Here is a 72,089-nt window from a genome sequence, read left to right as displayed (position 1 = left end):
CATGGAATATATGTGGTGTAAAGGAAAAGCTACAAGATCCTGATATCTTTTAATTTATAGTGCAATTCGATATGGTTTGGTATCTTTTGGTAGGGAGTGTACATCAAAAAACTGTTCCAGGCTTCTATGTTTACAATAATAAATCAAGAAAAGGGCATCATAGGGACGGTGTGATGTTATTGATAAAATGTGCGCTGATGCCATATGTGACCAAAATATATATGGACACTGACGACATGATATGGGTGGAGTTATCTCTGTGTGCAGGTGCAAAATTAGGCAGTGTATACATCCCTCCCGAGGATTCCCGGTATTGTGAAGCGTCACCATTTCAAGTGTTGAACGAGAAGTGCTCTGACGCTCGAGATGTGATCGTGTTAGGGGATTTTAACGCGCACGTAGGGGCACCAGTGATACCTTGTGGCAAAGGTTGTGTCTATAAATATGATAGTATCATACAGTGAACAGTCATGGACGGATGTTTCTCAACACGTGTATTGGTAACGAAATGGTGGTGAACCACCTGAGCCAAAGCGAACGCACGTTCGGTGGTGATTTATCATTTAGAAGGGGATCGAGATGGACATCGGAGATTGACATATGCCTAATGAAGAGTGTTTATGTGAAAAGAGTAAATTATTTGGAAGTGAACCAGAATATCAAAGGGTCTGATCACGCCCCGCTATGCTTGACTCTGACAACAAAGAACTGGAGTCATATGTCCCCCCAGGTGCTATTGGAGCGCTCATGTCGTCTGGGAGAATCATACTACAAGCAGTACGAACAGATCATGCTGAGAATCCCAAAATATGATAAACTGAATTTAAACGATTTCAGTGACATAATGAAAAATCTAGATCCCCCAACCGTTGATATCCCTGGTCAAGTGAATGTCATGAATACACTGTCTACGGGCGGTGAGATGCTGGATAGGGTGGCACGTGAGTGTAGGAAACGTGTAAACCAGCACGAGAGGAACTGGGATGTAGAGCAGCCACGCTGGGAAAGAATACTAAAACCAGATGACCCTAAGTTGCTATGGAAGTCCATTGATTGCTCAGGCAAAGTTAATGAGCGTGAAAATGGACGACCTGATGATGAACAATTTAGGATCCATTTTGAAAATCTGTTAAACCCAGGGGGTCAGGGTGATGGCGAACGATATACTAGTGAGGCTGTCCCAACAATTCCCGTGCTTGACGATCAGTTCACGATACAAGAACCAACTAAAGTCATTCACGATGTGAAAGTCAACAGAACTTATACAGGTATATGTCCAGGGCTTATCAAGGCTCTCCCTGTTAACTGGCATTTATTTCTGCTACATATTTTTAATGTTATGTTTTTTTAATATGTACTACCCAGTAGAATGGTGTTTTAGCAAACTTATTGTATTGTTTAAAGGTGGTAAGGACCGAATGGAGTGTGGCAATTACAGAGATATTTCGATTTTGAGCACTTTAGCGAAATTGTATGACTCTTTGATGTTGAACAGACTAAAATTGTGGGCAGATATAGACAAGTGTTAGGCAGGTGCTCAGCAGGGACGCGGTTGTGTAGAGCAAATAATGACTTTAAGATTGCTAAGTGACTTTGCTAACTTCAAGAGAGTGAAATTGTACTTGTTATTTAGAGATTTTAGCAAGGTCTATGACAGGGTGCCACGTGAGAAGTTACTTGAAGTCCTGAGGTTACGTGGGTGTGGCAAAGTAATGCTACGAGCAATACAAGCTATGTATGCATGTACCAAAAATGTATTACGATCGGCCACAGTAGAGGCCACGGTAGGAGTGCGTCAAGGCGCCCCGTCGAGTTGCCTATTGTTCACTGTGTACATGGACGAAGTTGTTAGGATGATGAAACGCAATATAGGCAATGATGGGTTTTTGGGTATGCTGCATACTTTACTTGTTATGGATGACATGGTAATACTGGCTACGTCAAGAGAAATATGTATGAAAAAGCTAAACGTTATGGTTGATTAATGCCGTGAGTACGGGATAGTATTACATGAAAAGAAGACTAAATTTTTAGTGATTCGCGGCACAGAGGAAGATACCGTACCGCTAGCAGCACACGACACTAAGATAGATTATGTTCATAATTATCTTTACCTGGGAACGTGGATAACCGATGACGCGAGGATGAATACAGTAGCAAATCTGCATGAAACTATTAATGAAGCACACATCAACAAATTTGCAATATTTTATACTGCGAATAATAACATGCCATACATATACAAACGTAAAGTGTTTGATGCCGCACTAATGTCTGCCCTGCCTTACAGTACGGAAACATAAGAACATAAGAACATAAGAAATAAGGGAAGCTGCAAGAAGCGACCAGTCTTACACGTGGCAGTCTCTGTATGAAATATACCTACCTATTTCCATCTATTATCCCCATCCATAAACTTGTCTAATCTTCTCTTAAAGCTCTCTAGTGTCCTAGCACTAACAACATGATTACTGAGTCTGTTCCACTCATCTACCACTCTATTTGAGAACCATTTTTTTTTCCTATTTCCTTCCCAGACCTAAATTTTTCAAGCTTGAACCCGTTATTTCTTGTTCTACCCTGGTTGCTGATCCTAAGAATTTTGCTTACACCACCCTTGTTATAACCCTTATACCACTTAAAGACTTCTATCAGGTCCCCTCTTAACCTACGTCTCTCTAAAGAATGTAAATTTAACAGCTTCAATCTCGCCTCTTAAGGAATACACCTCATCCACTGTATCCTTTTAGTCATTCTCCTCTGTACTGATTCTAATAGACCTATATCTTTCCTGTAATGTGAGGACCAGAACTGCGCAGCGTAGTCTAGATGAGGTCTGACCAGCGCCAAGTATAACTTTAATATTACTTCCGGCCTTCTACTTTTAACACTCCTAAAAATTAATCCTAGTACCCTATTTGCCCTGTTTCTGGCTTCTATGCATTGTTTCCCTAAACGGAGTTCAGAGCTAACTATAACTCCTAAATTTTTCTCGTACCCTGTACCTACCACAGTTTGGTTGTTTAATGTGTACCTATTGTGTGGGTTTCCTCTACGTACGCTAAGTACTTTGCATTTATTGATATTAAATTGCATTTGCCATCTATCCGTCCACTCATTCATTCTATCTAAATCTGCCTGCTAGGCGATGGCATCCGATTCTGACCTAATTAATCTACCTATCTTTGTGTCATCCGCAAATTTACTAACATCACTACTAATTCCACTATCCAAGTCAATGATATATATATTATAAATAACAATGGCCCTAATGCTGATCCCTGTGGCACCCCACTAATTACATGACCCCACTCAGATTTCGAGCCGTTTATTACAACTCTCTGTTGCCTGTTACTAAGCCATGACCCTATCCTGTCTAACACCTTCCCATCTATCCCGTGTGCCCTAACCTTTTTCAGGAGCCTTTGATGGGGTACCTTGTCAAATGCTTTACTAAAGTCCAGATATAAGATATAATAACCATCACTATTATCTTCTGTCTCGTAAAAACTTAACAAGTTTGTCAGGCAAGACTTCCCCTTCGTGAAGCCATGCTGTGACTGATTTATCAAGTTATGTTTATCTAAATGTTCCCTAATGTTCCTTGCTATTATTGACTAATATTTTACCTACAACTGAAGTTAAGCTGACAGGTCTATAGTCAGATGCTAAAGTTTTATCTCCTTTCTTAAAGATGGGTACTATATTAGCCTGCCTCCACATTACTGGTACCTCACCCGACTCCAGTGATTTCCTAAAGATAGAAACTAACGGCTCACTAATAATCTCTTTGCATTCCTTAAGTACTCTGGGATATATTTTATCAGGTCCTGGTGTCTTGAACTTTTTTAGCCTATCTATCTCCTGTTCCATTATCTCCCTAGTTATGGAAATATCTGTCAACTTCTCATTCTCATCTGCTCTAAACACCTGTTCACTATATGGCATATCCTGCATGTTTTCCTGGGTGAAGACAGTTAGAAAATACTCATTCAGAAGTTTACTTATCTCCTCCCCAGAACTAACCAGCTCCCCATCTGCTGCCTTTAATGGACCTATAGTATTCTTATTCTTCGTCCTGTATACCTGATAAAATCCCTTAGGGTCCGTCTTCGCCTGGCTGGCTATCTTTAATTCATAATTGCCCTTAACTTCCTGACTGTTCTAATTAATTCATTATATTGTGACCTTAAAACTTCTTCACCTGCCCTTAATCTCTTATATATACTTCTCTTACGCCCTATATAATGTTTTAACCTAGGAGTCATCCATTTAGAGTCTTTTTTTTTGTGATCTTATTGTCCTATACAGGATATTTGCTAACTGACCTGTATGAACTTTATCTACGAAATATTTATACAATTCATCTAGATTTACCTCACCTAATCCCTTCATCTCGGCCCCTACTTCTACTACTTCTACTACTACTACTCGACCTCACTTCTCTCATTTCAGCATGACCTGACATTCCAACATACTCACACCTATCTCCCCCTTCCTCTTTCCTCCTCCCCTTCCGGACACATTCTTCCGTCCTCTTGTCCTACACCCTCACGCCTCACCTCACCTCTCTCATCCTGCCTTATCTCTCTGAACTCCGTCCCTGACCTGACCTCACCCTGCATCCCTTATCAGTCCACTCCTTGGAGGTACCTTTTTAATTCCTCAAAATCTGCTCTCCTAAAGTCAGGTATTCTACTAGTGTTTTTAACATGGCTATTAGATCACCCGAAGAAGCTGATACTTCAGTATAATAGAGCTGTAAGATGCTTATTGAGTGTAAGGAAATATACTAGTCCCGATTTATGTTTGATTGAATCAGGTATATATCCTGTACAGAATGTGATAGCCAGCAGGAGACGGAAATTTCTCGAATCTAAGTTAAGTGTGCCAAATAATGAAGAACCTTTCCATATCGCGTATGAACTATGCAAAGAGGCCAGTACCCCGGGATACAGATTCGTGACACAAGCACTGAGATACGAGGGTATTAGTAACCCACTAGAAGAAATCAAGAGAAGAGTCAGAGAAAAACCTCCTTCAGCCTCCAAGTATGTAACTTACAGGACAATAATCAACCCCCAATTATCTGTGCACCCAGTCTATACCAGCACTGAATTCGTTCCTGACCACATGCGACAAGCACTGACCAGGCTCGGCCTAATGTCTCACGACTTGAAGATTGAGACAGGAAGGAGGAACGGAACACCGGTGGAACTACAGCAGTGATCATGTGATGAGAATGTAGTACAAGATGAGTCACATGTTCTTTTAGACTGTGTTCTGTCTAGGGATTGCAAAACAAAATATAACACACTAGATTTTAGTAATGTGAATACACTAATGGAGAGAGGAGATGAAGTAAAAGATCTATGTAGTTATATTCATGAAGTGCTGAAAATCTACTCGTAGATATAAGGTCACAAACTTTATGCTGTTATCTGCACAAATTTTCAGTTGTAATTTACATGTGTTTTTCTTTTTCTTTCTTTTTATCTGGTAGTTAAAAGATAATTTATAGTTGTATAATTAAATCATGTTTTTACTGTTTTGGTGTAATATTTGCACAGTGGTTAATTTTAACTGTAGAGGGAGACAGACATTTTAGAATTTGTATTTTATCTGGACAAATTATATTAAGAAGTTATTCTTGTACTATTTTTATTATGTATGTTTTATAATCTTATGTTTGTGAATTTGTCAATAAACTAATAATAATAATCTCTCTCTCTCTCTCTCTCTCTCTCTCTCTCTCTCTCTCTCTCTCTCTCTCTCTCTCTCTCTCTCTCTCTCTCTCTCTCTCTCTCTTTGCTGTAAGACCAGTCGCCTTCTGTCTTCTTTCATCCTTTTTCCATTTTCTTCACTTCATCAAGATCTCATTGAAAACGATGAGACTTCCAGCACTTCTCATTCTTGTTCCTGAGGTAAAGCACTTCTATCCCCTCCTCTTCTTCCTCCCCATCCTTCTCCTCCTCCTCCTCCTCCTCCTCCTCCTCCTCCTCCTCCTCCTCCTCCTCCTCCTCCTCCTCCTCCTCCTCCTCCGCGTCAGGACCCACGAGAGGTTCTCACCTCAACACATCACCGCCAGACTGCTCTCAACGTCAATTCTGAGAACACTTACAACATTGGCCCTTCATGAAATATCTTCCTAGTGTCTTGTTACTATTCTCCTTCAGTTTATTACTCGCTGTTTTCAGAGACGCTGCAAGAATAGCGAGCTGTTGCTTCAGTTTTGTTCTGTGTAACAATATAAAAAGTTCAACTGCTTTATATCCAGGACTAATTTTTTCTTTTTATTCACTTCTTCGTGACTTCTTTTCCCGTATAGCAGAGTGACAGGTGTGGGAAGGTGAAATTTACGTATCTACCTGTCCAGTGATCCTGTTTGTACTGTCACCTATAGCTCTTCTCCTCATTATTATCATCATCATCATCTTCCACGTTTCCACGCGGCCTGGCTGGGACATAAAGCAGAACACTAATGTTTAACTGGGGAACGCAGCATCACACAGTCGGGGAATAATGGCCGCAGGTCGATACTCCTCTTACCACGCGGCCTGGCTGGGACATAAAGCAGAGCAGTAACGCCTAATTGGGTCACTCAGCTTCATACAGTCGGGGAATGATGGTCGCAGCTCGATACTCGCCACGTTGAGCACAACACCCAAGGCAGGATTAGGCAGTGGAATGTTTTGTATCGTGCCGCTGTTTGAACGTCTGGCATCCAATGGTCTCCTCATCGTCCCTCTTCTCTAGTTTTTTTTCTTTTTCTTTTGTTGTTCTCCTTTATTTTCCTTCATCACCATCACACCTTTATCTTTTTATATTCTTTTCGTCTGCTTCCTCCCTCTGTCGTCTTTCATATTTCTCTTCCTTTTTTTTTTTCACTTGCTCCTGCTTCACTAGTTTTCCTTGTCTCTTTTTGTGCTTATTTCTTTTATTTGACCCTCTTTCCTTGTGCAGTCTCTCTCTCTCTCTCTCTCTCTCTCTCTCTCTCTCTCTCTCTCTCTCTCTCTCTCTCTCTCTCTCTCTCTCTCTCTCTCTCTCTCTCTCTCTCTCTCTCTCTCTCTCTCTCACAGTATTTATTCACCACCACCACCTCGCCCTCCTCCTCCTCCTCCTCCTTTTCCTCCCACCATCATAAAAACTACTTTACCTCCACTTCGCCCTCCACCATGATCAAATTGGCATTAAACCCCACACCTCCAGCAAGAAAAAAATTAAAATAAAATAAAAAAAATAATAAAAAAACGCGTTTTTATTTTATTTAACTCAGCAAAATTTATTTCTATATCATACTGATAAGTAAGATTTATACATGTACATATACATAAAAATAAATATTGTCAAGCCTGACCCATTCATATCCTGTACAGTACAAGTTACCACAAGCTTTGTCGAACCGAACCAACCTGTATCGGCATGCCATAAACAAATATCTGATCTTCATTAATAGAAAGTGTCAAAATTTTTCAAGATCTAAATCCTCTCGTAACTTCCGGCACTTAGCCAAAAACATCTCCGGTAACTTTGTTTCTTCGTCTTTCCCTCCTTAATTTCGTCCTGATGGCACCACTAGCACGTCATCTATTACTAAGCTGAACTCTTTGCTCAAACCTTTGCTAAAAACTTTACCTATGATGATTCATTGCTTGATCCTCCCTGTCCTCCACCCTCCGACAACTTCATACTACTCATTAAAATCCTTCACAGTAATGTTTTCCATGCTCTCACTGGCCTAAACCCTCGGGAGGCTTATGTACCTGATGGGGTCCATCCTATTGTTCTCCGAAACTGCGCCTCCGTGTTTGCACCTTGCCTAGTAAAACTCTTTTAACTCTATTTATCAGTATCTACCTTTCCTTCTTGCGGGAAATTTACCTACATTCGACCTGTTTCTAAAAAAGGGTGACCATTCTAATTCCTCAAATTAACGTCCTATTGCTTTAATTTCCTGCCTCTGTAAAGTTTTGAATTTATCCTCAATAGGAAGATACTTAAACATCTATCACTTCACAACTTCTATCTGATCGCTGGTATGAGTTCCGTCAAGGCCGCTCTACTGGTGATCTTCTGGCTTTCTTTACTAAGTCTTGATCATCCTCTTTTAGGGTTTTTGGTGAAACTTTTGCTGTTGCCTTGGACATATCAAAAGCTTTTGATAGAGTCTGGCAAAAAGCTTTGATTTCCAAACTACCCTCCTACGGCTTCCATCCTTTTTATCTGTAACTTCATCTCATGTTTCCCTTCTGACCGTTCTATTGCTGCTGTGGTAGGAGTCACTGTTCTTCACCTAAATCTATTAACAGTGGTGTTCCTTAGAGTTCTGTCCTGTAACTCACTCTTAATGATCTTCTAAACCAAACTTCTTGTCCTATACACACCTACGCTGATGATACCACCCTGCACTTTTCCACGTCCTCTCCTACACGGCCAAACCTCCAGGAAGTAAACATTTCACGCAGAGGAGCCACAGAACGCCTGACTTCTGATATCTCTAAAATTTCTGATTGGGGCAGAGCAAACTTGATATAGTTCAATGCCTCAAAAATTCTATATCTCCATCTATCAACTCAACACAGCCTTCCAAACAACTATCCCTTCTTATTCAATGATGCTGAACTGTCTCCCTCTTCTACACTGAACATCCTCAGTCTGTCCTTTTCTTATAATCTAAACTGGAAACTTCACATCTCATCTCCAGCTAAAACACCTTCTATGAAATTAAGAGTTCTGAGACGTCTCCGCCTTTTTTTTTTTTTTTTATGTAGGAGGGACACTGGCCAAGGGCAACAAAAATCCAATAAAAAAAAAATGCCAACTGAAATGCCCGTCCCATAAAAGGGTCCACAGCTGTAGTCAAAAATTGGAGGATAAGTGTCTTGAAACCTCCCTCTTGAATGAACTCAAGCCATAGGAAGGTGGAAATACAGAAGCAGGCAGGGAGTTCCTGAGTTTACCAGAGAAAGGGATGAATGATTGAGAATGCTGGTTAACTCTTGCGTTAGAGAGGTGGACATAATAGGGGTGAGAGAAAGAAGAAAGTTTTGTGCAGAAAGGCCGCGGGAGGAGGGGAGGCATGCAGTTAGCAAGATCAGAACAGATAGCATGAAAATAGCGGTAGAAGATAGATAGAGATGCAACATTGCGGCGGTGAGAGAGAGGATGAACACAGTCTGTTAGAGGAGAGTTGATGAGACGAAAAGCTTTTGATTCCACCCTGTCTAGAATAGCAGTATGAGTGGAAACCCACCAGTCATGTGAAGCATGCTCCATACATGGACAGATAAGGCCCTTGTACAGAGTTAGCAGCTGGGGGGCGAGGGGTGAGAAAAACTGTCGGAGACGTCTCAGAACGCCTAACTTCATAGAAGCTGTTTTAGCTAGAGATGAGATGTGAAGTTTCCTGTTCAGATTATAAGTAAAGGACAGACCGAGGATGTTCAGTGTAGAAGAGGGGGACAGTTGAGTGTCATTAAAGAAGAGGGGATAGATGTCTGGAAGGTTGTGTCGAGTTGATAGATGGAGGAATTGAGTTTTTGAGGCACTCAACAATACCAAGTTTGTTCTGCCCCAATCAGAAATTTTAGAAAAATCAGAAGTCAAGCGTTCTGTGGCTTCCCTGCGTGAAATGTTTACTTCCTGAATGATTGGATGTCTATGAAAAGACGCGGAAAAATGCAGGGTGGTATCATCAGCGTAGGAGTGGATAGGACAAGAAGTTTGGTTTAGAAGATCATCAGTGAATAATAAGAAGAGAGTGGGTGACAGGACAGAACCCTGAGGAACATCACTGTTAATAGATTTACGAGAAGAACAGTGACCGTCTACCACAGCAACAATAAAACGGTCAGAAAGGAAATTTGAGATGATGTTACAAAGAGAGGGATAAAAGCTGTAGGAGGGTAGTTTTGAAATCAAAGCTTTGTGCCAGACTCTATCAAAAGCTTTTGATATGTCCAAGGCAACAGCAAAAGTTTCACCAAAATCTCTAAAAGAGGATGACCAAGACTCAGTAAGGAACCCCATCAGATCCATAAGCCTTCCGAGGGTTTAGGCCAGCTAGGGCATGGAAAACATCATTGCGAAGAATTTTAAAAGGTAGCATGAAGTAGTCAGAGGGTGGAGGAGAGGGAGTAACAAGCCCAGAATCGTCCAAGGTGGAGTTTTTACCAAAGGTTTGAGCAAAGAGTTCAGCTTTTAGAAATAGATGTGATAGCACTGGTGCCATCTGGTTGAAATAAAGGAGATAAAGAAGAAGATGCAAAGTTATTGGAGATATTTTTGGCTAGATGCCAGAAGTCACGAGGGGAGTCAGATCTTGAAAGGTTTTGACACTTTCTGTTAATGAAGGAGTTTTTGGCTAGTTGGAGAACAGACTTGGCATGGTTCCGGGCACAAATATAAAGTGCATGAGATTCTGGTGATGGAAGGCTTAAGTACCTTTTGTGGGCCACCTCTCTATCATGTATAGCACGAGAACAAGCTGTGTTAAACCAAGGTTTAGAAGGTTTAGGTCGAGAAAAAGAATCAGGAATGTATTCTTCCCTGCCAGACACTATCACCTCTGTTATGCGCTCAGCAGACAAAGACGGGTCTCTGACACGAAAGCAGTAGTCATTCCAAGGAAAATCAGCAAAATACCTCCTCAGGTTCCCCAACTAGCAGAGGCAAAACGCCAGAGGCACCTTCGCTAAGGGGGATCCTCAGGAGGGATTGGAATGATAGGACAAGATACAAATATGAGATTGTGATCGGAGGAGCCCAACGGAGAAGAAAGGGTGACAGCATATGCAGAAGGATTAGAGGTCAGGTAAAGGTCAAGAATGTTGGGCGTATATACAAGACGGTCAAGAATACGAGTAGGGTGTTGCACCATTTGCTCTAGGTCGTGGAGGATAGCAAAGTTGAAGGCTAGTTCACCAGGATGGTCAGTGAAGGGAGAGGAAAGCCAAAGCTGGTGGTGAACATTGAAGTCTCCAAGAATGGAGATCTCTGCAAAAGGGAAGAGGGTCAGAATGTGCTCCACTTTGGAAGTTATGTAGTCGAAGAATTTCATATAGTCAGAGAAGTTAGGTGAGAGGTATACAGCACAGATAAATTTAGTTTGAGAGTGACTCTGTAGTCGTAGCCAGATGGTGGAAAACTCGGAAGATTCAAGAGCGTGGGCACGAGAGCAGGTTAAGTCATTGCGCACATAAACGCAACACCCAGCTTTGGATCGAAAATGAGGATAGAGAAAGTAGGAGGGAACAGAAAAGGGGCTAATGTCAGTTGCCTCATAGACCTGATTTTCAGTGAGGAAAAGAAGATGAAGTTTAGATGAAGAGAGGTGGTGTTCTACAGATTGGAAATTAGATCTTAGACCGGGAATGTTGCAGAAGTTAATGAAAAAAAAGTTGAGGGGGGTGTCAAGACACTTAGGGTTGTCAACAGAAAGGCAGCCCGACCTGGGGACATTTATGGTCCCCTCCCCAGATGGGGACTCCGAGGCTGGTGTAGGGGTCCCCATTATAGATTTGAAATTTTTGAGTGAAGGGTGTGTGTGTGTAGTTTTGTGTGGAGGAAGAGAGTTGTCTTTAGAGGGCAGGCTGTGACTGCCCCCTTGTGTTGTGAGACACAAAGGTAAACGTTCAGTGAGGTCACAGTTGGGTTTAATGAAAAGTTCACAGCATCCCCTGAACAGTGCTTTAGAATTCACTAGGAGTAATTATCGTTTCGGCAGGTGTCTACTGCCTCCTGTTTTTCTCATCCCCCCCCCCCACCCCAGCTGCTACTTTTGTACGAGGGCCTTATCCGTCCATGTATGGAGTATGATTCACATGCCTTCCACTCATAGCACTCTTTTAGACAGGAAGGAATCAAAAGCTTTTCGTGTCATGAAGTCCTCTCGTCTAAGTGACTCTCTTCAGCCTGTTTCTTATCACCGCAATGTTGCATCTCTCGCTGTCTTCTACTGCTATTTTCATGCTAACTGCTCTTCTAACTGCTAACTTCTAACTGCTTCTTGCTAACTGCATGCCTTCCCTTCTCTCACAGCCTCGCTGCATAAGATTCTTCTTTCTCTCACCCCTTTTGTGTCCACCTCTCTAATGGAAGAGTTAACCAGTATTCTCTGTCATCCATACCTTTCTTTTGGTAAACTCTGGAACCCCCTGCCTGCTTCTGTAGTTCCACTTCCTATGACTTGAACTCTTTCAATAGGGAGGTTTCAAGACGCTTATCATTCAATGTTTGACTACCGCTTCGGACCGTATTTTTTATTGGATATTTGTTGCACTTGGCCAGTGTCCCCCAACCTAAGAAAAAAAAATGCAGAGCGGCAAAGGAGCTCGGGCGAAACACAGATCAAGAGGATTATACAACAAAGAATTAACGATTTTTTGGAAGCTCACTTCCCTTCCCTTTCTCTTCCTTCCCTTTCCTTCCTCTCCCTTCCCATTCCTTCCTCTCCCTTCCTTTTCCTTACCATTCCTTTACCCTTCCCTTTCCTTCCTCTCCCTTCTTTTTCCTTACCATTCCTTTACCCTTCCCTTCCCTTCCCTTCGAAATACCCTTCCTTTCCTTCTCCTTCACTCCCTCCCTACATTGGCAGACCCTTCCTAATCCCTTCCCTTCCCTTCCCTTCCTTTCCCATCCCTTCCAGGTCCCCTTCACTCCATCACTATACTGCCAGACCGTCCCCCTTTCCTTTCCTCCCCTTCCTTTCCAAGTCCCCTTCCCTTCCTTCTTGCATAGGCAGACTTTCCCTCTTCCCTTCCTTTACCTTCCCTTCCAAGTCTTCTTCCCTTCCTCCTCACAAAGGCAGACCGTCCTTCTTCCTTTCCCTTCTCTTCCAAGTCTCCTTCCCTCCCTTCTCTTCCAGCACCAGCAGCCTCCAGGAAAACAAGTCACCTCCCTCCCTCCGTCCTCCAATTTCGAGAAAGGGAATCACTGAGCAGAGGAAATCCCTCACAATGGTACGGAAGCTTTGGTGATACTTGATGGGGATTGTTGTAGCGGTGGTAGTAGTAGTAGTAGTAGTAGTAGTAGTAGTAGTAGTAGTAGTAGTAGTAGTAGCATTATTATTATTATTAGTAGTAGTAGTAATAGTAGTAGCAGTAGTAGTTGTAGCGGTACTAGCAGTAGAAGTAGCAGTAGTAGTAGAAGTAGTAGTAGTAGTAGTAGTAGTAGCGGCAGTAGTAGTGGTAGTAGTAGTAGTAGTAGTAATAGTAGTAATAGTAGTAGTAGTAGTAATATTAGAAGTAGTAGTAGTAGTAGTAATATTAGAAGTAGTAGTAGTAGCAGTAGTAATATTATTATTATTATTAGTAGTAGTAGTAGTAATAGTAGTAGTTAGTAGTAGTAGTTAGTAGTATCAGGCACGATGAGGTGAGAGATCTGACCGCCAGCATGCTCAGGGAGGTGTGCCACGATGTCTCCACTGAACCAACCCTCCTGCCGCTAGACGGCGAGCACCTGCGCTACAGAACAGCCAACACCACCAACGAGGCTCGAGTCGACGTCAGTGCACGAGGGTTCTGGACAAGGGGACAGAAAGCATTTCTTGGACATACGGATCTTTGACCCGATGGCCGCCTGTCACCACGAACTCTCCCTGGAGGCAGCCCACCGCAAGAATGAGCAGGAGAAGATCCGAGCGTATGGGGAGAGAATCCAACACGTTGACCAGGGCAGCTTCACACCTCTGGTCTTCACCACATCTGGCGGGATGGGCTCCAAGGCTCAGTGCTTCTACTCAAGACTAGCCGACCTAATGGCAGAAAAGAAGCACCAGCCAAGGAGCCATGTCGTCGCATGGATGAGGTGCCGTCTCTCATTCTCCCTCCTCAGATCTGCCCTCCTGTGTCTCAGGGGGACAAGGCATTCCACTCCCATACCTGCAGACTTAGGAGGCCTCGACTGCGAAGCTACAGTGGTGGAGAGTGGTATAAGAGTAGATAGAGTAGAGGTAGAATGAATTTATAGTTAACAACTAATGTGTATATTATAGAGTATTAGATATGGTTGGATGCCACAGTCATTAGCGGGAGCTGGGGCTAATGACCTCCAAGTAATGGAGCCCCTAATTAACACATCAATAAACATGGGGTGGAGGTATTATTAATAGTAGTAGTAGTAGTAGTTAGTAGTAGTAGCGGTAGTAGTAGCGGTAGTATTAATAGTAGTAGTAGTAGTAGTAGTAGTAGTAGTAGTAGTAGTAGTAGTAGTAGTGGTAGTAGTAGTAGGGTAGTAGTAGTAGTAGTAGTAGTGGCAACAGCGGTATTAGTAGTAGTAGTAGTAATAGTAACAGTAATAGCAGTAGCAGCAGCAGTAGCAATAGCAATAACAGTAACAGAAGTAGCAGAAGTAGTAGTAGTAGTAGTAGTAGTAGTAGTAGTAGTAGTAGTAGTTGTAGTAGTAGTAGTAGTAGTAGTAGTAGTAGTAGTAGTAGTGTTAAGTGTGTGATGTTCTCTGTTCCTTGACAGTGACGAGTGTTTCAAGGCTAGAAAACCATTGCAGTCATTAAATTAATTCTAAGTCTCCTTAGTCTCCTTATTATTCCTGAATTTGTGCTAGGGTTGATAGAGGTGGTAGTGGTATAGATAATTAAGTCTGGAGTTGGAAGCCTAGGAACCTTATGATAAAATTGGAGTGAGTGTGTTTGTGTGTGTGTGTGTAGGTAGGCAAAACAAAAAACGTTCTCCTACCTAACTCCTCTCTTGGGTCTTCTGCTGCGCGTGGCGAGTATCGACCTGCGGCCATCATTCCCCGACTGTGTAACGCTGAGTGGCTCAATTAGGCATTAGTGCTCTGCTTTATGTCCCAGCAAGGCCGCGTGGATAGGTGGAAGATGATGATGATGATAAGGAGAGGAGCTATAGGTGACAGTACAAACAGGGGCACTGGACAGGTAAAGACACGTAAACTTCATTTTCCCACACCTGTTACTGTGCTATTCAGGAAAAGAAGTCACGAAGAAGTGAATAAAAAAAAAAATGTTACACAACAAAACTGAAGCAACAGCGCTCCGTCCTTGCAGCGTCTCTGAAAACAGCGAGTAATGAAGTGAAGGAGAATAGTAACAAGACATAAGGAAGATATTTCATAAAGAGCCATTGTTGTAAGTGTTCTCAGAGGTGACGCTGAAAGCAGTCTGGCGATGACGTGTTGAGGTGAGGACCCTTCGTGTTTCCTGACGCGAAGGAGGAGGAGGAGGTGGAGGTGGTGGTAGTGGCAGTGGTGACAGAGGAGATAGAAGTGCTTTAACTCAGGGAACTGAATCAGAGGGGAGGGAATTCTTATAATTTTTTTTGAGATCTTGATAAAGTAAGGAAAATAAAAATAAAAATAAAAATTGGATATAAAATTTTTGGTTTTACAACGGAGCCACACGTGATCCTAACACACACACACACAGAGAGAGAGAGAGAGAGAGAGAGAGAGAGAGAGAGAGAGAGAGAGAGAGAGAGAGAGAGAGAGAGAGAGAGAGGGAGAGAGAGAGAGATTCAGGTTTAAGATTCTGGCTTTCACTTCAGAATTAACTGTCTTTCTGTTGTTCATTTTCTGTAGGCCGACGATACGTTTTCTGCGGTGATAGCACATATTCCAGTGACATTTCTACGTACACAACGAGTGCCCGCTTGTTTACGTTTACCTGCCGAAACGATAATTACTCCCAGTGAGGTCTAAAGCACTGTTCAGGGGGTGCTGTGAACTTATCATTAAACCCAGCTGTGACCTCACTGAACGTTTCCCTTTGTGTCTCACAACACAAGGGGGTAGTCACAGCCTGCCCTCTAAAGACAACTCTCTTCCTCCACACAAAACTACAAGCACCTAATAACACACACACCCTTCACTCAAAAAATTTTAAAATTATGGCGACTCCTACACCAGCCTCGGAGTCCCCATCTGGGGAGGGGACCATAAATGTCCCCAGGTCAGACTGCCTTTCCGTCGACGACCCTAAGTGTCTTGACACCCCCCTCAACTTTTTCTTCATTAACTTCTGCAACATTCGCGGTCTAAGATCTAATTTTCAATCTGTAGAACACCACCTCTTCTCTTCTAAACCTCATCTTCTTTTCCTCACTGAAACTCAGGTGTCTGAGGCAACTGACAGTAGCCCCTTTTCTGTTCCCTCCTACTTTCTCTATCCTCATTTTCGATCCAAAGCTGGATGCTGCGTTTATGTGCGCAATGACTTAACCTGCTCTCGTGCCCACGCTCTTGAATCTTCCGAGTTTTCCACCATCTGGCTACGACTACAGAGTCATTCTCATACTAAATTTATCTGTGCTGTATACCTCTCTCCTAACTCCTCTGACTATAAGAAATTCTTTGACTACTTAACTTCCAAAGTGGAACACATTCTGACCCTCTTCCCTTTTGCAGAGATCTCCATTCTTGGAGACTTCAATGTTCACCACCAGCTTTGGCTTTCCTCTCCCTTCACTGACCATCCTGGTGAACTAGCCTACAACTTTGCTATCCTCCATGACCTAGAGCAAATGGTGCAACACCCTACTCGTATTCCTGACCGTCTTGGAGATACGCCCAACATTCTTGACCTTTTCATGACCTCTAATCCTTCTGCTTATGCTGTCACCCTTTCTTCTCCGTTGGGCTCCTCCGATCACAATCTCATATCTTTATCTTGTCCTATCACTCCAATCCCTCCTCAGGATCCCCCTAAGCGAAGGTGCCTCTGGCGTTTTGCCTCTGCTTGTTGGGGGGACCTGAGGAGGTATTTTGCTGATTTTCTTTGGAATGACTACTGCTTTCGTGTCAGAGACCCGTCTTTGTGTGCTGAGCGCATAACAGAGGTGATAGTGTCTGGCATGGAGGCGTACATTCCTCACTCTTTTTCTCGTCCTAAACCTTCTAAACCTTGGTTTAACACAGCTTGTTCTCGTGCTATACATGATAGAGAGGTGGCCCACAAAAGGTACTTAAGCCTTCCTTCACCAGAATCTCATGCACTTTATATTTCTGCCCGGAACCATGCCAAGTCTGTTCTCCAACTAGCCAAAAACTCCTTCATTAACAGAAAATGTCAAAACCTTTCAAGATCTAACTCCCCTCGTGATTTCTGGCATCTAGCCAAAAATATCTCCAATAACTTTGCTTCTTCTTCTTTCCCTCCTCTACTTCAACCAGATGGCACCACTGCTATCACATCTATTTCTAAAGCTGAACTCTTTGCTCAAACCTTTGCTAAAAACTCTACTTTGGACGATTCTGGGCTTGTTCCTCCCTCTCCTCCACCCTCTGACTACTTCATGCCTCGTATTAAAATTTTTCGTAATGATGTTTTCCATGCCCTCGCTGGCCTAAACCCTCGGAAGGCTTATGGACCTGATGGGGTCCCTCCTATTGTTCTCCGAAACTGTGCCTCCGTGCTTGCACCTTGCCTAGTCAAACTCTTTCAGCTCTGTCTGTCAACATCTACCTTTCCTTCTTGCTGGAAGTTTGCCTACATTCAACCTGTTCCTAAAAAGGGTGACCGCTCTAATCCCTCAAACTACCGTCCTATTGCTTTAATTTCCTGCTTATCTAAAGTTTTTGAATCTATCCTCAACAGGAAGATTCTTAAACATCTATCACTTCAGAACCTTCTATCTGATCGCCAGTATGGGTTCCGTCAAGGCCGCTCTACTGGTGATCTTCTGGCTTTCCTTACTGAGTCTTGGTCATCCTCTTTTAGAGACTTTGGTGAAACTTTTGCTGTTGCCTTGGACATATCAAAAGCCTTTGATAGAGTCTGGCACAAAGCTTTGATTTCCAAACTACCCTCCTACGGTTTCTATCCTTCTCTCTGTAACTTCATCTCAAGTTTCCTTTCTGACCGTTCTATTGCTGCTGTGGTAGACGGTCACTGTTCTTCTCCTAAATCTATTAACAGTGGTGTTCCTCAGGGTTCTGTCCTGTCACCCACTCTCTTCTTATTATTCATTAATGATCTTCTAAACCAAACTTCTTGTCCTATCCACTCCTATGCTGATGATACCACCCTGCACTTTTCCACGTCTTTTCATAGACGTCCAACCCTTCAGGAGGTAAACATATCACGCAGGGAAGCCACAGAACGCCTGACTTCTGATCTTTCTAAAATTTCTGATTGGGGCAGAGCAAACTTGGTATTGTTCAATGCCTCAAAAACTCAATTCCTCCATCTATCAACTCGACACAATCTTCCAGACAACTATCCCCTCTTCTTCAATGACACTCAACTGTCCCCCTCTTCTACACTGAACATCCTCGGTCTGTCCTTTACTTATAATCTGAACTGGAAACTTCACATCTCATCTCTAGCTAAAACAGCTTCTATGAAGTTAGGTGTTCTGAGACGTCTCCGCCAGTTTTTCTCACCCCCCCAGCTGCTAACTCTGTACAAGGGCCTTATCCGTCCATGTATGGAGTATGCTTCACATGTCTGGGGGGGTTCCACTCATACTGCTGTTCTAGACAGGGTGGAATCAAAAGCTTTTTTGATTCCAAGCAAAATGTTGCATCTCTAGCTGTCTTCTACCGCTATTTTCATGCTAACTGCTCTTCTGATCTTGCTAACTGCATGCCTCCCCTCCTTCCGCGGCCTCGCTGCACAAGACTTTCTTCTTTCTCTCACTCCTATTCTGTCCACCTCTCTAACGCAAGAGTTAACCAGTATTCTCAATCATTCATCCCTTTCTCTGGTAAACTCTGGAACTCCTTGCCTGCTTCTGTATTTCCACCTTCCTATGACTTGAATTCCTTCAAGAGGGAGGTTTCAAGACACTTATCCACCAATTTTTGACCACTGCTTTGACCCTTTTAAGGGACTGGCATTTCAGTGGGCATTTTTTTTTATTAGATTTTTGTTGCCCTTGGCCAGTATCCTTCCTACATAAAAAAAAAAAAAAAAAAAAAAGCCTCGTCTTCATGTGGGGAGATAAAGATAAAGTTGGGGACATACGTAAAAAAAAAAAAAGGCGCGTGGCCTCGGCATTCATCGTCTTATTAGTCGTGACTATGTGGTGGATGATGTCCCTCACCCCAGAATGCAAGGCCACTGTGACATTCAGGTTCCCAGTTCATCTCCCCGAGGTTTCATCAAGTAACTATTTATTGACCCACCGGAAGGAAGGATGAACAGCTGGGCGAACTGTGCACCGACTGTCTAGAATCAGTCCATGGTCCGGGGATTCGTAGCTAGGTACGCAAGCCACTGCACGCGGGGGCTGTGTTACTAGGTTCTGGTCACGGCTTGGGAGATTGAAGTGCATGTTACTAATTACTCTGGTGACACGGATCAGGTCATCACCACTGCCTGCCTTATTTGTCCTCGTATCCTCGCGCCGGTCAACCTGAATATTTGATGGTATTTCATTAATTTGTCCTTTTGTTGCATTACACCTTGCATCGCATCTTTGATGACTGGCGGCGGGCAAAGGAAGCATTGCTTATTGAACCAATGAAACTGATGGAAAACATTTACATATCTTGATTTTTTTTTTTCAAGTTACCTTTCGTTCAGTCTGTTCTATACTTCAATGATATTGTTACCATGTGTAATAAAGGAAGGCCAAATGTCTCACTGCGTTTTGTATTGTAGTGTTGCGAGAGTTGGGAGCGTTGGTGGTGGAACGCAGTATTTTCCGCCGGGGCTCATGCATCCAGTGTTGTGGAGGCAGTGGAGAGGGAGCAGCGGCGTGATGTTCTTATTTAAATTGAATCCGCGTGCGTGGCTATTGGTTGTACATGGCCTGGGCTGGTGGTGGTGGTGGTGATGGTGGATAGAAGGGTACATAGAAGAACAAGACTAAGTTCTTTTTCGATTGTTTCTATACGTACTAGCTGGTATTTTTAATTTTGTTGCACTTGGCTCTCTCTCTCTCTCTCTCTCTCTCTCTCTCTCTCTCTCTCTCTCTCTCTCTCTCTCTCTCTCTCTCTCTCTCTCTCTCTCTCCATCTTCTCAGTTGTTTATTTATTCGTTCTTCGTTTTTATTTTTCTTTTCTCCGCTCTTCTCTCTCTCTCTCTCTCTCTCTCTCTCTCTTCTTTTCTCTATCTCTTCCTCCTCCAGTCTGCCTATATAATTTTTTTACCATTCCTTCCATTCGCCTTTCGTTCTGTATACTTATTTTGTCACAGCCTTCTTCGTGAACTGTGTTGTATTTTCGTCCGTCAGTCTCTTGCTCTTCTCAGCCTTGTTTGTTTCCTAGCCTCATCCTTTTACTTGCAGTATCTCTCCTCTGTAGCGAAGGTGAATTGCTACTTGGCCGCCCGGAAGTCGCTCAAGCGAGAAGTTTAGGCTCCCAACTATGCCTCTTGGTCATAGCAGTGTTTAGTCCTTTAAGGGTAACAGTTTCCAGTGTCACAACATTGTAGTTCTGGCAAAGGAAACTTAGCCTGGGTATTCTCTGTTTGCTCAACAAAAATATGAACAATATATATACAAATTACTGAACATGACGAACGACACATACAATATTATGGAAAAAGAGAGTGTATGTGTGTGTGTATGTCTGTGTGAAGAAAGGAGTAGTAAGATGTATTAAGAAGATGTGTAATACATGTGTAAAAGAGCGTGCACAGAATGTGACAAGTAAGAGAAATGTATAAAGTGATGAAAAAGAGATGAAAGACAAGAGCGTGTGCAGTAGAGAGAGTGAAAACGGAAGGGTGATAAATTAACAGAAAACGGAGTGCTAGGAGCGGTGACTTGTGTCCCGCTACAGTATTCCCCCCCTAGTGACAAGGTAGGAGGAACGTAACTGTCTTCTTGTGGCGAGTGGTGTTGGAGGCGACGTTCTGGCCGATGGTGTTGATGACGGCCGGGTCACTGTGAAGGAGGTAGGCAGGCTTGACTCGGTCGATGGAGATGGTGTCAGCCTTACCATCCTTGTCCACAGTGACCGTCTTTCTCCTCCTGCTCAGGACTTTGAAGGGGCCTTGGTAGGGCTGCTGCAGGGGCTTCTTCACAGCGTCAACCCTGACGAACACGTGCGTGCAAGTGTCCAGATCCTGGCTGACAAAAGTCTTGGAGGGAGACGTGCGAGGCTGGACAGGCTGCAGACGCTGCATGAAGTCAGAGAGGTTGGCAGCAAAGTCCTGAACGCTGCAAGGAGTAGAGCGAGGTGCAGGAGTTAGGAGTTCGCCAGGTAACCTGAGCTTGGTACCATAAACGAGCTCGGCGGAGGAGTGGTGTAGGTCTTCCTTTAGTGATGTCCGTATGCCAAGGAGGACGAGAGGAAGTGCCTGGGACCAGTCTGCACGTGTGGCAGAGGCAGCTAAGGAAGACTTCAGCTGACGGTGGAATCTCTCAACGGTGCCGTTTGCCTGCGGGTGGTAACTGGCTGTCCTGAAGCGTTGGATGCCTAGTAGTGACATCACCTTGTTCCACATACTGGACTCGAACTGGCTGCCACGGTCAGAAGTGAGGCTGAGAGGGACACCGAACCTGGAGATCCAAGTAGTGATGAAGGCACATGCGACGGAGTCCGTTGTGATGTCAGCCAAAGGTGCAGCTTCCGGCCAGCGTGTGAAGCGGTCGACGCAGGTGAGAAGGTACCGGTAACCGTCAGAGTAGGGTAGTGGTCCAACGAGGTCGACATGCACGTGGTCGAACCGTGAAGAGACTGGAGTGAAGGCGGTCGCAGGAGAGCGTGTGTGTCGCCACACCTTGGAGGCTTGGCACTTGACACATGTGCGGGTCCACAGCCTGACGTCTTTGTTGATGCCAGACCAGATGAAGCGTGAGGTCATCATCTGCTGAGATGCTCGGATGCCAGGGTGGGAGAGGTCGTGCAGCTGACGAAAAACACGATACCGGTGGGTCTTCGGCAGGTAGGGCCGACAGGAATCGGTGGAAGTGTCAGCGTAAACGTGCACTGTGGTTCCTGGGAGTTGTATCTTCTTCATCTGTAGTGCGGGGTTGTCTTGGAGTTGCCGCAGCTCTTCATCGTTGGCCTGGTCAGCAGCGATGGCAGTGTAGTCGATGGGAGAAGATGACACAGCAGAGATGTTGCGCGAGAGAGCATCAGCTGGGGCGTTGTGTTCACCTTTGACGTAGCGCAAATCCGTGGTGAACTGCGAGATGAAGTCGATGTGACGCAGTTGTCGCGGTGAACAGGAGGTCTTGATGTGCAGGGACTTCGAAGTGAGTGGCTTGTGGTCGGTGTATACATGGAAGTTGCGACCTTCCACGAAGTACCGGAAACGCTTGATGGCCTTGTAGATGGCGAGAAGTTCCCTGTCGTAAGTACTGTACTTGGATTCCGCCTTGTTAAATTTCTTTGAGAAGAAAGAGAGCGGTTTCCAACCTCCGTCGACATACTGCTGTAGAACTGCTCCGATGCCGATGTCAGAAGCGTCTGTGGCGATAGAGATGATGCCATCTGGGGCAGGGAAGCTGAGAGGTGAGACGGAGCTGAGAGCTTGTTTTGCTGCTGTGAAAGCTTCCTCAGTGGCTGGAGTCCAGACTAAGGAGATGGACTGACCTCTCTTGCAAGGCTTGATCATCGCGTAGAGGGGCTGAAGAAGTAGTGAGCAGCTGGGGATGAAGCGGTTGTAGTAGTTCAGCATCCCCAGGAATTGCTTGAGTTGGCGCTGTGTTGTAGGCTTGGGGAAGTTCTGGATGGACTCGCACTTTTCTTGCAGTGGAGTGATGCCTTCCAAGGAGACAGTGTGGCCAAGGAAGGTGATGGAGGGGACCCCAAACACAGACTTGTCGACGTTGACTTGCACCCCGTAGTCTTGCAAACGGGTGAGTACTTGCTGGAGGTGCTGTTGGTGCGTCTCTGCGTCAGGACTGGCGATGAGGAGGTCGTCGATGTACGCGAAGCAGAAGGGGAGACCTCGAAGGACTTCGTCAATGAAGCGTTGGAAGGTTTGAGCGGCATTCCTCAAACCAAAGGGCATCCTGACGTACTCGAACAATCCGAAGGGTGTGATGAGAGCAGTCTTCGGAATGTCCGCTGGATGGACGGGGATGTGGTGAGAAGCTTTCACAAGGTCGATCCTCGAGAAGTAGGTGCATCCGGAGAGCTGAGAAGAGAACTCCTGGATGTTGGGCACTGGGTACCTGTCCTCGACGGTGCGCGAGTTGAGAGCGCGGTAATCTCCACATAGTCGTAGTTCGCCATTTTTCTTAGGCACGATGTGGAGAGCGGAAGACCAGTTGCTGGAGCTGGGCCATATGATGCCTTGCTGAATGAGGGACTCGAACTCTGCCTTGGCTTGTCTGGCGCGCTCTGGAGCTAGGCGGCGGGCCTTGGCGTGGGTAGGAGGTTCCTTGGTCTCGATGTGGTGCGAGACGTGGTGTGTGACCGGCTTGCTGGCTGAGTACGGCTGCGTCAGCGTAGGGAAGGACTTCAGCAGGGAGGAGAACTGGTGGTCTGCCTTGACGAGGGAGATCTGTGTGCTATCACCATGAGTGACCTGTCCCTTTGTTGTGACTGAGGTGAGAGGATCGAGCAGCTTCCGACCCTTGATGTCCACTAGGAGACCGAAGTGTCGGAGGAAGTCAGCACCTAGAATTGGTTGCGTGACAGCTGCTACGTAGAACGTCCACTCAAAGGTACGGCGGAGGTTCAGGTGAAGTTGCAAGGTGCGTCGCTTGTACACAGGAATATCCGTACCATTGGCGGCGTGAAGGTGAAGGAGGGGAGGCAACGTCCGGTCTACACCAGGGGCAGGGAGAATACTGACGTCTGCACCAGAGTCGATGAGGAACTTGGTCCGGGAGAGAGGGTCATACAACTTCAGTAGCGCAGACGAGGTGTCGCGAACACTATGCGCCGCTAGTGCTCGCTGTTGGGGTTTAAAGACTCGGCGAAGGTACAGGGAGCCTTACAATTTCTTGCGTCTTTCCCGAACTCTTGATGGTAGTAGCAGAAACTAGAAGTCTCCGGCGTCTTACTCTTTGAACGCTGGCGGCGCCGGAAGTGGTGTCTGGAGGAAGAACGCAAACGTGAGCATGAGCGTTCTCTGACCTTTCTCCGAAGATCGCTCACTTCAAGTATAAGCTGTGAGACGAGCTCAACAAGTTGCTTGGTACTGTCTTCTGCTGAGATGGAGGCTACGGAGTCGATGTCATCAGGCATTGTGCTGAGTGGACCACCATGTGACTGCGTAAAGTACACTACAGGCGCCGGAAAGTCGGGGAGCCACAGCGGTGAAGAGTGAAGGTGTGAGGCGCCGGTGTGACCGGGTGCCACAGCGGTGAGAGATGCCGAATTGGGGCAATGTCACTTCACTCACCACTGAACGAACTGTACGTTATCCTTGGCACTGCACTCACCACTGAACGAACTGTACGTTATCCTTGGCACCGCACTGTAAGTAATCCACGGATGACAGTGTTAATCCTGGGCGATGGACCGTAGGTAATCCCCTATGAAGAGCTGTAGATGGAGGCGGGACGCGGCCGGCAGAAGTTACGTGGAGGAGCGTCCGCGACTGGGAGAGACTGCCGGCCAGTGGCGAGGGCCAGCTGGAGAGTGCCGCGGGGTGGGGCGCCGTGAGGGCGGCCGAGCGGCGGGGGGCGGCATACGGGCGGCTTGGGGCGGCATACGGGGGGGTGGCGGCCAGGCTGCGTCGGTGAGGCGGCGGGGTGGCTGCCAGGCTGCGTCGGGGGCCGGGGTCTGCTGCTGGAGGCGGCGACACCGGCGGGGTGGCAGCCAGGCTGCGTCGGTGAGGCGGCGGGGTGGCGGCCAGGCTGCGTCGGGGGCCGGGGTCTGCTGCTGGAGGCGGCGACACCGGCGGGGTGGCAGCCAGGTTGCGTCGGTGAGGCGGCGGGGTGGCGGCCAGGCTGCGTCAGGGGCCGGGGTCTGCTGCTGGAGGCGGCGACACCGGCGAAGGGGCAGCTGCCGGAAGATCCGCTCGTAGCCGACCTCGTCGCCTCGGCCGGGTGGTCGGAGGATAGCAGCAGGGTGGACTTGGCTGCTCACTGGCGGGGTCACCAATTGTAGCGAAGGTGAGGTGCTACTTGGCCGCCCGGAAGTCGCTCAAGCGAGAAGTTTAGGCTCCCAACTATACCTCTTGGTCCTTTAAGGGTAACAGTTTCCAGTGTCACAACATTGTAGCTCTGGCAAAGGAAACTTAGCCTGGGTATTCTCTGTTTATTCTTTTCTTTTTTTTTTTTTTTTTTTTTTTTTTTTTTTCTTTTTTTTTTTTTTTTTTTTTTTATTTTTTATTTTTTATTTTTTTTTTTTTTTTTTTTTTTTTTACAGAAAGACGGGGAAGAGTAAGAGATTGGACAGATAGAAGAAAAGAAAGAAAGTGAAGGAAAGAATTAGAGTAAAAGTTTGTGGGCAGACCACTTTGCTATTCTTATTGTATATATATTGTATTTTATTTTTTTGTGAAGAGGCTGCACTCTTTTATTTTTGTGTGTGTATTAGGCATTTTTATTTCTTTACTATTAATTTTAAGCAAAACCCAGCTAAACCATCATCGTCCCTGTCAAAAAGATTGCTTTATATTTATTCTGTCTTACAGAGGAAGAGTTGAGTTGATACGGGGCCCTGTTCTACCTCTCACCGCTGCCAGATGACCGCTAACAGAGCTGGGCTACACCACCCCTTGCCGGGGGAGGGGGCCGGCCACGGGAAGCCTCCTTGCTTCTCACTACCGAGCTCAACGGCTCCCACGACCCGGCAACTCACGGCGCAGTGCAAAGGAAGAACGACCCCATTATCCCCATACCGTAAGTGTTCTTATGTGTTTTTTTGTGTGTTGATTTTAATGTTTTGTTTTTCTTTTCAGGTGTCCGTACTACTGATGTTGGTTTTGCTACAGGTAAGTGTGGTAATCGTATCTACAGGTAAGTGTGTTTCGAATTAATAGTATTTTGGGTTTGGAGTGGCGTCATAGCGACTTAGGCTACTAGGGAAATTTCTGTTGTAATTCTGAATATTCTCTCTGTTTTCTTTGAGTTTAGTTAATGTGTGGTGTTGTAAGTCTTCTAGTCTATCCCATACCCTTTTAGCTCTTTCATGTAGTTTGATGTTTAGTGGTAGCGTTTTTGTGTATTGATGGATTTGCATACTATTCATAGTATATGGGTATCGTTGGTTGATGGCAAATCTTAATGCTTTATTTTGAATTTTTTGTAGTTTGCTGACTTGTGTTTGGCTAAGTGCATGAGTGGGTATTGGTGGGTACTCTAGTATTGGTAGTACTAGAGCCTTCACTAGGTGAATTTTTATCTTTTCTGGCATGTGTTGTAGTCTGTACAGTTTTTTAAGTGCTGCTAAGGCCTTATTATTTCTGTCTTGAATATGTTTGTTATACCCGTTGATTGTAATAAATAGTCCTAGACATTTACCTTCAGATTTGAATTCTATGGGATCTTCGTCTATAATAAGTGGGTTAGTGATTCTGGCACCAAGGTGTAGAGGAGTGAATTTTGTTAAGTTGGTTTTAATTCTCCATTTTTTCTCGAAATCATTTACTTTCAGTATTTCTCTTTCTGTTTGCCTGTTTAATATGTTTTTAGATTTGCCTTTATATCCAGTGATTTGGGTTATGTCATCAGCGTAGCATATATTTAAATTTCTATCTGATGCTTCCAGATCGTTTGTGAAGATGGTATAGAGTGTTGGCGACAGTACACTCCCTTGTGGAACTCCTGAAGCCAGCTCGAAGGAAGGTCCAATGTAGTTGTCTATTTTTAATGCTGCTGTTCTATCATCAAGGAAGTCACAAAGTAATTTTTCAATAGTGGTAGGAAGTTGCTGTTGTAAAATCTTAAACTTTAATCCTATGTGCCAAACTTTGTCGAATGCTTTGGTTACGTCTCTGAATATAATTTGACATTGTCCTCGGTCTCCTTTGTTCTGTGCTATTTGTTCAGTTATGATTGCAAGTGCATGTGTTGTGCCTATGCCCTCTCTAAATCCAAACTGGTTATTGTTATATTTATTGTTTAATTCTAGGTGTCTCCTCAGTCTGCTATTGATGATACGTTCTAAAATTTTTCCAGGTACCTCCAGCAGCGATATAGTCTGTAGTTTTCAGTTTTGTGTGGAGTTTTTCCTTGTTTAGGTATTAACCGGACTATGGCCTTTTTCCATGTGTCAGGAAAATAGCCTGCAGAGATTGTGTTATTATAAATGTGTGTAAGTCTTGTGATGGCTTTATCAGGAAGTGCTTGGAGGATCGTTTTGTTTATCCCACTTTGTCCTGGACTGGATTTCTTAATATTTTTAATCACATTTCCTACTTCCTCAGGTGTTATTTGTGTGTCAAGAGCGCAGGTTCCTAGACGTGATGTGTCAGTGTTATCGTAGGGGGATATTCTGTCTAGGTTGTTTTGTAAAAATTGGTATATTTCTTCACTTTCTTCTTCTTCATCCTCTGCCTCCTCTTCAAATATTTGCGACCAGTGTTGTCTGTGTAACTCTTCCCTTTCTTCTGTTTTGTATATTTTAGTGTTGTTATAGTTCAGGAGATATTCGGGTTCGGGAATGTTATTTCCAGTGATCACTTTTATTTTCTTCCAGAAGATACCTGGGTTTTTGTATGTGGCGGATACTTCTTCTAATAAATTATGCCAATTTTTGTTACTTTCTTCTATCATCCTCGCTTCTAGGGTATTTTGCAATGTTCTGTACAGTCTGTAATGATTTATGTCCCAGCCGTATTGTTGTGAGTGTTGTCTGAGTGCATTGAACCTAATTATTGTGAGTTTAGTTTCTTCGGTTAATTTAGGGGCAGGTAATTGTCGGTGATTAGTGAATGGGATATGATTTTTAATGGCATTATCGATTGTGTTATGCCAGTTTTCTATTGCATTGTCTATGTTTTCTATTTCAGTAAGATTCAGATTAGCATCTCCTATATTATCATTAATATGTTTTTTAAAGTTTTCCCAATCCGCCTGTTTTAGATTCGGTTTTTTTGGAGCTGGTATTAAAATGGGTGATGATGAAATGGTGAGTAAAATAGGAATATGATCACTGGAAGTGAGAGGGCCAGGTGTAATATGTATGTTGTGATGTGTCCTGTAGTTGGTGAGTATTATGTCTGGTGTTGTGCCCCTTCCTTGTGTATAAAATGTTGGAAAGTAAGGTCCCCTGTGTTGTAGTGTTCTATTGTGTATCAGTGTGTGTATCTGGCGGCCTTTCGTGTTTGTATAATTGTAACCTAGACAAGGGTGATTGGCGTTTAAGTCTGCTATCATATATACTGGAGTTTGTCTACGAAATAGTCTAATTATGTCAGGGATCGGTATGAAGTTTCGTGCTGGAGGTTGATATAGTGTTGCCAGAATTATTTTACCCTTTGTTGTTTCAATTTCTATTGCAATTAAGTCAGAAATAAAGTCATCTAGTATTTTGTATTTTATATTTCGTTTCACTGCAATTGCAGTACCATCTGCAGGATTATTTAGTGTGTTTTTCTTTATTATGTTGTAGGAAGGAATTCTCATAATATAGGTGTCTGGTATACAATGACTGTTAATTAGAATTACGTCAGGGTCGAAGTGTCTGTAAATATTTGATAGTGTGGTTTTCCTGGTTTTCCAGTGTTGGACATTATGTTGTATTACTTTAAGTGTATTAAGAGCCATTATTGTGTATAGTTTATTGTTTCGTTAAATTTATTGCTTCTTTGTATGAAATTTATATTTATATATTGGTTTTACTTAGAGAATTTTCTATGTCTTCTTAGATCTTTGGGTAGAGGTGATTTATCATTAATCTGGCCTGATCTTATTTTGCGGAAAACACTATCTTCTACAATGCACCAGCAAGATTCTTCCATCTTTATTTCATTAAATTCAATAAGATGGAGAATTTCTGAATCTTCAAAGGATTGGTCAGAGTATGTAAACTTGAATTTATTTTCTCTGATGTTCTTAACCAGGTCTGTGGGTGACAGGTGTGGTGGCCATCTTGTGCTTTCTGAGGTGTAAATATGTAATTTTATGTCACCGCTGTGGAGTCTGTTCTTGCTTTTTGGTTTCTCTATGGTTCCTGTCTCTTGGTAGGTATCTTGCTTCTTATTATTTCCGTCTTGTGTGCGTTTGATTGTGATCTCTGTGTCTGTTACGGTTTTTTCTTCTTCCTCTGTGAGCTTTTTGATGAGGAGATCTGACTTAGGGGTTCTTGGGATCTTGATAGTTGGCAAGTTGTTGGCTGTGAAGGTTGCGTTGAGCTCAGCTTCAAAGCATCCAGGCTCAGAGATGTTCATAATGTGGGCATGAAGCATACAAGAGTATATTTTGAGGTGAAGGTCCTTGTCTATGTTAGTATGAGCAGAGAAACTTTGTGTTGATGCTGTGTTCTTAGCGGCCCCTGCGTAGGTGTTGGTGTTCTTATTCATTTCCCTTTTTTCTTTTATTGCTGTTTTTCTCATAGGACATGTCATGGATAGTGTTCTGTGGTCACCCTTGCAGTTTATGCATTTCTTTTTAGTGTTCTTGCAGTCTTTCCATGAATGGTCTTGATCTGCACATTCAGAGCATACTTTATAATCTTTATCTAGAGGACACGCGTTGGTATGGTGATCCTCGATAGCGTAGCATCTAAAGCAAGTTTGGAGTTGGTAGAATTTTTCTTGCTGTATTCTGTGTTTAGGGATGCTCATCTGAAACATTTTCAGGCCGGTGTCTAGAGCTTTTAGTGCTGTTGCAGCTTGACTAAAAGTTATTTTTAAAGTTTTGGAGTTGGGGAATTTGTAAATGCTGCTAAGATTATTCTTAACCCATTCGTTGTGTTCTTGGAGCTCATCTTGTATTTCTTGTTCCTCGTTGTTGAATATGTGGGGGTCAACATTGAAAACTATTACAGACCTTTTTGCTCTCAGTTCTGGTGGAATTAGAGGGTAGAAATCATTTTCATTAAGTTCACTTGTTGTTTTTTGTTGGAATACTTTGTCAAGGTCTTCATCATTTGAGGTGATGATTACGTATCCGTCAGAGACAGGGATCAGTTTGGTGACATATATATCATTATTTGACAGGATGGCAAGCAAACCAGATTTCTTCCTAGGGTCTTTAGAGTCACTGGATTTTATCTTTATTCGTGGCATTTTTCATGACATAAGTGTGTAAATGTGTATAGTGTCAGTTTCTGTGTTGGGTCCAAGTCGTTCACGGACGTAAGGCCGGCCCGAGCACAGGTCGGTCGCTATTCGACCTCCTATGCCCGGGAAAAAACCCGCCAAGTGAACGACCTGGCTCCCTATAGTGACCTAGCAACAAGACTGCTCCGAGGAGCAGAACCACAACTACCTAGGGAAGAAAACTGCCTACAATTCCTCCTCCAACGTCCCCCACCTTCTAAGAGGCGTCGAAGGGAAGGAAGGAATTGCCTCAAGAGAGACTTTCCTAACACCCTACAGCCCGAGATTGCCTGCTTCCTATAAGCACCCCTCTAGAGGGGCCCCCCTGAGGCAAGCCCAGGGGGTTCACCTTCGTACCACAGTGCAATCCACCTAGTGGGCAAAGAAACCGCAGAAGAAAGGAAAGGGAAAGTGCAAGAAAGCCCTGCGAATACTAAGTGAATGGTAAGCACTACCTAAGGGCCGCAGCTCGTTGGGCGGCTCCCTCGAACGCCGTGGGGCCCCCTGGTAGTGTTACCAAACCCTGAGTAACAGGATATGTCTGTAAGGGGTAATAACCCCAGGTTTTAGCCAAAGGCAAGTGCTAGCAAGGTCTGTATGAGCTCAGAGACTAAGTCCAGCGGTTGGGCAGAGTGCAGCAGCGCAAGGAGTGACAGGATCAAGCCTACGCTCAAAGACTGACTGTCTCTCTCCTCTGTCGTCTATGTCTCTGATGATGTGTGCGTGCGTGTAGTTGGATTCAACAAAAATATGAACAATATATATACAAATTACTGAACATGACGAACGACACATACAATATTATGGAAAAAGAGAGTGTATGTGTGTGTGTATGTCTGTGTGAAGAAAGGAGTAGTAAGATGTATTAAGAAGATGTGTAATACATGTGTAAAAGAGCGTGCACAGAATGTGACAAGTAAGAGAAATGTATAAAGTGATGAAAAAGAGATGAAAGACAAGAGCGTGTGCAGTAGAGAGAGAGTGAAAACGGAAGGGTGATAAATTAACAGAAAACGGAGTGCTAGGAGCGGTGACTTGTGTCCCGCTACACCTCAACATGTTCGTCTGTCTTTCTGCATTTCAATTTCTCATTACTGTGTAGCTTCGGGAATTGTACTTGTGATTTACTGTAGTTCTAGGAAGCTTAGCGTCCTAGTCCCACGAGAGACTGTTGTCCTAGTGTAGCAAGGAAGAACATAAGAACATGAAAAAATAAGGGAGGCTGCAGGAAGCCATCAGGCCAACATGCTATTGACCATGTTCAGAGAAGGGAGAGATGTGAAGGAAAATACAATAAGGGGGAAGGTTTAAGAGAGAGAGAGAGAGAGAGAGAGAGAGAGAGAGAGAGAGAGAGAGAGATTTACATGTTTATTTGGCTTCTGGTTGTACACATTAAGCAAAATACGAAAAGTGTTGGTTGTAAAGCCAGGTGCAATAAGCCGCGGCTTTTATTGGTTCTGAAGGCAAACTGAAGAATCCATTATAGCAGGGACGACTGAAGCATTATAAAGCACAAATAAAGGCCTACAAGAACTTTACTAGCAATCATCGTCCACCACCACGCCCCTTTATTGTGTTGAGTAACTAAGCAATATTCTTCCACACTTCACGACTATTACCTCCGGGCCCTTCGTGCGCGCGTGTGTGTGTGTGTGTGTGTGTGTGTATCTGTATGTGTGTGTGTGTGTGTGTGTGTGTGTGTGTGTGTGTGTGTGTGTGTGTGTGAGACAACGTTGAGGCCTCAGGACTGTGTGCAGCGGGATGAGTGTTTAGTGTCTTGGGGATGAGTGGTTCAGTGGTATTCCTGTGGCGTCATCAGGTGTTGGCTTTGTGAGACTGTTATTAAGCCCAATATCTGGCGCGTGTGTGGAGGGTGAGCGGAGCAAGGAGGAGAAAGAGAAGAAAAGGAACTACATGAGGAGAAGATGAAAGGAAGGTAGTAAAGGTTACAAGAGGGGAGGAAATGCGGAAGAGACTGAAAAAAAAAGAATGGAAGGAGAAAGACTTGGAAGGTGAAGATAAAAGAAAAAGAAGGAAAGTTAAACGGGATATTTTTTTTTTCTTTTGTCATGTAGGAGGGACACCGGCCAAGGGCAACAGAAATCCAATAGAGAGAAAAAAAAAAGGCCCACTGAGATGGCGGTCCCCGAATAAGGTCCAAAGCGGTAGTCAAAATTTGAAGGATAAGTGTCTTGAAACCATCCTCTTGAAGGAATTCAAGTCATAGGAAGATGGATATGCAGAAGCAGGCAGTGGGTTCCAGAGTTTACCAGGGAAAGAGATGAATGACTGAGAATACTGGTTAACTCTTGCATTAGAGAGGTGGACAGAATAGGGTGAGAGAAAGAAGAAAGACTTGTGCAGCGAGGCCGTGGGAGGAATGCAGGCATGCAGAAGAGCAGTTAGCATGAAAACAACGGTAGAAGATAGCAAGAGATAAACATTGCGGCGATGAGAAAGAGGCTGAAGACAGTCAGTTAGAGAAGAGGAGTTGATGCTTTTGATTCCACCTTATGGAAAAGAAAAGCTTTTGATTCCACCCTGTCTAGAAGAGCGGTATGAGTGGAAACCCCCAGACATGTGAAGCATACTCCATACTGACGGAGACGTCTGAGAATGCCTAACTTCATGGAAGCTGTTTTAGAAAGAGATGAGATGTGAAGTTTCCAGTTCAGATTATACTATGTAACACGGTTTTTTCTTTGATAAGCAAGTGTTATTTTCCAACTCTTTTCATTACAAAACAATAGCAAATATCTATTATTCCTGTCAAACTTTGCTTTTGTGGCTTTCAGAATGATTTTTTATCCAAAAATAGCAAAATTTCACCATTTTCACGATTTTTGGACAAAAAAAAAATCAAATGACAAAAAAATATTTCAAAACATCTGAAACTAATTTTTAGTAAGAAAAATGAACAGTTTTTTCCTGAATTGCGTGAATATAACAAATCGCTGTAATGCATAAATCCCTAAATGTAGTCATGTTTTCATTGAAGGATCCCTGATATCTCTCTTCAAAGTTCATTATATCTTGGTGGAAGCGCTGCCCTTGTTCCTCTGATCATGCCCCCATAATCTCCTAGAAGTTATCGAGATGAACATCTATAATATGGACCTTCAAGGACATTCAACATCCCATTTCATCATAGCTTTTCACTAAAGCTTCAAGTTATAAAGCTGTAGTTATCAGCTTTGCTGTTGCCAAGAAAGCCCTGTACTACAGCAATTAAACACTCCCAATCTTTTTCTCATTTTCTATGAGCTTCTGTAGAAATTCTGAGCACTCCATAATTTTCTTTACCTGTGGTCCAGTAAAGATACCAGCATTGACCTTTGCCTCTGAAAGCTTAGGTAAGAAGTCTTGAAGATATCTGAAGGCAGGAGACTTCTTGTCAAGAGTTGTAAGACAGTGTTTCATGAGACCTAATTTGATCTGAAGCGAAGGAAACAAAACTTTTGAGGATTCACCAATGGCTCATGTTTGATATTGTGCGCTCCCTCTGTAGTGTCAATCCTTGGAGGCCAGTGCTTTCTCTAAAAATGTGCTGCTCTGTCTCTACTGTCCCAAAGACAAAGAAAACAGGGATTCTTGGTAAATCCTTCTTGCACTCCCATCAAGAAAGCCACCATCTTGAAGTCTCCAATAACTTTCCAGCCAGTAGTTCAAAGTTTCCTTAGAAGAGAAGCTTTACACTGCTGTAGTCCTCCTTGAGATGCACAGAATGAGCAAGAGGCAGAGATGGATACTTTTTTTCCATTATGCTGAAATACAGCTTTCAGGCTTTTGAAGGAGCTGTCAATGAAGAGTTTCCTTTCATTCATCACCAGAATCTCATGCACTTTATATTTCTACCCAGATCTAACTCCAACTAGCCAAAAACTCCTTCATTAACAGAAAGTGTCAAAACCTTTCAAGATCTAACTCCCCTCGTGACTTCTGGCATTTAGCCAAAAATATCTCCAATAACTTTGCTTCTTCTTCTTTCCCTCCTTTATTTCAACCAGATGGCACCTCTGCTATCACATCTATTTCTAAAGCTGAACTCTTCGTTCAGACATTTGCTAAAAACTCTACCTTGGACGATTCTGGACTTGTTCCTCCCTCTCCTCCACCCTCTGATTACTTCATGCTATGATGTTTTCCATGCCCTTGCTGGCCTAAACCCTCGGAAGGCTTATGGACCTGATGGGGTCCGTCCTATTGTTCTCCGAAACTGTGCCTCCGTGCTTGCACCTTGCCTAGTCAAACTCTTTCAGCTCTGTCTGTCAACATCTATCTTTCCTTCTTGCTGGAAGTTTGCCTACATTAAACGTGTTCCTAAAAAGGGTGACCGTTCTTATCCCTCAAACTACCGTTCTATTGCTTTAATCTCCTGTCTATCTAAAGTTTTTCTAACCTATCCTCAACAGGAAGATTCTTGAACATCTATCACTTCACAACCTTCTATCTGATCGCCAGTATGGGTTCCGTCAAGGCCGCTCTACTGGTGATCTGGCTTTCTTTACTGAGTCTTAGTCATCCTCCTTTAGAGATTTTGATGAAACTTTTGCTGTTGCCTTGGACATATCAAAAGCTTTTGATAGAGACTGGCACAAAGCTTTGATTTCCAAAGTACCCTCCTACAGCTTCTATCCTTCTCTCTATAACTTCATCTCAAGTTTCCTTTCTGACCGTTCTATTGCTGCTGTGGTAGACGGTCACTGTTCTTCTCGTAAATCTATCAACAGTGGTGTTCCTCAGGATTCTATCCTGTCACCCACTCTCTTCTTATTATTCATTAATGATCTTCTAAACCAAACTTCTTGTCCTATCCACTCCTGCGCTGATGATACCACCCTGCACTTTTCCACGTCTTTTCATAGACGTCCAATCCTTCAGGAAGTAAACATTTTACGCAGGGAAGCCACAGAACGCTTGACTTCTGATCTTTCTAAAATTTCTGATTGGGGCAGAGCAAACTTGGTATTGTTCAATGCCTCAAAAACTCAATTCCTCCATCTATTGTTCAATGCCTCAAAAACTCAATTCCTCCATCTATCAACTTGACACACCCTTCCAGACAACTATCCCCTCTTCTTTAATGACACTCAACTGTCCCCCTCTTCTACACTGAACATCCTCGGTCTGTCCTTTACTTATAATCTGAACTGGAAACTTCACATCTCATCTCTAGCTAAAATAGTTTCTATGAAGTTGGGTGTTCTGAGACGTCTCCGCCAGTTTTTCTAACCACCCCAGCTGCTAACTCTGTACAAGGGCCTTATCCGTCCATGTATGGAGTACGAGTATGTTTCACATGTCTTGGGGGGATTCCACTCATACTGCTCTTCTAGACAGGGTGAAATCAAAAGCTTTTCGTCTCATCAACTCCTCTCCTCTAACTGACTGTCTTCAGCCTCTCTCTCATCGCCGCAATGTTGCATCTCTAGCTGTCTTTTACCGCTGTTTTCATGGTAACTCCTCTTCTGATCTTGCTAACTACATGCCTCCCTCTCCTCCCGCAGCCTCGCTGCACAAGACTTTCTTCTTTCTCTCACCCCTATTTTGTCCACCTCTCTAACACAAGAGTTAACCAGTATTCTCAATCACTCATCCCTTTCTCTGGTAAATCCTGGAACTCCCTGCCTGCTTCTGTATTTCCACTTCCTATGACTTGAATTCCTTCAAGAGGGAGGTTTCAAAACACTTATCCTTCAGTTTTTGACTACCACTTTGGACCCTTTTATGGGACTGGTATTTCAGTGAGCATTTTTTTTTATTTATTTATCTTTTTGGTGCCCTTGGCCAGTGTCCCTCCTACATAAAAAAAAAAGTGCATTGTAAGCACTTCCAGTAGCATAAAACAAGCCTGATACATTATTACTGTAGCATAGCCTGTCCTCCTTTGGAAAGAACCTGGATAAATGTTAGAGACGTTTTCGCTGGCTGGTCACTTGTACACTGTCATCAAGTATATCCCATTCCTTCAGCCTTGAAATCAAAATTTCACCATTTGACTTTGTCAAACCTAGAGCTCTGATGAGGTCATTCAGGTTTCTTTGGTTTGGGTAGTAAGGATTCCTACCAACTACAACTGCATCTGTGATGTCACAGTCTTCATCTCTGTTTAGCTCATCTTCTGACTTGCTGCTTTTTTCTGATAGTTGACTTCTATTTGGAGGAGCTGGTAAAGGAGGATCAGCACTATGTGGTACTGGTGCAATGGGAAATGGAATGTCTGGATAGAAAACAGCAGGTGCACTTTTCCCAGACCGGCGTTTTGGAAGGATCCACCATGCAGAAAAAGCAGTCAGTTGAGTGATCAGTAGGTTCACGTCATATTCTAGGATTAGCAAATATCATGGCTCTGTTTTCCCCCCCGTATACCATCCTATAAAAGAACAGCAGTATCGGTTTCTGTTAAACTTATTTTATTTTTATTCCTAATTCTTAATTGGATTTTACTCTTGAAGAACTAACAGCTATTTTACCTTCTAGTGTTCTCTTAAGCCTTTGATAGGATAAACAGAGATAAATAAACTCTGGTATGTGCTGGAAGATGATTACTATGGGATAAACCCAAAATTAATCAAAGTGGTAAAGAGTACTTACAAGATCTGCAGGAGTCGAGTAAAATATGGAGAGACAGAGGGAGAATGGTTTGAAGTAAGGACTGGAGTGAGACAAGGAGGAGTACTGTCGCCGTTGCTCTTCATTATATATATGGATAAATGCTTTAGGGATGTCGCAAACCAAGCACAAGAAGAAACTTTTGCTTATGCGGATGACATTGCTATTGTGACAGACTCTCCTGACGCACTACAGATTGCTGTGAACAGATGGCAAGATGGAATGGCAAGAAGTGGGATGAAAATAAACACGAGGAAAACAGAAGCCATGGTAGTGGGAAGAGAAATGGAGCAGCTGTCAGTGGATTGTAATGAAGAAAGATTGACAAAGGTAGAGAATTTTAATGATCTTGGTATCAACATTAACAAAATTAACAAAAGGATTGAAAAATATAATGCAAATATAAACGCTTTATATACAATACTAAAAGATTAATATGTGCCTACAAAATGCAAATTAATAGTTTACAATACAATTCTTAAACCAATCCTGTTGTATGGTACCGAATGCTGGACTTTAGAAAACTAGAATCGAAGATTCAGGCAGCCGAAATGCGAGTGCTCAGAATAATCATGGGTGTTATAAGAAGGGACAAGATAAAAAAAAATGTTCAAGTAAGAGAAGAGTTTGGAGTGAGGCAACTACTGGAGGATGTTGATAGAGCAAGATTGAGATGGTTTCGACTTGTTATGAGAATGGAAGAAGATCGGCATGCTAAGAAATATATGGAGTGGATACCAAGAGGCAAGCGACCACGAGGGAGACCAAGGAAGAAATGGAAGCAAGGTATTGAAGAAAGCCTTAGTAGAAGAGGAAAAACAATGGTCGAGGTGATGGAGAACAGAGAATATGAAGACCGAGACGGATGGAAGAGTATTGTCCGGATGCCATCGAACTGACAGATTTATTGCCTAACTGGCGTCTGGTGAGAAAGATGAGAAAGTGTTCTCTTACAATGCTCACAAACAAAATGAGGTGCCCAGGTCTTGTCTTGGTCCCCAACTGGCACAGAAAAATATGCTTTATAACCTTCACACATATTTCCAGATGCTGTCACAGAGAACATCTTTGCTCTTGTCTTGATGAATTGACCACACATGTAGCAGAATGCATCTGGAGAATGATTGCAGCCTCTTGATGCCATTTCACCTCTTGTGATGTGTCTTCTCAGGCAGCCAAAACATAATTGATTGGTGGTCTGCAAGCCCCTACTTTTTATATTGTCAAACAGTACTTTATAATATTCTTCGTCCTTTTAGAATGTGTTCCAGAATGTTCTCGATTTCCCTAGCATATTCTTGAACCTACTTTGAAATATTCTGAATCATTCTGGAAATTTTTGTGTATTCTAGAAAGTTCTTCTATTTCTATATGTTTCTACTGTATTCTAGAATGTTCTAGAATATTCTGGAAATGTTTACATTGAATAGAATGTTCTAAAATGTTCTAAAAATATCTGGTAGAACATTCTGGAAAGTTTGAGAAGATTTCTGAAATGCAAGCAAATTCTTTTAAATATGAAAAATTTCTTGCTACATCTGGTTAGTTTAAGAATGGTATTATTAAAATTAAAAATCTTTTTAACACTTTATATTCTTTATTTTATTGTTTTAACTTATTTGCAACATTTCAAAAGCAATTAGATAATCAATTGAGATTTTGCAAAGGTCTTTACCTGACATGAAAACCAATAGTAACCCATACTAAAATGAAATAGGGTAACAATGTAAATTATTTTTTTCTAACCACAAAAAGCGAGGCTTTATGATCAAAATAACTTTTTTTTTGTATTTTGTTTAGATGAAAATAAGTGGAAAATTATGGTTTGGGGCCAATAACAAGACAAAAGTGAAATTTTGTCACATAGTGTTATAAGTAATGGGAGGAGAGAACAGAAGGGAAGAAAGTTTTAGATAGATAAGTAGAAATATGTCAAATAGGAGAGATGACGTAAAATTAGGAGAAGAAAAAAAAAAAATGGGCAGGGAGGAAAGAGAAGGAGAGAATAAAAGAAAACCAAACCGCTACTGAAGAAAGTGAAAACCAGGAACAGGAGGTGGAGGAGCGGTAGAAACAATAATGGAAGGAAAGGAGGAGGAGGAGGAAGAGGAGGAGGAGGAGGAGAAGGAGGAGGAGACGGAGGAGGAGGAGTAGGAGTAGGAACAGGAGGAAGTGAGGAAGAAGAGGAAGTGAGAATTAAACGCAATAAAAAAACGAAAGGGACAGTATGAATAGAGCAGTCAAAAGGGAAAGGTCAAGAAAGAGGAAGAGGAAAAGGAGGAGGAGGAAGAAGAGGATGAAAGAGAGAGGTAAAAGCAATGAAAACGACAAAATGGAGAAGTCTGAAGAGGAGGGACTGAGGGAAGAGGAGGAGGGCGGCGAAGAGGAAGATGAGAACAAAAGCAAGCGTTAATCCAGCTGTCCACCAAATGACGGGAAAAAAAAAGAGATAAAAGAATAAAAGAGAGAAAAGTTGGGGAAAAAAGAGACACTGAAAAATTACCGGGACAAGGACTGGAAACAAAACATGACGATAGAATCTGAGTTGCAATGATTTTAAAGTTTTTGAATAATCATTTCCACACTGTAGAGAACCGCAGGGATTTTGTTGTTTTGTACCTTAAGAAGTAGAAGAAAAGAAACAGAAAAAAAGAAAAAAAAGAAGAACCAACAGAAAAAGAAGAAAAAGAAGAGGAAAAGAAAATGAAGAAGAAGCAGCATAATAATAATAATAATAATAATAATAATAATAATAATAATAATAATAATAATAATAATAATAGTAATAATAATATGATACGAAGAAGAAGAGGAAAAGAAAATGAGAAAGAAGAAAAGAAAATGAAGAAGAAGCAGAAGAAGAAGAAGAGGAAGAAGAAGAAGAAAAGAAGAAGAAGAAGAAGAAGAAGAAGAAGAAGAAGAAGAAGAAGAAGTAGTAGTAGTAGTAATAGTGGTAATACCAGTAGTGGCAGTAGTGGTAGTATAAAAAGAATAGGGATCTTGAATAGATGTCATTACAACTGTGGCAACATTTTCAGTTTATTAATTTAGCTCAAAATCCAGGAACAACTTCAACCTCGACTTGCATTCCAGGAAGCCGTGCATGGTTCATAATAGTGCGTGCTGAGGGTTTAGGACTAACTGTTTTGTGGAAAGGGACAAGAAAAAAGCAAGAGTACACGAACAGGAAGAGGACATATACTCGTAGAAGTAAATTAAACAAAAGGAGGAAGGTGACAAAAATGAAGACGTGAGGTCGAAGATGAAACAAAGAAAGACAGGAAGAAAAAGAAGAAAGGTAGAAAAATACGAATAATGGAACAGAAGCCGAGGGAAGATATGGAATAGGAATCAAAGGAAAAGAACGAAAATGGCCAAGTGCAGTGTAATGTGTGGAAGCTCTCAGGACCACAAGGTAATCTGATGAGGGTGTACGGGAGGTAGCCTTCCATAACCTCACTTATGGGAGACAAATTTTGCCTCCTGAGGAGAAAAAAAAAAAGATAATAAAAGATTATATATATATATATATATATATATATATATATATATATATATATATATATATATATATATATATATATATATATATATATATATATATATATATATATATATATATATATATATATATATATGAAAAAAGCCTTCACTAGATAATGAATAATAACTTTAATAACTTGCATTTCTCTTTTGTGTGTGTGTGTGTGTGTGTGTGTGTGTGTGTGTGTGTGTGTGTGTGTCGTGTGTCCTGAGGAAGAGAAGAGGACCGGAGAGGAAGGGTAAGGAAGGATGACTGAAAAGGCAAGACAGGGAAGGTCGTAGCGTTTTATTAAGTATTATGTGTGCTTGTTTCCTGCTCGTGTTTGTTCAATCCTTCCTGTTTGCTTCTGGTGGGAAGTGTGTCTGGCCTGTTGTTTGTACGTAATGTTTGTTTTGAACTTATTGTGTGCGTGTGTGTGTGTGTGTGTGTGTGTGTGTGTTGTGCGTACTTGACTGATACTGTTATAAAGTCTTCTATGATATATTAACATTGTTAGGATTTCATCATTAGTATTGTTATGAAATATTGCTTTTATAAATATTTTTATGTCATGTTCTTTGGTGATGTTCCTTATCAGTAGAGTTACACAGCAGCTGGAGCGATGTGATGTATCATTAATCTCTGGCTATGAATATCTCCATCTGTATCAGAGTAATTACTGCCTTTAGTGGCTTTCAGTTATTCACTCATTTAGCAAGCATATTTCGTAATTATTTGTGTGTTTGTCATGATGTTTTATCTCTATTGCAAACCCATCCTTCATATCATATTATTTTTCTCGCTTTTTTTTTAAACTCGATCATTTTTTTTTTTCATCAATGTACGTTTTCAGTTTGTAATATACATCATTAACATACTTCATTCCATGTATATCTATGTTTATCAGTGTAGTTTTTTATTGCTGGTTTTAATCTTGCAGTTATTCACTTTTGACACGTATATTTCATAATAATAATTTTTCTCAGTTTTTTATTTGTAATGTTTAATATGTCAAATGCAAAACAATGCGCCATATTTATCGTCATCATTCTCACTTTCGCTCCACTAACTCGATATTTTTTTTCAATTTGCACATTTTCTGTCCCTCACCCTTCCTTTGATCTATTAAACCCATTTACGTCAACCTGTTTTTTCGTGCATAACCTTTTCATTGACTCCAGTACCATTTTTTTTTTTTTTTTTGTCCTTTTCTGTATTATCACCATTTATCGCACCATTTTCATCCTCGTCAGTGCCACGATCCAATATCAATAATTCTTCCATAATCGTTTTTCATACACACACACACACACACACACACACACACACACACACACACACACACACACACACACACACACGTCAATTGCGTGTCGCTTTTTGTATCAATATTCGTTAAACATTTTTTCTTCACCCTTGCGCAAAATACTGTGTTGTATTGCATCTGTGCTGCATGAAGAGGTGTTGCGAGATGTACGCGTATTGTGTTAAGCTCAGTGTTATGTTGTGCTGCGCTCAGTGTTGCTCTTACGTGTTGCCGATAGCCTTAAGATTTCCATTAAGGATTGCATTCAGTGCTACGTTAAATGTGTTGTGTTACTTTGAATGTATCAGTCACTGACAACACACCACCATTACGATCCTTGCCACCTACACTGCTACCATCACCATCACTATCATTACTACTACCATTGCTACTACTATTGGTGCTGCTGTTGCTGCTGCTGCTGCTGCTGCTGCTGTTGTTGCTATTACTACTACTACTACTACTACTACTACTACTACTACTACTACTACTCAAGTGTCGCGTCAAGTGCGCTGAGTGTAGTGTTGGGCAAAGGCAGTGCTACTGGTTGAGGAGACGTGAGGGAGGTGAGGCGAAGTGTGATTGCGTTAGTGTTTGAATAGGATGGCGGTGTTGTTAGTCTCATGCACGACAAGTGGAGGAGACAAAAAGCCTCGTGGGGATGGTCGAGGTGATGGAGTGTATGTATTGGAATGGTGTGAAAATATGAAATGGAGAATAGAAAATTAAGAAAATAGACTAGAAACTGTTATGGAAAGTAGAAAAGTGTGAGAAAATATAATATAAATGGGATTGGAAAATTCCTAAATTATATATAGGAGTGAAGATGAAAGAAGTTAGACAACAAGAATCAAACATGCAATGAAACATAAATATTTTAGGTTATAATTTATTGAAAATAAGAAATGAAAAAAAAAGACAAAACGTAGAAAATGGGAAAATTTGCAGTAGAACTAAATAAAAGAAAGGAAAATGTAGAGAAACATTAAGGCAGAAAAAAAAAAACTGTGCAAATATAGAAAATACTTGGCACAGAAAAAAAAATAATAATATATATATATATATATATATATATATATATATATATATATATATATATATATATATATATATATATATATATATATATATATATATATATATATATATATATGGTGTGGGAAGGTCGATACGAGTGAAACGAGAGGATAAAAGAGAGAAAAGAGTAAAGAAGGAGGGAGGAGTGATAGAGGAAGAAATTATATAAATAAGAGAACCAGGAGGATGTAGAGGGAAAAGAGACAGCTGAATTTTAGGAAGGAAGAAAGGAAGGAAGGGGCAATGACGAAGAAATGAGGAATATAATGAATTATGGAGTAAATAAGATGAGGAAGGGAAGAAAATATGAATAAATGAATGGGGAAAAATTACAGTGGGGGAGCCAGGAAGAAAAGAAGGGTGTATGAAAGAGGAAAATGGAAATTAAATTAATTTGGGAAGGAAGAGAACATGAGTAAACGAACCTTAAAAGAAAGGGAGTAAGAAAGGGGAGGAATGAAAGAGGAAAGGAGGCACTAGATTTGTTAGAGAATGAAGGTGACAAGGAAGGAAAAGGTCATGGATGGAGAAAAGAAGAAATGTGAGAATGAATGAGGAAGGAGAGAATAAAGATAAAGGAAGAAAAGAGGGAGATAAAAAAAAAATATTATGAATTGGATGAAGAAAATGAAACGAAAATGGAAAGGGAAGAGAATATCAGGAAGGAAATACAGGAAGATGAAAATGTATGAAGGGGGGGAAGATTTAGAGGAAGAGGTAAGGAAGGAGTAAAGGAAGGGAGGTTTAAGGAGTCAGGTGCTGTGTTCCCAGCGATAAGTGCTTCATCCTCCCATTACATCACCATAATTAGATCCCCTCCTCCCCTTTCTCCTTCACCCTGCTCCTTCCTAGCACCAATATTATCACGTATCCCCCTTAACAACGCTAATACACTTTTTAGGCCGCTTAAAGTGTTCCTTAGTTTTTATCGTTGATCTCTTTCATCTTGTCTCTCTCTTAAACTGTAACAATCATGATTTCTGCAATCACCTGTCTTGACATGTTATTATACATTACACTGTTTTTCGTATTTTTTGGTTCCTTATTGTTACGCTTCTTTAAACTGCATTCGTTTTTCAGTGTGTTTAAGTTCATATTTCGCTTTTCTCAAATACCTTTTTTATTTTTTTTTACTTAAAATGCATTTTCTTTAATTATACTTAATTTAGAGGGTGCATATTGAAATGACCAACACAGACTAGAACATAAGTAAATCCTTAATGACTGTGGGGTAATTGCAGAAGGTCCATAGCAACATTAACAAAAGGACCAGCAGGAGTCGGATATTCAAGCATAGGAGCTATGTGAGTGATACCTTTAGTTTGTGCACAAGAAAGATATTGCGCTACGTGATTTGTGATGTCAAGGCTCATCGTAGGCCAGTAATAACACTTGCGTGACATCGTTAAAGATTTGTCACATCCTGGATGACCGGACTTGGGAGCGTCATGAGTGAGCTGAACTGAAGCACAGATGGAACTAAAAAAGTGGGGATGACAAGTTCCGTCAGAGTTTGCTCAGGAACTGACACAGTACGACATAATACGAGTATACCATCAACAAGGGAAAACTTAGACAAAGGAACATGCAACTCGGGTGAAACATTTCATCTCCCGATTCTAAGGCATATACCACAGCAAGGCAAATAAGCACTAGATACTTAGATAAAAGCTGTAGAGTTGTTGACAGGGCGGCACGCCGGGGAACGCCGGTGAACGTTGATCACAACAGATAGAACTAGGACAAAGCGCGGGGGCGAGGAGGCAGGCAGGGAAGCAGCCGGAGACAAAGCAGAACCCTCGAAGCGTATAGAAACATTCAAATCGTAGAACAGTCCGCAAAACCCATAAGGCACTCAGCAAATACAGCGGCATTATGGGCCCAGGAAAACCGAAGTGGATCGAGGCGGCGGCGCAGGGCGGTGATGAGTGCATCAAGGGACAACGCACGTGGTGGCGTACCTTGGGGCTAGCAGCAGGAATGGCACCCCAGAAATATCAAGAACACTCAATACAGGCAAAGAATACACCGCAATGCAGCTTGGCAGTCGGTGGCTCACTAGGGAGGCTCGGCCAAAGCAGAAACAAATGTGGCAAAAGCGCGAGGCAGAGAGCTTGGGGCACCGTAAACAAAGGGGGTTCGCTCGGAGCAGGACATCCACGGTAAACACCAAGCACCGCTGGCACCAAATATGTACTGGGGTATTACGCTAGCACATGTAGTAATGTCCAAGTCCAGAGATAACAGCAAACATTTTAAAATATCTTCCAGTATAAAACAAGCCAGCTAAGTTCAGAGTATGACTTCATGGCCCGGAGGCCGGCCGCTGACAGAGGTGCGCGCGAAACCACCTAAAGCGTGATCCGAAAACAAAAGGGGAACGAGAGTCGTCGTACATACGAATTAAATACATAAAGGATAAATAATAGTAATAATGATAATAATGGCAAAAAGAAAATGAACCTATAATATATATACTGACATCCAATCATACCGTTTCCTCTTACTTGTCCTCATCCAGTCTCTCTTCGCGCGCATATTTTTCCCCTCTCACTCTCCTGTAACTCTCCTTTTAGTTCTCTTGAAACCCTACCCTCCATTACTTAGAATTAAATAACCTCTCGTTATAAGCGCCAAGTCCCCTTGTTGAGTATCCCCGCTTCCCCCTTTGCCTCCTTTCATGCCATCGTCCCTTTTTATCACTCCTCGCCACTTCTTAATCCCACGCCCCTCAGCAACATCACCCTGGACCTTCCCATCGCCGGCTCACTCTCTTCCTTTTCCTCCTGCTGCTGCTGTGTCCTTGTCAACACTCCGTCATTAGCACTGATGAGTTACCAAGAAACATGTGTGTGTGTGTGTGTGTGTGTGTGTGTGTGTGTGTGGGAGGACCATGTAAGAGTGGTGAGTATGGTGGGCAGTGAGAGATGCGATGGGACGAGTGCTGCAGGAGCGTGGATGGGTGCAGGCGTGGTATTGGGTTTGGATGAATTGCTGTTTGGTGTTGCTTTATAGAAGGAATGATGCTTCTTTTCGTGGTGCTGAGTGGAGAACAAGCCTTGTTTGGTGAGTAGTTTTATTCTCCACCACCTCGGACAGGTCGTCGTGTGGCCACCTCCTCACAGCCAGTTTTTTTTCGCATTGTGGAATTTTGTAGCCAATTCAAGTCATTTCGTTCAGTGCGGGTACCGTGAAGTTTAGTTTGATCCTTCACAATATTAGTAGTTTTTCCTGCTTCACTTGACAGTTCACGAGTATTCTGACATAACTTATACAAAAACTTAACATAATTCATTTGAATAATTATTGCGTTTTACCGCTAATTATAAAAGCTTGCATTGCAGCTAATCATTTCAATTAATTACACTCGTTTGGCGTGATTCGTGAACCTGGAGATAATGAATACCAGCAGGTAGTGACGAGCACACTGAAAACAGACACACACTCGCTTATTTATAATTTAGGTCAGTGTCAGGCTGCCTTCGCTGCCCCCAGGAGAGCTCATGAGGCCCACATGGGGTTCATTAGCAAAAGGATTTGAGGAAGTGTCTTAGGTCTTGCATCAGAACACCTCTACCTGCTCCCCCCCTCTCTCTCTCTCTCTCTCTCTCTCTCTCTCTCTCTCTCTCTCTCTCTCTCTCTCTCTCTCTCTCTCTCTCTCTCTCATTCTGAAGGTCACAGGTCAGTGGTGCAATTGTTTACTCAAAATAGTAAAGTGCGAGTCAGGAAGGAGCTGACCTCTCCTTCCTGCACGTGGAGAGTGAGCAGCGTCATGGGCGGTGATCTGCAGGTGGAAGATGCAAGTCGTGAACTTTGCTGGAAAGAGGGGGGGGAAAGTGAAAGTGAGTAAGGAGTGAAATTAGGCAAGAAGGGGGGAAAAATGAAAAATAGGAGATTGGCTAAGGTGAAGAGCAAGTGAATGATGGAAGGAAGGTGGGAAGGGAAACTGAGGGAAAGGTAAGGGGGAGACAGAATCAATAAAAGAAGGCAGAGAGAAGACAAGGAAGAAAATAAGGGAGGGAGGGAGCAAAGTTATGAGAGGAAGGAACTTAAGGAGGAAGACCAAGAGGAAAAGGGAGTGAAGGGAGAAGTGAACGAATGAGGGAAAAATGAAGAAACAGTAAAGAAAGGGAGGAATGATTGAGCGACACCACATGCTACCACCAGCGTGTGCTAAACAGGGCGTGTGCTAAACAAGGTGTATCGGTGAGCCAGGCCTACCACACACCACTGCATCGCTCGCCCCTGTTCCCTCCGAGGGTGTGCGGATTATTGTTCCCAGAGTTCACTTACTTCCAAGCAAGATAAATGCTGCAACAAAGGAAAAATAGTAAAATTTTGACTAATAGAAAGAGAAAATCAGAAATAAAAGGAATATTGACTGAAAATGTGTGTAGGAATGTGTGTGTGTGTGTGTCCATCCATTCATCTGTTTTACAAAACATAGAAACATAATTCGTAGAGAAAGCAACAACAGACCTGTAACATGTCACACTTTCGACTATATATATATATATATATATATATATATATATATATATATATATATATATATATATATATATATATATATATATATATATATATATATATATATACTTACGACCGTACGATCCCGGTTATCTTTCCAAGAAAGTGGACGTTACACTGATCCCGGAAAGTTTTAAAGGTCTGGATTTTTAATGAGGACTCGGAAAATGATTTACAGGATCCACCTGTTTTATCAGAACAGAGAGATGAGGATAGTGGTGATGGAGATCAGACTCCAAACATCGTCCAAAGTGGCTCACGGAGACGCAGGCGTTCCCAACGTGTTCTGGCAAGACGATCAAGGGGGCGTGGCAGTGGTGCGAGGCGAGGAAGAGCACGTCCTATAAACTTTCAATGGAGGGAATTGAATGAAATTCTTTTTCCAACTATGCCTGATTTTTCTAGCGAATCTCCAGGGATAACTGATGAATTCCCTCCTATTCAACATGATTGTGATTATTTTATGGCATTTCTAAGTGATGATTTATTAGATCTTATAGTGAGCGAGACCAACACCTATCATGATAAAGAAACAGCAGATGATTATGTGCTCCAAAGACTTCACAGGAAAGAGTGGAAAAACATCACTAGAAATGAACTCCTGTCTTTCATAGCCCTCACCCTTCTTATGAGCCACTCTAGAAAAGGCGTGAGGCATGATTACTGGAACAGAGGTGACCTAATGTACATGCCCATTTTTAGACAATATATAACAAGGGACAGGTATGACAACCTAATGGGATACCTTCATTTTTCCATGGATGAGACTGATGATCCACTCTGGAGAATTAGGCCAGTCATACAGATTCTCAGAAATAAATTCAAATTCTTTTTCAAGCCATTTCAAAACCTTGTTATAGATGAGTCACTAATGCTCTTCAAGGGAAGACTCAAATTCAAACAATATATACCATCAAAGCGCCATCGCTTTGGTGTGAAAATGTACATCATATTATGTGATTGTGAAACAGGATATGTGCTTGATTTCATCTTCCACACTGGCACTGACATTGATCACATCACGAAGCATCATCCCCTGGGCCTTTCTGGCTCAGTAGTAGAAGAACTGATGAGAATTTATATTGGAAAAGGGCATATCCTGTACACTGACAATTGGTATACAAGTCCAGCATTGGCAAGGTATTTGCATGAAAATAATGGTGGTGCTGTGGGGACTGTCAAATCAAATAGAAAAGATATGCCACAGTTTGAAAGAACACAAAAAGGCGATGTGATCAAATACAATACCTATGACATAATAACAATGAAATGGCATGATAAGAGAGAGGTCCATTTGCTCTCCACAGTCCACACAGGACAAATGGTAAATACCAACAAGAAACACTGGAAAACAAAAGAAATCATTTGGAAGCCAGATATTGTTGTTGATTACAACACAAATATGAGGCTCGTTGATAAGGCAGATATGCAAATGAGCACAGTGGACAGCCTGAGGAAAAGTACAAAATGGTACAGAAAAATTTATTTTCACTTGATGGATATCTGTATGCTAAATGCTTATAATCTTTACATGACAAAAACAGGTGAAAGATCAACTCTCAGAGCATTCAAACTGAATGTGATAACAGAAATGTTGAGAAGATTTGGCCAGCAGGTGCCTACACATTCACGCTCAGGTAGACAGAGAGATGCACTCCAGGGATCATTGCAACGTCTAGATGGCGGAGTGGCTTTTCATTGCCCCGTTCACGTCCCTCCGACACCAGCAAACCCACGCAAGATGGGACAGCGGGAATGCATAGTCTGCAAGACAACGACGAAGAGGGAGAAGAAACGTAAATTGGTCACCACAATGTGCCAAGGGTGTGATGTTGGATTGTGCCTTGGGGATTGCTATAGCCAATATCACTCCCTCAAAGATTTGTGAACAAGAGGAAGCTCTACATTCAACACAATTTGCTAGGTAAATATAAATGTATATTATTTTATACTTACTGATATAATATTTCTTGTGAGATTCACTATAAGGGGGTCAGAATGACAGCTATTTGCTTTCGCCCGCCCATGTTATCTCCCCTTCTCTCCTTATCACAGGCAGGACGGAGGGAGTGTGTCCTTGAAGGAATCCAACATTTCAGTCTACATACGCATAGTATTTCACAAGGTAAAATAAATGTTTCTTAAATAGTACTATATGACAATCCTGTGTGTGTGTGTGTGTGTGTGTGTGTGTGTGTGTGTGTGTGTGTGTGTGTGTGTGTGTGTGTGTGTGTTTGATGACTCATCTTCCTCATGGCTGAATACATCTATATTCCCCTGAATTTCCCCTTGGGAAATGCTGTTCAATTTACTACGGAAACGACATCGTCTCCTAGAGTGATGGGAAATATTTCTACATACGCATAGTATTTCACAAGGTAAAATAAATGTTTCTTGAAAAGTGTGTGTGTGTGTGTGTGTGTGTGTGTGTGTGTGTGTGTGTGTGTGTGTGTGTGTGTGTGTGTGTGAGAGAGAGAGAGAGAGAGAGAGAGAGAGAGAGAGAGAGAGAGAGAGAGAGAGAGAGAGAGAGAGAGAGAGGGGGGGGGGGGGGGAAGGGGGCAGTGGAAGGAGGATGGGGATTATCACTTGGTCTGTGTGTGTGTGTGTGTGTGTGTGTGTGTGTGAGAGAGAGAGAGAGAGAGAGAGAGAGAGAGAGAGAGAGAGAGAGAGAGAGAGAGAGAGAGAGAGAGAGAGAGAGAGAGAGAGAGAGAGAGAGAAGGGGGGGGGCAGATGGAAGGAGGATGGGGATTATCACTTGGTCTGTGTGTGTGTGTGTGTGTGTGTGTGTGTGTGTGTGTGTGATGACTCATCTTCCTCATGGCTGAATACATCTATATTCCCCTGACAGGTGACAGTCCCCTTGGGAAATGCTGCTCAATTTACTACGGAAACGACATCGTCTCGTAGTGATGGGAAATATTTATTTAGTTATAGTTTTGTATTACCTAATTATAAAAATGTGCATGTCATATTTTGTAACAATAAGTGACCTAGGCTTACTAGAATTTACTCCTACCTAGCTATAAGTATCGTAGTATATGATAATCTAGTAATAATAGTATGTCTCATTTGTAATAACAACATAGTTACTTGAAATAAAATATTTTTTGTCAACTTACTTATTCCTCACGAGGATGCTGGAACCAAATTTGGTGTATCTCTACTTGATTATCTTTATCGGAAGAGAAATCTGATTCATCCTGCACCATCAAGATAGTATCAGATGGTGAAAGATGTAGGGAGGAAAACATATCAGACATGACAGAGACTGAAGGTGAGGTATAAGGAGAGGAAAATGAAGACAACCGAAGAGGTGAAGAGAAGGAAACTAAGTAGTTTGGAGGACTTTGAGGTGATGGAGGAGTGCGAAGTGGTGGTGTGTGTGGGAGCGAGAAGGAGGGACTTCAGGTGAGGGAGTGTGAAGTGAAGGTGTGAAGGAAAGAGAAGGAGGAGTTTCAGAGGGAGTTGAAGTGTTGGAGAGAGAACGAGGGACTTCATGGGAGGGAGTACGAAGTGGAGGTTGGGAAGGAGGAGTGTGGGACAGAAGAGAGATCACAGGGGAGGGAGGAGTGCGAAGAAGTGAAGTGGAGGAGGGAGAAGGAGAATTTTGAGGGAGTGAAGGAGGTGCAGGAGACGAATCTTTGGGAGGTATTTCTGCCATGACTAACTTGCAGACACTGATATCATTGGCTTCCGCTGCTTCTTCCTAGGTATTGTTGCAACATACCCTAAATTTTCTAATATATCTGTAATTCTTCTCAATTCTCATAGCATATTTTATATAAAGTGCCTTATTATATTTTTCCTCCTCTTGTACAGGAAAGTGAAAAAAAAAATATTACCTATCATTCTTTCATGTTATTTTTTTTTCATTATCTTCGATTTTATAATAAAATGGTAGAAGGTAACTTGTCAGAGAGAGAGAGAGAGAGAGAGAGAGAGAGAGAGATCAACTAACAGGTTGGCGCGTGAAAGCGTGTGTGTGCGTGTGCGTGTGTGAGAGAGAGAGAGAGAGAGAGAGAGAGAGAGAGAGAGAGAGAGAGAGAGAGAGAGAGAGAGAGAGAGAGAGAGAGATAATGTTATTTGCCTGAAACTTGATATGAAAAGGGATGAAATCTCTCTCTCTCTCTCTCTCTCTCTCTCTCTCTCTCTCTCTCTCTCTCTCTCTCTCTCTCTCTCATTGAAAGTGTACAATTTCCCCTCCAAGATTAGAGAGAGAGAGAGAGAGAGAGAGAGAGAGAGTGTGTGTGTGTGTGTGTGTGTGTGTGTGTGTGTGTGCGCTCGGTGCCATCGCTCTCCGGGCTGTTTCTGGATGGCGAATCACACAGCGGGAGGAGGAGGAATCCTTTATAAGGCATAAACTGAACTTTGAGAGGTCACATCGAGCTACAAAGTACATCATTGTATTCAGAATAACAAAGAGAAAATAATTATTAGTATTCAAACAATTTTCTGGCAATTTCTAGGTTTGCCATTTTTAGCCGTCATACAAAACGGGAAAATAATTTAAGCGCCGGAAGGAAAGGGTTAAAGGCTTCGAGTGCCTAGCCGACCTATCCGAAATCGCCAAATTACACCCTCTCACTGCATCCTTACCTTGATCCAGCCCACCTGGAATCACCTCTAATACCAGGTTAATGTTGGGGAGAGTAGAAAACACGATTATTCTACGTTACAAGCACAAATATTAATACTAATAATAATTCGCAAACAACATGAGGTAGTACACGTTACTACATGACGTTCTCGTCACTTCCCACAATACCGGAACCCGTTTACACTTCCACCAGTTACATACATATTCCCCTAAATCGCAGGAATTTACTCAGACGCCATTACCGCGTCCCCAGACAATAATTTCCGTATTTCACCTCCTCAAGCCTCACAGGAGATCACCATCATCACCAAGAATTACCCATAACACCATAACATCATCCCCAAAATCACCAACACACCACAACACCAGTTTCCAAGGTCAACACCTCCACTTACAAAATGGTTGCCAGTTTTGACCTATGACCCCTTCGAACAGCGTCACCGGCACAACTCAACAACCGAATTTCAGCGGACAAGAGCTCTTGGTACCACAAAAGACTCACTAACCTGATCCTGGATATCAAGGTTATACCGCTACACCACTAATACCTCCACACACCACTCCATCACCAATCAACACCAAGATTCTTCCCTGAAAAACGCCTTATTATTATGTACATTCCCTCCGATATACTCGTACCTCACGACCTAAGGCGTTCTGCCTTCCCCTCCTTGGAATGTGTTGTTGCCCACTCAAGCTCCCCTCGTTTCAACATATTTCCACCTCATTTACACTTCCTCCCTTATACATACAAAGATAAAGAGAACTTAAATTATGAAGAGAATAATACTACATGATATAAAGTGAGTAAATAAGCCTTACCCTACTTATAACCAATAATAAGGATGATGCCCGAATGGCAAGTAACCAGAACACGAGGGACACTAAGAAAACGTGATCCCATTCAAGGTAAACTCGGCTAATAACATGACATCCCCTTCCCAAAAGAGGCGTGAGGCACCTGATTAGGATGCCTCACGACTAGATGGTGCGCGGGACAAGGCATCGGCAATTATATTCTCACTGCCTTTTACATGGTGAATCTCTAAGTCATAGTCCTGTAAGACCAGGCACCACCTCATGAGCCTCTGATTGGTGATTTCATTTTATGCAAGAAAATGAGCGGATTGTGGTCGGTGAAGACCTGCACAGGCTGTCCCGTCCCTTTGACGTACACTTCAAAGTGACTCAAACTCAGCAATAGGGCCAAAGCCTCTTTCTCAATAGTGCAGTAAGCCGTTTGATATGGTAACAACTTTTTAGAATAATAGCCTTTGTGGTGCTCCATTCCCTCATGTTCTTGCATTAACACACCACCCACACCATTCTGACTGGCATCCACATACAATACAAATGTTTATTTTTTTTTTCATAATCAGGCATGCGCAGCACTGGGACACTGACTAACATTTTCTTAATCTCCACAAAAGCTTCCTCACAATGCTTATCCCAACAAAATTTTGACTTCTTATTCAGCAACTTGGTCAGGGGCATGGCAACATCAGAGAAATTTTTACAAAATCGCCTGTAATATCCACTGGCCCCTAAGAATCTCAGTATCTCCTTCCTATTGGTGGGTGGAGGGAGATTTACAATATCTTTCACCTTGGCTTCCACGGTTCTCACTTCACCTTTCCCAACCTTGAAACCTAAGTACTCCACGTCAGCTTGCACGAAATTACTTTTTGCTAAGTTGACAGTAAGGTTGGCATCATCCAGCCTCCTGAACACTTCTTCCAGCAGCTGCACATGCTCTTCCCAACTCTCAGTGTACAACAATATGTCATCTATGTACACAGAACATCCCTTCAAACCCTTCAGTACTCTGTTCATTAATCTCTGAAAAGAACTCCCACTGTTCTTCATCCCAAACGGAAGAACTTTGTACTGACATAATCCATCCATGGTGACAAAAGCTGATATGGCTTTTGCCCTCTCAGTGAGTCCTACTTGCCAGTATCCTTTAACAAGTCAATTTTTGTTATGAATTTGGCACTTCCCACATGATCTATACAATCATCAACTCTAGGGATAGGGTAAGCATCAGGTTTTGTCACCATGTTAACCCTCCTATAGTCCGTACAAAAACGGAAACTCTCTTGACCAGGTTTGGGCACCAGTACACACGGCGAGCTCCATGGGCTCTCACTGGGCTCAATCAAGTCATGTTCCAGCATATACTCTACTTCCTTTCCCATGATCTCCCTTTCCTGTGGGTTAACTCTGTAGAGATGTTGTTTGATGGGTTCAGCCTCCCCAACATCCACATCGTGCACCACTACATTTGTTTTTCTAGGCGCATCAGGGAACAAAGAACTGAATTTTTTTAATTATCTCCCTAATCCTTTCCTTCTTTTCTAGCTTCATGTGCCCCAGTTTATCATTTAAATTCCCTAACACAGCTGAGTTCTCTAGCACCATCCCTTCACACCTGCTCAGTTTCACTTCAGACCACTTCTCTTCCGCCTCAGTGGTTACATTTACAACACTCACAGTTCTTACTCCTTCTACTACATCACCTCCATTTTCTCCATGAAATGGCTTCAACATGTTTACGTGACACAACTGGTTCTTTTTCTTCCTCCCTGGAGTTTTTACAATGTAATTCACATCACTCATTTTCCTCTCAATCTCCCAAGGCCCGCTGAACCTGGCCTTGAAACGATCACCCTGCAATGGGAAAAGGACCAAGACCTTGTCCCCAAGCTGGAAAGGTCTGGCCCTCGCCCTCTTGTCATACCAGCCTTTCATCTCACTCTGACTACTTTTCAGATTTTCAAGAGCAATTTCCCTAGCTCTCATCAATCTGTCCTTGAAATCAGATACATACTTCACCACAGTAGGGGGCTCCTCTGCTCCTAACCATTTTTCTTTCACCATCCTTAAAGAACCGTTCACCTCATGCCCATACACTAACTCAAATGGGCTGAAACCAGTCGACTTTTGCACACTGTCCCTTAACGCGAACAAGGCTAGTGGCAATGCCTCATCCCACTCAACACTCATCTCCTCACAATACATCCTGAGAGTGTTTTTAAGAGTTTGGTGAAATCTTTCTACACAACCCTGAGACTGAGGATGATAAACACTCGACAGTCTCTGTTCAATCTTTAGACCCTTTAGGATTTCCTTGAACGTGCGAGAAGTGAAATTATTTCCCTGGTCTGACTGCAACATCTTAGGAATTCCCACCCAGGAGAAAAATTTCACCAATTCCCTCACAATGTTTTTAGAGTTTATACTCCTGAGGGGAATGGCCTCAGGAAACCTGGATGACATACACATAATAGTCAGCAAATACTGGTTTCCCCTCCGGGTCCTTGGTAAAGGACCTACACAGTTTATCACCACCTTACTGAATGGCTCCTCGACCACAGGTATAGGATGAAGGGGGCAGGGCGAATCACCTGGTTCGGCTTGCCCACCTTCTGACACAAACCACAAGTTTTACAAAACTCTTTCACATCACCTCTCACTCTGGGCCAGTAAAAATGACACAGGATTTTTCCTAGGGTTTTTCTGACCCCCAGGTGTCCTGCCAGATTACCTTCGTGTGCCATCTCCAAAATTTTCTTCCTATACACCCGTGGCACCACAATCTGCCTTTTCACCATCCAGTGTTCAGAGGTTTTGGCTGTCAGGGGCCTCCAACTTCTCATTAATACCCCGTTATCCGCATAGTAACCCACGTACTCATTGTCAAGCTCACCCAGCCTTTTAGCCTCATTCCAAATAGACTTCAAGCTTTCATCACTCTCCTGAGCTTTTATCAACTCGCTCTTTTCTACCAGAAAATCAAGGTTGGGCTCCACCTGGCCTACAACCGGTTCATCACTCGCACACTCCGGGTTAGTTCCTTTTCCATCAGGTTCCTTGAACAGAACGCCCAGGCCTTCGTCCTCCTGCGTTGCTCCCGAGGCGTCCATGCGTTCCTTCCGGGCCATCGCTCGGGTCACTGCGCAGACTGGGAACAATTCAGGCACCTCTGCCTCCCCATCTGTTGAGTGAGAGACTGCTGCCGGAGTGGTGGTTTCTGTCATCCCTATCAGAGGGTTGTCTACCATCTGAAGTTTAGAGAGAGGTCACCTCTCCAGTGACGTATCCACACTCCAGCCAAACTTTGTGCAGGGGAATACTGAACTTGCCTCCTGCACCCTTGCATGAGACCTCTCTGCCAGTGCTGGTCTCCTCATTCCATGGGAGTACACTACTTAAGATCAGACTTTGGTTAGCTCCCGTATCCTGAAGGGTTCTGATCACCTTCTCTGGACTTCCCTCCACTTTCACTGTGACCTTACTGGTGAAGTGCTCAAAGCCCTCATCTTTCTGCGGCTCCTCTTATATCTCTGCATTCATATTCTCCACATACTTTATCAGGTCTCTTTGGGCGGCAACTGCTCCCACTGGCTTCAGCCGTCCCTTCGGACACTGGTACTTCTTATGCCCACTACTTCCACATCCAAGGCACTTAACTGCACCTTCATCACCACTACCCTTCTGGTAATAGGTAGTGCTCCTGGGCCTACTCCTGTAGGGCGTAGACCTCACGTTGTGGTCGGCTGGCGGGGGCATGGTGTAAGTGTGGGGAAAACTATAGTTGTTAGGGCGAGGCTGGTTTGATCTGTGGACCGATGTCGAGCTCATCTGGCGGTCATTCTTATATCTATGATGACCATCATTTTTGTTGGAGAATGGCTTTCTCCCTCCATGGTATTCATCTCCGATGAGCCCATGGATCGCACAGTACTTGTCAGCTCCGCATCCGGCTTCCATCACATCTTTCACGTCGTGTGATACGAGCTCATATTTTAAACTGAGGGGCATTTGGCTCATAAATTGTTCCATCCGCATAACTGCTTTTATCTCCTCAGCTGTAGTGGCTTCCTCGGCCTTCAGCCACCGGTCCAGTTTAAGACCAACCTCTCGAGCCATCCCGAGATAAGTATCACCTGGGCGTTTTGTGGTCCTGCGCAACTTTTCCCGGTACACACTCGGACATAGAAGGGTTGATCCCAACACCGCTTCCTTTACCGCTTCATAATCACTCGCTTCTCGCTAACTCAAATTCACATATACCTCTCGGGCCATTCCCTCAAATTTAGACTGGACTAGTAATGCCCAATCATTTTCATCCCATCCCATCAACTTTGCAGTTTTTTTTTTTTCAAATTGAACGAAGAAGTTTTCTTCCTCCCCTTCCACAAAGTTAGGCATACTGATGACCTTTCTCTCTAAATCCCCGTTGCCTTGAGCACCGTTTCCTGCCCTGATCTCATTTACTTTATTTCTACTTTCTGCTCTAATCTTTTCTATCTCAATCTCTTTTTGCATCTGTATCTGCTCCCTCTTTAACTCCACCTCTTGCTGCTTCTGCTCCCTCTGCATCTGCAATTGCATTTGAAGTTTCATTAACTCAAATTTTTCACTACTAGAAAGGCCATCTGTTCCACCAAGAGCACCCAGGTTTATCTCACTGACCCCAGCACCTTCCTCTACACTCTCCCCATCATTATCCTCACTTTCACCACCATCATTTTCAAACCAGCTCCTCTCCACAAGAGCATTCTTCAACTCCGCCTGCATTTGCCCTTTTTTCTTGGATTTCAACTTCACTTGAAACCTCTCAGCCACTGAACATAATTCCTCCCTGGTTAGTGTGTACAAATCATGCACACTTCTCGACAGAAGGAACATCTCAACACGTTTAGCGGCCATGATTACAATCACTACACTCCACAAAATATTCCTCCAAATATTCACCACAATACATGCACAGTTTTAAAGAAATATTTCACACAGGTAAATTCCTCCCAACGACAATCACCATGTAACACTCGTTACACACCACAAATGTTAAAAAATCCCAGACAGGCCCCCATATTTTGTCACGATCGCTTACTTACTTACGATCGTACGATCCCGGTTATCTTTCCAAGAAAGTGGACGTTACACTGATCCCGGAAAGTTTTAATGGTCTGGATTTTTAAAGGCTTCGAGTGCCTACCCGACCTATCCGAAATCGCCAGAATTATCTCTCACTCTACCTTTACCTTGACACAGCACACCTGGAATCACCTCTAATACCAGATTAATGTTGGGGGAGTAGAAAACACGATTATTTTATGTTACAAGCACATATATTAATACTACTAATAATTCACAAACAACATGAGGTAGTATACGTTCTTACATGACGTTCTCGTCACTTCACACAACACCAGAACCCGTTTACACCTCCACCAGTCACAGAAGTATTTCCCCTCAACCGCAGGAATTTACTCAGACGCCATTACCGCGTCCCCAGACAATAATTCCCGTATTTCACCTCCTGAAGCCTCACAGGAGATCACCATCATCACCAAAGATTACTCATAATACCATAACATCATCCCCAAAATCACCAATACACCATAACACCAGCTTCCAAGGTCAACACCACAACCTCCACTCACAAAATGGCTGCCAGTTTGACCTATGACCCCTTCGAACAGCGTCACCGGCACAACTCAACAACCGAATTTCAGCGGACAAGAGCTCTTGGTACCACAAAGGATTCACTAACCTGATCCTGGATATCAAGGTTATACCGCTACACCATTAATACCTCCACACACCACTCCATCACCAATCCACACCAAGATTCTTCCCTGAAAAAACGCCTTCCCTCTGATATACCTCACGACCTAAGGCGCTCTGCCTTCCCCTCCTTAGAATGTGTTGTTGCCCACTCAAGCTCCCCTCGTTTTCAACATATTTCCACCTCAATTATACTTCCTCCCTTATACATACAAAGATATAGAGAACTTAAATTATGAAGAGAATAATACTATATATGATATAAAATGGGTAAATAAGCCTTACACTACTTATAACCAATAATAAGGATAATGCCCGAATGGCAGGTAACCGGAACACGGGGGACACTAAGAAAACGTGATCCCATTCAAGGTAAACTCGGCCAATAACATGACATCCCCTTCCCAAAAGAGGCGTGAGGCACCTGATTAGGATGCCTCACGACTAGATGGTGCGCGGAACAAGGCATCGGCAATAATATTCCCACTGCCTTTTGCATGGTGAATCTCTAAGTCATAGTCCTGTAAGACCAGGCACCACCTCATCAGCCTCTGATTGGAGTTTTTCATTTTATGCAAGAAAATGAGCGGATTGTGGTCGGTGAAGACCTGCACAGGCTGTCCCGTCCCTTTGACGTACACTTCAAAATGACTCAAACTCAGTACTAGGCCCAAAGCCTTTTTCTCAATAGTGCTGTAAGCCCTTTGATATGGTAACAACTTTTTAGAATAATAGCCTATTGGGTGCTCCATTCCCTCATGTTCTTGCATTAACACACCACCCACACCATTCTGATTGGCATCCACATACAGTATAAATGGTTTTTCATAATCAGGCATGCGCAGCACTGGGACACTGACTAACATTTTCTTAATCTCCACAAAAGCTTCCTCACAATGCTTATCCCAACAAAATTTTGAGTTCTTATTCAGCAACTTGGTCAGGGGCATGGCAACATCAGAGAAATTTTTACAAAATCGCCTGTAATATCCACTGGCCCCTAAGAATCTCAGTATCTCCTTCCTATTGGTGGGTGGAGGGAGATTTACAATATCTTTCACTTTGGCTTCCACGGTTCTCACTTCACCTCTCCCAATCTTGAAACCTAAGTACTGCACGTCAGCTTGCACGAAATTACTTTTTCCTAAGTTGACAGTAAGGTTGGCATCATCCAGCCTCCTGAATACTTCCTCCAGCAGCTGCACATGCTCTTCCCAACTCTCAGTGTACAACAATATGTCATCTATGTACACAGAACATCCCTTGAAGCCCTTCAGTACTCTGTTCATTAATCTCTGAAAAGAACTCCCACTGTTCTTCATCCCAAACGGAAGAACTTTGTACTGATATAATCCATCCATGGTGACAAAAGATGATATGGCTTTTGCCTTCTCAGTGAGTCCTACTTGCCAGTATCCCTTAAAAAGTCAATTTTTGTTATGAAGTTGGCACTTCCCACATGATCTATACAATCATCAACTCTAGGGATAGGGTAAGCATCAGGTTTTGTCACTATGTTAACCTTCCTATAGTCCGTACAAAAACGCTAAGAAAACGTGATCCCATTCAAGGTAAACTTGGCCAATAACATGACGCACACACACACACACACACACACACACACACACACACACACACACAAAATATATATATATATATATATATATATATATATATATATATATATATATATATATATATATATATATATATATATATATATATATATATATATATATATATATATATATATATATATATATATATATATATATATATATATATATATATATATATATATATATATATATATATTGCGTTAATCTTATACAACGATTGAAAAATACACGCACTACGCAGCCTCCCTCCAATCCTTGCATGCGCCACGCCCCACATCCCTCATCCTCACTCTAATCCCCTGCATGCGCCACGCCCGACATCCCGCTGCTTCCCTCCAATCCCTGCACCCCCACATTCATCACCTCCACCAGTGTCATGAAACCACTACTTCAAGATGTAATATTCCATCTTCTTTCATTGAATATGTTGCTTTAAATCGAGTTAACACTAAATGCCTAAGAAGCGTTAGGAGCGTGATGTTCCTGGAGACCACTCGGCACTAACATCACGGTCAACTTTCAAGCCCTCCTACCATTAGGTGCTTCTTTGCCAAGTGTCTTTGATCGCTGCGTCCATTAACCCAGAGAAACACGTCAAAGGGAACACATGCCAGTCGCGTGACGTGGCTGAAGACAAGCGTGTGTTGTCACCCTGTGCGTGCATCGGAGCGCGTCTGAAGTTAATCACTGTTTTTAGTGCAGCTTGGCCCTCCATCCCTTTACGATCCTACTTCTCTTCCCGGCCTTCTTTCGTTTCCCGGCACTGCTTCCCTTCCCGGCCCTCCTTCAGTTCCCCGTCTTCCATCCCTTCCCAGCCTTCCTTCCCTTTCCAGCCTTCCTTCCCTTCCCGGCCCTTCGTCCCTTCCCGGCTGTGCTTCTCTTCCCGGCCCTCCTTCCCTTACTAGCCCTCCTTCCTTTCCCGGCCGTGCTTCCCTTCCCGGTCTTGCTTCACTTCCAGGCACGCGAGAAGGAAGCAGAAAAGGAGGAAAACATGCATGAAGAAGAGCATCAAGCCCTCTGCTATTAATTACCTTGTGAGGGGATAGGAAATAGTGGAAAGAGGAGTATCAAGCGTGGTTCGTTAGCCTCTATGGAGGAAAAGGAAGAGCAGAAGGTAATTAAGTGAAAGGAAGAACATCAAGCCTTCAGTGGTTAATTAGCCTGTGATGAGGGAAATACGCGTAATACGATGCTGTTTCCTATGGTTAGTCATTCACCCTTTCTGGAAAGCAAGAATTTTAACGCGAGGAAAATTACTTGCGGGCTGGCGCCCCTCGCCTGCCCATCCCCTTAAGACAATACTTAGAGCTGCTTCGTCCCACCCCGCCACTTACCCTTGAGCTTTGATGCTTCACGTGAGGGAAGATCGGCTGTGTATATTTAGGAAAGTTAGTCGTCTGGAATTGTGAACCTTGAGCCCCTTACAATATTTGTGAACCTTCGTGAACCTTGAGCCCCTTACAATATTTGTGTGTTGGGAAGGAAACTGGGCACGAGAGAGAGAGAGAGAGAGAGAGAGAGAGAGAGAGAGAGAGAGAGAGAGAGAGAGAGAGAGAGAATAATCACGATAATTCATGTTAGTAGATTGTTCCACTTTACGGTCTCTCTCTCTCTCTCTCTCTCTCTCTCTCTCTCTCTCTCTCTCTCTCTCTCTCTGTATATATAAAACATTATATATAAAATTCAATAGAATATTTATTTGTATGCTCAGACTTTACAAATAAAGTATGGAGCATAGATCTCGCACAGTAACGTAAGTATACAGTTTGACAAAGAGAATGCCATCGTGTGTGTGTGTGTGTGTGTGTGTGTGTGTGTGTGTGTGTGTATTCTAACGCGAAAAGGAATATAGGAATGCATGTTTTTTTTTAGCCTTAAAGCTACATCGCTCTATTGTGCCGAGTTTGTTATTTCATCGAAAATGTTTTGTTTGTGAGAGAGAGAGAGAGAGAGAGAGAGAGAGAGAGAGAGAGAGAGAGAGAGAGAGAGAGAGAGAGAGAGAGAGAGAGAGAGAGAGAGAGAGAGAGAGAGAGAGAGAGAGAGATAGAGAGAGAGAAGAGAGAGAGAGAGAGAGAGAGAGAGAGAGAGAGAGAGAGAGAGAGAGAGAGAGAGAGAGAGAGAGAGAGAGAGAGAGAGAGAGAGAGAGAGAGAGAGAGAGAGAGAGAGAGAGAGAGAGAGAGAGAGAGAGAGAGAGAGAGAGAGAGAGAGAGAGAGAGAGAGAGAGAGAGAGAGAGAGAGAGAATGTATAGGAAGATCAGCTTGCAACATTCAACTACATTCCCATGGATTAACTTTTTTTTTTCTTTTTTTGTGTTTTCCAGAACAGACGGGGTGACGGCAGGGCGGGGCAGGCTGGGCACGAGAGGCGAGGGAGTGACTCTTGGATGCAGACCTTCGTGAGGAGAGTGAAGATGAGTGGGCGCGTCTGAGGGAAGGAAGCGCACTGAAGAAGCTACCGCCAATTACCTCATTTGTGGGAAATAAAAGAAAAAATACGATTTGACGAAGGTTCTCAGCCCTCACCTCCACCACTACCACCACCACCACCATTGTCTTTGCCGTTGTATCCGCCGCCAACACCACAACTACTTCATTCACTCTTGTTCCTCCTCCTCCTCCTCCTCCTTCATTTCCGTAAGCAGCTGTCTTTTTCCTCACCTCACCACCTCCACAATCATGCCTTCCATCCACACTCTGTCCTGCCTCTCCGGGCCTCCGCTCCTCCCTCATCTCCTCCTCCTCACGGGCGTGCTCCTATATCTCGCTGCCTCGGCCCGGCCCTACAGCACCCCAGGCCTGGAGCTTCTCGACGGCCTGGCGCTGGAGGGAACGCGCAGCTTGTGGAGGACAATGCAGAGTTGGGCGGTGGCGGGGTTGAACGTGACGTGGCCGGATAGGAAAGTGGTGGCGATGGACGGTGACTTGATTCTCGGCGGCCTGATGGTGGTGCATGAGCGACACAACGACGTGGTGTGCGGCCCCATCATGCCGCAGGGTGATGTGCAGGCCCTCGAGGCGATGCTCTTCACCCTGGACTTCATCAATGACCAGGTGGATTTCATTCCCGGCGTGAGGCTTGGGGCTCACATCCTGGACGACTGCGACAAGGACATGTATGGACTCGAGCAGGCCGTCGATTTTATTAAAGGTCAGACCGGTGTCCGTTTTCTCTTTTCTTGCCTCGGGAGTTAGTTATCTTATTCTTCCTCTCCGCGTGACCCCTTGCCTTTAACTCTTTCCCCGAGCTTGTGTTTTCTCTTATTTTTCCTCCCATTGTGTTCGTTAACTCATAGGGACAAAATCCTCCATGATTTATATTTCTCTATTTTATTTTATTTTATTTTATTTTATTTATTTTACTGTTTTTATTTATTTTTATTTTTTTGCGCCAGATGCGTTCGTGCAATTCATTATATATCCTGACCTGTGCGTCCTGCATGCATCTACATTCCTGCCCAGACACATCTAGTTTCTCCCTTTCCCCGTGTGTGTATCAGGAGGCCATTTCCCTACGCTGCTGCCTTTCCTTCCTGCCTGCCACACGCAGCTTCCCTTCTTTCACCCTGCCTGCCACCCGCTGCTGCCCTTCCCTCACAATGCCTGCCACCCGCTTACATCACTCTGACTGCCACCTGCTGCTGCCATTTCCTCACACCACCATCACCACCACCACTAACTAACTCACTCACTTACTCACTTCCCAGAATGCAATAGCAACCTTGCCACCACGGATCTTCTTTCTCTTTGAAGATTCAAAATGATTCAAAAATGATAATGATACTATTAGGGGATAATGGCACCCTTGGTTGTTAAGGGTCATTGTGGTGATAACTCTTCGTGTACAACTTCCCGCAGCCTTGATTGTTAGGCGCGCGTGGACTGGCGGCAATGGGTGTGAGGTGTGGTGCTTGACTCGCGGCCCAAAGCTTGCAGTGTTTGATTCCAGGTCAGGGCAGGTTCTCAGTGGGAGAGGCAGCGCTAGGTGACCTCGATGTCGTGATGCTATTATTGCAGCCAACACACACACAGACACACACACTCTCTCTCTCTCTCTCTCTCTCTCTCTCTCTCTCTCTCTCTCTCTCTCTCTCTCTCTCTCTCTCTCTCTCTCTCTCTCTCTCTCTCTCTCTCTTGCTGTAAATACAACAAAGAGCATAAGAGCATTAGAGGAGTGACATAAAATACTCGGATATTCGAGCAAAGTAAAAGGTCATTCCTTGATCATTCTTTCCCATTTTTGCCACTTACTTTAAGTAATTTCCAAATGTGCTTAATTCTACACATTAGCTGATTGATTGTCCTTCTTATCCTGTATTTTTATTTACTTTCTGTTCTATTTTAACAGTAATGATAATTTCTTTGTTTTACTTGTTCTTTATTTTTATTTACGGTTTTTCGTATAAATCTTCCTTCTATTGTCATTCTTCATCTATCCTTTTTGCTCTTTTGTATAATCTTCCACTCTTGTGCATTTCCAGATTTTATACCTATTCTTCCCTTTTTTTTTTTTTATGTAGGAGAGACACTGTCCGAGGGCAACAAAAATCCAATAAAAAAAAATGAAAACTGAAATGACAATCCCATAAAAGGGTCCCAAGCGTCTTGAAACCTCCCTCTTAAAGGAATTCAAGTCATAGGAAGGTGGAAATACAGAAGCAGGCAGGGAGTTCCAGAGTTTACCAGGAAAAGGGATGAATGATTAAAAATACTGGTTAATTCTTGGGTTAGGGAGGTGGACAGAATAGGGGTGAGAGAAAGAAGAAAATCTTGTGCAGCGAGGCCGCGGGAGGAGGGGAGGCATGCAGTTAGCAAGATCAAAAGAGCAGTTAGCATGAAAATAGCGGAAGAAGACAGCTAGAGATGCTACATTGCGACGATGAGAGAGAGGCTAAAGACAGTCAGTTAGAGGAGAGGAGTTGATGAGAAAAAAAATCTTTTCATTCCACCCAGTCTAGAAAAGCAGTTTGAGTGGAAGCCCCTCCCTAGACATGGGAAGCATACTCCATACATGGACGAATAAGGCCCTTGTATAGAGTTAGCAGCTGGGGGGATGAGAAAAACTAGCGGAGATGTCTCAGAACGCCTAACTTCATAGAAGCTGTTTTAGGTAGAGATGAGGTGTGAAGTTTCCAGTTCAGATTATAAGTAGCCGAGGATGTTCAGATGTAGATTTCCAAACTACCCTCCTACGGTTTCTATCCTCTCTGTAACTTCACCTCAAGTTTCCTTTCTGACCGTTCTATCGCTTCTGGGGTAGACGGTCACTGTTCTTCTCCTAAATCTATTAACAGTGGTGTTCCTCAGGGTTCTATCCTGTCATCCACTCTCTTCTTATTATTTATTAATGATCTTCTTAACCAAACTTCTTGTCCTATCCACTCCTACGCTGATGATACCACCCTGCACTTTTCCACGTCTTTTCTTAGACTTCCAGCTCTTCAGGAAGTAAACATTTCACGCAGGGAAGCCACAGAACGCTTGACTTCTGATCTTTCTAAAAGTTCTGATTGGGACAGAGCAAACTTGGTATTGTTCAATGCCTCAAAAACTCAATTCCTCCATCTATTGTTCAATGCCTCAAAAACTCAATTCCTCCATCTATCAACATTCACACCTGCCGAAACGATAATTACTCCCAGTCAGGTCTAAAGCACTGTTCGGGGGGTGCTGTGAACTTATCATTAAACCCAGCTGTGACCTCACTGAACGTTTCCCTTTGTGTCTCACAACACAAGGGGGCAGTCACAGCCTGCTCTCTAAAGACAACTCTCTTTCTCCACACAAAACTACAAGAACCTAATAACACACACACCCTTCACTCAAAAATTTTAAAATCATCATGGCGACTCCTACACCAGCCTCGGAGTCCCCATCTGGGGAGGGGACCATAAATGTCCCCATGTCGGACTGCCTTTCTGTCGACGACCCTAAGTATCTTGACATCCCCCCTCAACTTTCTCTTCATTAACTTCTGCAACATTCGCGGTGTAAGATCTAATTTTCAGTCCGTAGAACACCACCTCTCCTCTTCTAAACCTCATCTTCTTTTCCTCACTGAAACCCAGGTCTCTGAGGCAACTGACAGTAGTCCGTTTTCTGTTCCCTCCTACTTTCTCTATCCTCATTTTCGATCCAAAGCTGGATGCTGCGTTTATGTGTGCAATGACTTACCCTGCTCTCGTGCCCACGCTCTTGAATCTTCTGAGTTTTCCACCATCTGGCTACGACTACAGAGTCACTCTCATACTAAATTTATCTGTGCTGTATACTTCTCACCTAACTCCTCTGACTATAAGAAATTCTTTGACTACTCAACTTCCAAAGTAGAGCACATTCTGACCCTCTTCCCTTTTGCAGAGATCTCCATTCTTGGAGACTTCAATGTTCACCACCAGCTTTGGCTTTCCTCTCCCTTCACTGACCATCCTGGTGAACTAGCCTTCATCGTTGCTATCCTCCATGATCCAGAGCAATTGGTGCAAAACCCTACTCGTATTCCTGACCGTCTTGGAGATACGCCCAACATTCTTAACCTTTTCCTGACCTCTAATCCTTCTGCTTATGCTGTCATCCTTTCTTCTCCGTTTCTTCTCTCTGTAACTTCATCTCAAGTTTCGTTTCTGACCGTTCTATTGCTGCTGTGGTAGACGGTCACTGTTCTTCTCCTATATCTATTAACAGTGGTGTTCCTCAGGGTTCTGTCCTGTCACCCACTCTCTTCTTATTATTCATTAATGATCTTCTAAACCAAACTTCTTGTCCTATGCACTCCTATGCTGATGATACCACCCTGCACTTTTCCACGTCTTTTCATAGACGTCCAACCCTTCAGGAGGTAAACATATCACGCAGGGAAGCCACAGAACGCTTGACTTCTGATCTTTCTAAAATTTCTGATTGGAGCAGAGGAAACTTGGTATTGTTCAATGCCTCAAAAACTCAATTCCTCCGTCTATCAACTTGACACAACCTTCCAGACAACTATCCCCTCTTCTTCAGTGATATTCAACTGTCCCGCTCGTCTACACTGAACATCCTCGGTCTGTCCTTTACTTATAATCTGAACTGGAAACTTCACATCTCATCTCTAGCTAAAACAGCTTCTATGAAGTTAGGTGTTGTGAGACGTCTCCGCCAGTTTTTCTCACCCCCCCAGCTGCTAACTCTGTACAAGGGCCTTATCCGTCCATGTATGGAGCATGATTCACATGTCTGGGGGGGGTTCCACTCATACTGCTCTATTAGACAGGGTGGAATCAAAAGCTTTTCGTCTCATCGACTCCTCTTCTCTAACTGACTGTCTTCAGCCTCTCTTTCACCGCCGCAATGTTGCATATCTAGCTCTCTTTTACCGCTATTTTCATGCTAACTGCTCTTCTGATCTTGCTAACTGCATGCCTCCCCTCCTTCCGCGGCCTCGCTGCACAAGACTTTCTTCTTTCTCTCACCCCCTATTCTGTCCACCTCTCTAACGCAAGAGTTAACCAGTATTCTCAATCTTCATTCCTTTCTCTGGTAAACTCTGGAACTCCCTGCCTGCTTCTGTATTTCCACCTTCCCATGACTTGAATTCTTTCAAGAGGGAGGTTTCAAGACACTTATTCATCAATTTTTGACCACTGCTTTGACCTTTTTATGGCACTGGCATTTCAGTGGGCGTATTTTTTTTATTGGATTTTTGTTGCCCTTGGCCAGTATCCTTCCTACATAAAAAAAAAAAAAAATGTCAAGTCACGGTGCGGATGAGTTAGTAGTGAGTGCAGGCGTTAGCGGGAAAGTGGTGGGCAGTGAGGAGCAGCAGGAGCCTCATTAACTCTCCACCATTAGGGAGCGACGCAGGCAAATAGGCAGACATGCATGCAGTGAGAAACAACAGGAGCCTCGTTACCTCTCCTCCATTAAGGAGCGACACAGGCAGGAAGGCAGGCAGGCAGAGAGGAGCAACAGGACTCTAACTCTTGTTACGTGTGAGCATACACTGAACTCTAGGGGATGGACCATGAAGGGGTGTTGCTCACACTAACAATGGAAGGGTTAAGAGAAAAGGAGACATTTTAACTGCTATTTAATATCTTAAAGTTAACCCTTAAATTAAGTAACAATACAAAATTGAAGATTATTTAAGTAAGTAAAAGTAAGTAACAAGGAGTGGCAATCTGAACTGGACTGAATAACTTAAAAGACTGGTTCAGTTAATAACTTAAGCCAAGTTAGTAAATGCATATATATACAAATTACAAAAATAAACACCTTTACATATACATAATAGAAAATAAATATAAATGTGTTTGTGTGTGTGTGTGTGTGTGTGTGTAACACTGGTGTAACTCTTACCACCGCTCTCGAGTGTATATGAGGCTCCCAGCGTATGCCAAGGCGACCTCAGAGCTGTAGCGACCCTTGGAGGAGACTGAAGCTCGATGGAACTCCACCCCTCGTTATCGGCTTGGTAGCCTGCTAGAGGTCACGTATCCAGTATGCCTCAAGCTATACACGTGGCAGCGCCACGAGTTGAGAGGCAGGCACCTGGTTCCGTGGTAGAGTAGTCACGTGTGTGACATTCCCCACTTCTTAGGATGACGCAGAAGGAATGACTCTGCGTCATTAGAGAAGTGAGGTGGTTCCTGTTCCGTGAAAGTTGATTCCACCAGAACGTGTGTAGTCTGGGGCCCGATAGATGGTTCTTCTGGCAGTGCTCGGCCCTCGGCTGCCTCCATCGACCGGTTCACAAGGCACGACTGCATCCCCGGCAACAGGATCTTAGGGTCCTCAGGGTCGCGACGGGTAGTGATGCGAGGCGTAGTGGGAAGGCGAGACAAAGTGTCAGCAAGGCAGTTGTCCAGTCCCTTAATATGTTGCATTTCAATGTGGTAAGGCTGTTGTGGGTTGTGGTCAGTGTAGATTTGAAGTGGCTGGGTGTTGGACTGAAGATAGTACTCAAACTTCTTGATGGCAGAGATAATGGCTAAAAGTTCTTTCTCGATAGTGCTGTAATTCTTCTGATGGATGTTGAATTTCTCAGAGTGGTAGGCGACTGGGTGAAAGATTCCGTCAGATTCTTGCAGGAGGGCGGCACCCGAAGCGTGATCACTGGCGTCAGTATGTATGATGAAGGGTTTACGGAAGTCGGCCGCACGCAAAACCGGTTCCCGAGCAAGCAAGTTCTTAAGTTGATTGAAGGCATGTTGGCAGGCAGGGATCCATTCGTACGCCACATTCCCACTAGTTAGTCTAGTAAGTGGCCCAGCTGCGTCTGCGAAGTTTGGACAGAAACGCCGGTAGAACCCCGCCATGCCCAGGAAGCGGCGGAGCTCGCGTCGAGTAGTGGGAGTTGGGTACTTCAGTACTGCGTCGACGTTAGCGGTCTTGGGCCGGACGGAGCCTTGTCCAATCTGATGTCCTAGGTAGGAGACGGTGGCAGCTCCGAACGTAGACTTCGCCAGCTTCACGGTGAGGCTCGCTTCCTGCAGACGGCTGAGCACATTCTGGATCTGGTACAGGTGGTCATCCCAGTCATGTGAAAAAATAAGAATATCATCTAAGTAAACCAGCACTCCTTTTAATCCCTGCATTACCTTGTTCATTGCCCTCTGGAAAGTAGCGGGGCAATTCCTCATGCCAAATGGGGCTACTACATACTGGAAAAGTCCAAAAGAGGTGATGAAGGCAGAGACTATCTGAGCTCTTTCAGTAAGGGCTATTTGATAATACCCTTTTAATGGGTCCAGCTTAGTAACAAATTTGGCTTGACCCACTTCATCTATCAGGTCGTCTACCCGAGGCAGAGGATAGGCGTCAGGAATGGTGACGGCGTTGACCCGTCGGTAATCCGTGCAGAATCGCAGTTGTCCGTCCTCCTTGGGTACTAGGAGGCAGGGTGATGCCCATGGGGAGCTGCTGGGTATAGCCAAGCCCTGCTCTAATAAGTACTGGACCTCCTTCTGCATCTGTTCTCGTTTCCGGGGGTTGACTCTGTAGGGAGACTGCTTGATAGGGAAGGTCCCTGGAAGCACCTTCACATCATGGTGGAGGACATTACAGATTTTAGGATGGTCACCGAACACGTCGTACTGAGAGATCAATCTTGAGATATCCAGTGCTCGAGAGGATGAAAGATGACGGAGCTGATCATCTAAGTGTTGGATAATGTAGGTGTTGTTTTGCGTGTCCTTGGGATGTATGGTGTTTGTGTCAATCTCAGTGGTAATACATTTATCATACATCAATGAACACACAGGGGCAGGTTTTAACTCTGAGTCAGCCTCCTGGGGTTCAATGATACCACAGGAAGCTACTCTAGGGGTTGGTTGGGCGCCAGTCACAGGGGTTCTACATTTATACATTTTTAGGAGATTAACGTGTATTAACTGTGTTGCCTTTCGGCGGTCTGGAGTGTTTATGATGTAGTTGTTATCTCCTACCTTTTCCACTACCTCATAGGGACCATGATACTTTACTTGTAATGGGTGTTTAGGTGTGGGTATGAATGCAAGGACTTGATCACCTCTATCAAATACTCTAACTCTGGCCTTCTGATCAAAGTGTTTCTTCATGGTGTTTTGAGATTTGTGCAAGTTGTTATCAGCAAAGGTGCGAACTTTAGTGAGTGTGGCTTTAAGGTTGTTAAAGTATTTAGTTACAGAGACAAGTTTGTGGGTAGTGGAATCTAACAATTTAGTCTTTAATAGTCCTTAATGGTCCCCGCACTTTCCTACCGAACAGGAGCTCGAATGGGGAAACTCCTGTACTCTCGTTAGGTGCTTCCCTGATGGCAAAAAGCATGTAGGGGAGTGCGTCATCCCATTCGCTCTCCTGCTCGTGACAGAATTTGCGTAGAAGTCCTTTCAGTGTCTGATGAAATCTTTCTAGAGCGCCCTGTGACTGCGGGTGATAGGCAGAAGACAAGGTTTGTGCGATACCAAGCTCTTTTAACACCTCTGTGAAGAGAACGCTAGTGAAATTAGTTCCTCGGTCACTCTGAATGGTTTGAGGAATCCCGAAGGTAGTAAAGAAGTGGTTTAGCTTGGACACAATAGTGTTGGTGTTGATTTTACGTATCGGAAAGGCTTCGGGATACCTAGTTGTTGGGTCAAGAATTGTTAGGATATATTCATTACCTTTCTTGGTTTTTGGAAGAGGCCCCACAATGTCAATTATTATTTTATGAAATGGTTCTGAGGGAACAGCAATAGGTTGGAGAGGATAGAGTGGGATAGTTACGTTAGGTTTACCCGCTATCTGGCAGAGATGACAAGTACTGACGTAATTCTTCACATCCTCCCTTAATCCTGGCCAGTAAAAGTCAGCGAGGATCTTCTCACATGTCTTCTTGATGCCCAAGTGACCAGCAAAACTTTCATGAGCGATCTCTAGTATGGAATGTCTGAGTATGGTAGGCACAACCAGCTGGTGGGCTTCTGCCCAAGCAGCATCATCTGGGACCTTAGAGGGCCGGAACACTCTCATGAGAACTCCATCCTGTTTGTAAAAGGCAGGGTAATGAGTAATTTGATCTGGAGGGATAACCTTGTCATAAAATTGAGTCAAAGTAGTGTCTTCCTGTTGAGCCTCAGTGAGAAGTTTTTCAGAAAATATTTGATTGAGTTCAAGTGGGGATGGGCTCTTCTTTGGAAGTGAGAAAAACTGATCAGATTTCCTTGCTTGTGCACGAGTAGTGACACAAACAGGGAATAAGCCTGGTTGTTGCTCTTCTAACTGTACAGTGGGGTTATCCATCAGCATTGTGTCATTAATTACCAAAGGGGGAGTCACCTTACTGCCAGCTAGGTCATTAGCGAGGAGTAGTTGAGCATTAGGGATGGGTAAGGCTGGTTCTTCACTAACTCCTATTATCACTTCACCTCTTACTAGTGGGTTATCAAGATGTACTTTAGCTAATGCAATGGGGAAGGGGTCATGGAAGTCTTTTAAATATACCTTTTCACCTGTGTAACACTGTTCAATACCAGGGACTGCTGACTTCAGCACTAGGGACTGAGCTGAACAGGTGTCTCTGACAATCTTAACTGGGTGATCCTTGTTATCAATGCTGATGGTGCCTACAGACCTGAAAGGCTCAAATAAGTCTTTAGGTACAGGGAAGGAGGGAAGAGCTTGTATGGAAGCAACTGGCTTGGCAGGATATGTTTGAGCTACCTTGCACTTGGGATTAGGACAGTTCTTTATGAGGTGCCCCGGCTGTTTACAAAAAGCAC

Source organism: Scylla paramamosain, chromosome 29, assembly GCF_035594125.1.
Source record: "Scylla paramamosain isolate STU-SP2022 chromosome 29, ASM3559412v1, whole genome shotgun sequence".
Classification (NCBI taxonomy): Eukaryota; Metazoa; Arthropoda; class Malacostraca; order Decapoda; family Portunidae; genus Scylla; species Scylla paramamosain.
The sequence above is the reverse complement of the archived record's forward strand: the minus strand, read 5'-3'. Positions refer to the sequence as shown.